A 70476-nucleotide genomic window follows, 5' to 3' on the forward strand; every position below is an offset into this window, starting at 1 on the left:
GTGTTACATCTGCTGGCCTCCACCACTTGCTAATGTTACTGAATCTCTGGATTCAGTAACATTAGCAAGCAATTGAGTTATTTTTACACACCTCCCAGCATCTGGCCAATCCACCACCTTTCAGTGTTTATGAAGTACACTTCATGGCACTCCTGCTTGCATATCTCTGACATCTTAGTGGTGCAGCAGCCGTCGATAGAGCCAGCCCTGCAAACCTGTGGATGGACGTTGCAGTGGACAGTGGGAGGATGCATCCTTAAGCTCTCTTTGCAGACCACCCTATGTGATTCTCCACTTGCCGACTAGATGAGACAAACCGCAGGACACAGTTGCAGCACCCCATCCATGTCTGATCTATCTTCAGCAGATCCAGCAACACTGCCAGGGACTTCCTGGCATGTATTGGAGTTGTGACAGAAATGGTCCGGGAACAGGATACTCAGGTTAATCTCGTGTGGACACATGTACATAGCTGCAAACATTGTAGTCTTCAAATGCTGCTTATGCATTGCACATTTGTTTTTGTTGTTGTTGTTTTTGTTGTTGCTGATATGTACTCTCTTTATTTGTAATTATGACTTGGCATCATGTCAATACCTGTTGATTAAATGGATTCAGTGACTATTACTGTTTGATTCCATTTATTGCGAAAATAAGACTTGTAACGTCCAACACAAAGGGCACAATGTCACCAAATGATTTAAAGGAAAGTGTCTGCAATGCAGGAAATAGAAGGTGTCTGGTGCCTGGAAAATCATCTCAACACACAAATGTCACAGAACTGTCAAAGAAAATTAGAGGGGCGCAGCAGTCATTTTGGGATCAGACGTTCCAGGATTGAAAAAAGTCTGTCCCTTCGCTCCTTGCTCTCCTGCGCCCTTCTCTCCTCTGCCTCCCTTTGTTGCTGCATGTCCTCCCTGATGAGGTTGAGCAGCTCGTCATCCCGATCCCATTTCCTCTTCCTTGCTGTTGTCCGTGGCTGACTGTCTCCCTCATCAGTGTCAGATTCTGCTACGTTCTGGTCACCCACTGCTGAACTTGGCCCTGGAGTGTCCTCAGGGAGAGTGGACAGTAGGAAAGGGGGCCTGATGGACGGCCTCTATCCTATTACTTCGTCCATGAGCGCATACCAGGGCCAAGTGGCAGCAGTGGGCTTCCCACTTACACCCTCGCCTGACCCTGGATACTTGCAGTCCTAAAGGCAGGGGAAATAAAAACACGACAGTTAACACATGATAACACCACAACACTTCTTAGCAGGTGTACATTTACTAACTTGTGTCCTCGTGACTTATCTGCTTGAGAAGAACATACTTTGTATTTTGTCTTGAGGTTATCCCACTTTTTCCCTGCCTGCAAGGGGGTGACTGTCCCCTGCAAGCCCATCTTCTCCAGTATAGTCCTGATCACACCTGAAAAATAAGAGCAGACAGAAACCTTTGCAACTATGTTGATCCCCACATCCGAATGTTTGCACATCAGCACGCCAGAGTGATACCGAATGGACATCACAGGTTCTGTGCAGCATGAGGGTTCATGAAACTACACTCATATATGGGTGTGAATTGATTTGTTCTTGTACCTCCATGCAACAGTGGCAGTATTCTTCACCCCAGTGAAGAGGTGGTCGCAATCTGATGAGGAGAGTTGTTTGCTCTTTGTTCCCTGCAACGTATCACAGACCGATTAATTAGCAAGATATAACGTAGCTGTATGTGAGTGGCAATGCATGACAAACTGCTGGGGCCACCATACTAGTTCACGTGTAATCTATCACGGGGATTCTATGGATTATAAGCTAAACACAGGCATATGCCCAGAGACTACCAACAGAACCGCTATGGGGTTTTCACTTTTGTAACACCAGATTTTCAAGTACTTACATTTGAATGCGGATTCCTCTCCCACTGTCACGCCTGGTTCGCCCGCCATTGTTCCGATCCAAAATCCTTCTATTGGTTCGGAATTTATGCGGCAGGTGGCCCGCAATGACTCCTGGGATATAGTAGGAAATGAAGGATACATCGGACCCATCCTTAGAATTCAGGGCAAAGTAGGACGCATTTGTCGCCACATTTTGAGCACTCTTTGGATTCGGACAGCCTTCGTCACGTCGCTGTGACGTCATTGCCTCCAAATGTGGCATTGGCGTATCCTTTCCCTGGTTTCAGACACGACTAACCTTCAAATTCGCAGAGAGGTAGGACGCATTTGTCGCCACATTTTGAGTGCTCTTTGAATTCGGACAGCTTTCGCCAAGTCGCTGTGACCTCATTGCATCCAAATATGGCATTTTAAGCATCCTTCCCCTGAATTTGGACACAGACAAAGTTGCAACATGTTTGCGTAGCTGTGTTGACCTAAGGAGTTCAGGACTTTGTGCACCACAGTCATTTGCATAAATCCTGAGACAGTCCTGTCCTCTGTAAGGAGTCAAACAGTTGGGTCTTGCAAAGAGGAAGGGGTTTTCTTCCGGGACTCCACACTCTAGTCTTCTGCTTATGAGCTGCGTTAGGGCTTCAAACATGTCTGGTGATAACAGTACAGCAACCTTTCGGCCTCTTTTACCCTTAATTTCAACACGATTGAAATGTGCACACAGTTGTTGCTCAAACTTAGAGAGGCCAACTGCAACATCCTTATGTAGGGCAGCTGTGTCCCTTTGAAGAAACGCTTCCAGCTGCATCTTTGAAACCTCTCCTCCTCTTCTTCGATTGAATAAAATAATTTTTGACAGAGTTATTCTGCAAAGTTCCCCATAGGCTTGTGGTGATGGATTATTTTTCAATTTCTCTGATGCTGAATTTGCCATCTTTTCAAGCTATTGGTGAAGACGCTGCACATCCTCAGTGAAAGGGAGTGTGGATGGCTTGTTAAAGTGCTTGTCACTCAGAGTTGTTAAAGCTCTGCGAAGGATAAGCTCAGACCATTTTGATGCGTACAGTTTTTTTTAAAAGTCTGGGTTGACTTTTCCAGCTCATTGTCTTCTGCTGTCAGAGCCCTACACTGTATGATGTTAAATATCTTGTGCAATGAGTGACCCAACTTTAGAGCAAGACTTGGAGTTGTATAGAAGAGCCTGTCTTCATCAAACCCAGCCACCTCCTTGACAGCTTGGATAAGTTTATGAAAATTTGCAGGTCTGATCCCATCCTCAAGGTTGTATATCGAATCTTCCTTGAGAAGAATGTAAAAGTCACTTCGCACAGCAGCAGAAACTTCATCATCTTTCATCACAGTTAAAAGCTTCCATACACCTTGGGATATTTGTTGACACTAGTGATGGGTCGTTCGCGAACGAAATGGCTCTTAGAGCCGACTCTTTGACGTGAACGACGCGAGCCGGCTCCTTATCGCGAGCCGTCACGTGGGGTTTTTTTTTTTTCTTTCTCTCAGCCTCTCTCTCGCACTTTTTTTCCGTTTCACTCTGCACTAGTGATGGGTCGTTCGCGAACGAAATGGCTCTTAGAGCCGGTTCTTTGACGTGAACGACGCGAGCCGGCTCCTTATCGCGAGCCGTCACGTTTTTTTTTTTGTTTTTTTTTCCTTTCTCTCAGCCTCTCTCTCGCACTTTTTTTCCGCTGCACTCTGCAAGCGAGCCTTGTGCTTTATGCTGGGCAGAGGGGGGGAGGGGCGGTAGTTACACTCAGTAGCACAGGAACAGAGCCAGAGAGAGAGAAAGAGAGGCAGGGACAACAACATTAGAAAGGTATAGTAATCATCCACAACTATTTTCGGTTGCAGATGATAAAGGATTCAGAAAGTTTATTCATGCAGGCCCATATGACAGAGAATATGCATGTTCTTTTTGTTTTCATATTATAATTTATATTTAATTGTGTTGTGGTTTGCAGTGTTTTGTGTTGTTTCACTTTAAATTTGTAAAAGAAAAAAGCTGAAAATTTAAATAGTTAAAACTTGAAATGTGAATAGTTGATTTTTGTATTATGTGATTTATTTATTACATTTTATGTGGAGTGAATAAATAAAAGTATATTTACGGTGGCCCCTAGAGACAAAGCACATACAAACTTCAAATCACGTACGAACTCTGAAGCATGTACAAACTCCAAAACACGTAAAAACTCCAAAACACGTAAAAACTCCAAAACACGTAAAAACACGTACAAACTCCGAAGCACGTAAAAACTCAGAAGCATATAAAAACTCAGAAGCACATAAAAACTCAAAACACGTACAAAAGACAACAGAAGTGCTCCAGGATGCTGGGCGCAGTGTTGAGCCTTTGTTATCTTGTGGCTACACAAGCCAGCAAGTACCAACGACCGGATTTGGTGTGTGGTAGTAACAGGTAAATGAACTTTTTTTTTAATTATTTGAATATATATGAGTGCCTGTGTATAAATACACAAACAATACACACATGCTTTCAATTGTGTAATTTAAGTGATCTAGTAGCTCTGCTTTGGAAGTTCAGTTCATGCTAGAAATGTGTTTTGGAGTTTGTACGTGTTTTGTCTCTAGGGGCCACCGCATATATTTATATATAAACATATATAAATAAAACCACTTGTTTTTACGTTAGTAATTCCTTTTGTGCATAATTTTATATTATTGTTAATAATAAATTAATTAAAGCAACAAAACAACCTGAAGAGCCGGTTCGGAGCCGAAAGAGCCGGCTCTTTTTAGTGAGCCGAACCGAAAGAGCCGGATCTGTAAAAAGAGCCGGAAATCCCATCACTACTCTGCAGCGAGCCTTGTGCTTTACGCTGGGCAGAGGGGGGAGGGGCGGTAGTTACACTCAGTAGCACAGGAACAGAGCCAGAGAGAGAGAAAGAGAGGCAGGGACAACAACATTAGAAAGGTATAGTAATCATCCACAACTATTTTCGGTTGCAGATGATAAAGGATTGAGAAAGTTTATTCATGCAGGTCCATATGACAGAGAATATGCATGTTCTTTTAGTTTTCATATTATAATTTATATTTAATTGTGTTGTGGTTTGCAGTGTTTTGTGTTCTTTTCACTTTAAATTTGTGAAAGGAAAAAGCTGAAAATTTAAATAGTTAAAACTTGAAATGTGAATAGTTGATTTTTGTATTATATGATTTATTTATTACATTTTATGTGGAGTGAATAAATAAAAGTATATTTACGGTGGCCCCTAGAGACAAAGCACATACAAACTTCAAATCACGTACGAACTCTGAAGCATGTACAAACTCCAAAATACGTAAAAACACGTACAAACTCCAAAACACGTAAAAACTCCAAAACACGTAAAAACACGTACAAACTCCGAAGCACGTAAAAACTCAGAAGCATATAAAAGCTCAGAAGCACATAAAAACTCAAAACACGTACAAAAGACAACAGAAGTGCTCCAGGATGCTGGGCACAGTGTTGAGCCTTTGTTATCTTGTGGCTACACAAGCCAGCAAGTACCAACGACCGGATTTGGTGTGTGGTAATAACAGGTAAATGAACTTTTTTTTAAATTATTTGAATATATATATGAGTGCCTGTGTATAAATACACAAACAATACACACATGCTTTCAATTGTGTAATTTAAGTGATCTAGTAGCTCTGCTTTGGAAGTTCAGTTCATGCTAGAAATGTGTTTTGGAGTTTGTACGTGTTTTGTCTCTAGGGGCCACCGCATATATTTATATATAAACATATATAAATAAAACCACTTGTTTTTACGTTAGTAATTCCTTTTGTGCATAATTTTATATTATTGTTAATAATAAATTAATTAAAGCAACAAAACAACCTGAAGAGCCGGTTCGGAGCCGAAAGAGCCGGCTCTTTTTAGTGAGCCGAACCGAAAGAGCCGGATCTGTAAAAAGAGCCGGAAATCCCATCACTACTCTGCAGCGAGCCTTGTGCTTTACGCTGGGCAGAGGGGGGAGGGGCGGTAGTTACACTCAGTAGCACAGGAACAGAGCCAGAGAGAGAGAAAGAGAGGCAGGGACAACAACATTAGAAAGGTATAGTAATCATCCACAACTATTTTCGGTTGCAGATGATAAAGGATTGAGAAAGTTTATTCATGCAGGTCCATATGACAGAGAATATGCATGTTCTTTTAGTTTTCATATTATAATTTATATTTAATTGTGTTGTGGTTTGCAGTGTTTTGTGTTCTTTTCACTTTAAATTTGTGAAAGGAAAAAGCTGAAAATTTAAATAGTTAAAACTTGAAATGTGAATAGTTGATTTTTGTATTATATGATTTATTTATTACATTTTATGTGGAGTGAATAAATAAAAGTATATTTACGGTGGCCCCTAGAGACAAAGCACATACAAACTTCAAATCACGTACGAACTCTGAAGCATGTACAAACTCCAAAATACGTAAAAACACGTACAAACTCCAAAACACGTAAAAACTCCAAAACACGTAAAAACACGTACAAACTCCGAAGCACGTAAAAACTCAGAAGCATATAAAAGCTCAGAAGCACATAAAAACTCAAAACACGTACAAAAGACAACAGAAGTGCTCCAGGATGCTGGGCACAGTGTTGAGCCTTTGTTATCTTGTGGCTACACAAGCCAGCAAGTACCAACGACCGGATTTGGTGTGTGGTAATAACAGGTAAATGAACTTTTTTTTTAATTATTTGAATATATATATGAGTGCCTGTGTATAAATACACAAACAATACACACATGCTTTCAATTGTGTGATTTAAGTGATCTAGTAGCTCTGCTTTGGAAGTTCAGTTCATGCTAGAAATGTGTTTTGGAGTTTATACGTGTTTTGTCTCTAGGGGCCACCGCATATATTTATATATAAACATATATAAATAAAACCACTTGTTTTTACGTTAGTAATTCCTTTTGTGCATAATTTTATATTATTGTTAATAATAAATTAATTAAAGCAACAAAACAACCTGAAGAGCCGGTTCGGAGCCGAAAGAGCCGGCTCTTTTTAGTGAGCCGAACCGAAAGAGCCGGATCTCTAAAAAGAGCCGGAAATCCCATCACTACAGCTCATTGTCTTCTGCTGTCAGAGCCCTACACTGTATGATATTAAATATCTTGTGCAATGAGTGACCCAACTTTAGAGCAAGACTTGGAGTTGTATAGGAGAGCCTGTCTTCATCAAACCCAGCCACCTCCTTGACAGCTTGGATAAGTTTATGAAAATTTGCAGGTCTGATCCCATCCTCAAGGTTGTATATCGAATCTTCCTTGAGAAGAATGTAAAAGTCACTTCGCACAGCAGCAGAAACTTCATCATCTTTCATCACAGTTAAAAGCTTCCATACACCTTGGGATATTTGTTGACACAGTGTTGAGTCCACCATCATGGACAAGGACAAGACTTTTTCTTCCTGCCTTTTCATCAGCCTCCATCGTTTTGAGAGACATTTACGAGGTCTCTCCGAAGGTACATTCCTTGACAATACATGCAGTGCACATTAGTGATGTGCGATGCCACTGATTTTCTTTCCAATCCGATACCAAGTAATATTCAGGGTGGTATCGACGATACTGATCCGATACCGATACTTTGTACAAAAAGTTATTTTATTCATTGTATCTCAAATCATAGCATCATAATGATTACAGGACATCAGATTACTTGTTCTTATCACTTAATAATGTAGGGTTCATCATATAGAAATAAAAAAAACTGTGCGCTATTTGAACACCTTGCCTGCCAGCAGCACTAAAGGACTCCGTGAGAGATGTCTGTCTCACCCTAGCAGCACCTGTCCCTCTCCTCCTCTTCAGTTCGCCTCAACATACACTCGTCATATTCTGTGATATGATTTACTCTAAGGTGTTTGACAAGGTTAGTGATATTGCCACAACCATACATGCCAACCCTCCCGATTTTTCTGGGAGAATCCTGAATTTTAGTGCCCCTCCCGAAAATCTCCCGGAGCCACCATTCTCCCGAATTTCTCCCGATTTTCCACCTGGACAACAAAATTGAAAAACCATATCGCAGAATTCCAGTTTCTGCGAGTTTCCAGCCAATTCCAGTTCACTCCACCAAGGGAGCTCGTGACGTACTACCCGGCTTTCTTTAGACCGTGAAGGCCGGGTCCTCAGGTGGAAGCAGCCTCTGAATTTGGACACCCCCGCTGTTTCCAGGCCGGCCAATAATAACGGTGACATTTAACGTATTTTATCTGATAAATAAACCCTGTAAAATGTATTTACCCCCCCCCCCCCAACAGCCCTTTTGAATGTCTCCCTAATAATTCAAATCAAATCACTTTTATTGTCACATCACATGTGCAGGTATACTGGTACAGTACATGTGAGTGAAATTCTTGTGTACGAGCTTCACAAGCAAAAGAGTTGTGCAAAAATAAAATAACGTAAAACAAGCAAAATATGAGAATGGCTAAACCTGAGACTAATAAATATATGTACAATATATAAGATAAGATAAGATAAGATAGAACTTTATTAATCCCTCGGGTGGGTTCCTCTGGGAAATTCGATTTCCAAAAAGCACAGCACCGACAGAAGTTACAGTTACAGAATATTATATATATATATATACACACACACACACACACACACACACACACACACACACATAAATACAGAGACAAATATAAATAAAATATACAAAGGGGATAAATGGGAATAAAAAATAGAAATACAAGTGAATTGCACATTTCAAGTATTGAGGTCTATTGCACCATTGACTATTTACAAAAAAGTATTGCACAAGGTATTGTACAGTGAGGTGAAGAGGCACTACAGCTTAGTTGTTCCCCCCTCCTTTGTCCTCCTGTTTCCCCTCCCTCTCCCCTCCAGAGAGGAGTTAAACAGTCTGATGGCGTGTGGGACAAAGGAGTTTTTAAGTCTGTTAGTTCTTGTCTTGGGCAGAAGCAACCTGTCACTGAACAGACTCTTCTGGTTGTTAATGGCCGTGTGCAGAGGATGCCCAGCATTGTTCATAATGTCCAGCAGCTTTTTTAGTGTCCTTTTCTCTGCCACTGTCACCAGAGTGTCCAGCTTCATGCCGACCACAGAGCTAGCCTTCCTGATCAGTTTCTCTAGCCTGCATGAGTCCTTCTTTGCTGTGCTGCTCCCCCAGCACACCACAGCATAGAAAAGTACTCCAGCAACCACTGACTGGTAAAACATCCTCAGGAGCTTCCTGCAGATGTTAAAAGACCTCAGCCTCCTGAGGAAGTACAGTCGGCTTTGGGCTTTTTTATACAGGTGCTCTGTGTTGCATGACCAGTCCAGTTTATTGTCCACCCACAGCCCGAGGTACTTGTACTTGTTGACCACCTCCACCTCCTCCCCCTCTATCTGAACCGGCAGTGGACCTTCTCTGGACCTCCCGAAGTCCACAACCAGTTCCTTAGTCTTTGAGGTGTTGAGTTGCAGGTGTGACAGGGCAGTATGTAGTGTCAGGGCTATGGCACCATCAGTGGACCTGTTGTGGCGGTATGCGAACTGTAGAGGGTCCAGTGAGTTGGGTAGTGCAGAGCAGATGAAGTCCCTGACAAGCTTCTCGAAGCATTTGCTTACGATGGGGGTCAAGGCTACAGGTCGCCAGTCGTTTAATGAGGAGATGGTGGAGGATTTGGGTACAGGGACGATGGTGGCCATTTTGAAGCAGGCTGGGACTACAAACAGAGAGAGAGAAAGGTTGAAGAGGTGTGTAAACACTCCAGCCAGCTGAGCCGCGCATGACTTAAGGACTCGGCCGGGAATCCCGTCCGGACCAGTAGCTTTGCGCACGTTCACCTTCCTGAAGCACCTCCACACATCCTCCTCAGACACAGTGTGCGCACTGAAGTCATCCGCGGTGCGCACACTGTCCGGTCTCATGGTGTTCGCCGTGTCGAATCCAGTGTAGAATACGTTTAGATCCTCACACAGAGAGGCCGTGGTCTGCGGTGTGCTGGTTTTCCCTCTAAAGTCTGTGATTGTGTTTAGTCCCTGCCACATACTCCGAGGATTGTCAAACTGTTGCTCCACCCTGTCCCTGTACTCATGTTTGGCTGCTTTGATCGTCTTCCGGAGTTGGAAATGTGCTTGTTTGTAGTCCGATGTGTTCGCGGAGGCAAAAGCGGTGCTCCGTGCCACCAGTTGATTTGGGAAGGATTTAACTGTTCTGGATGGGACGACATCTTCCACGCATTTCCTGATGAATCCGCAGAGTAAGTCTGTGTACTCATCAATGCCATTAGCAGCCACGTGAAACATTTCCCAGTCCGCGTGATCAAAACAGTCCCGCAGCGTAGACTCAGATTGGTCCGTCCAACAGTGCACCGCCCTCATGGTTAGAGCTTCCTGTTTCAGCTTCTGCCTGTAGGCGGGCAGGAGCAGGATGGCGCGGGGGAGGGTTTTGTACGCATCCCGGAAAGAGGTTGTTACACCCCGGCCTAGGCAACCGCCGTGCAACACAGGAAAAATACAAAATAAGGGAAAAAGGCCCCCAAGCTCACTGCTCTTAAGGAGGGCGAACCCATAAAAAAGACTAATACGGGCTTCCACAAAAAAAAAAAAAAAAAATCCCAAACGAAAGTATCGACAACTATTTTCTTTTAAGCAAAATATGATATTTATTTACATCAAAACACCAAACTATTTACAACGGGGGGAAGGTCGCGACCATGACACACTGAAACACAGGGTTTAAATACCTAGAGGGGGCAATCAGGAAATGGACAACAAGAGGGAAACACAGCTGGGGCAACTCAGAACTGACGAGACAGGGAAACGTAAACTGAACACACTAAGATAACACAGACTTTCAAAGTAAAACAGGAAACACATAACAGTCACGCCAAAACAAAACGCCTAAAACAATACACTGCCAACCCCAAATCGTAACAAGGTGTAGCAGTGGTCAAGTAGCCGGTCTCCATGAGTGTTGAAATGGATGTGTTGGTGGAGTTTTGGTGAAACTTTCTTCCCTTATTAACCCTTTAAGACCTACCATAGAACCAAGTCCGCCAGAGCTTATATTATATTTTTACATGTTGTAGAGCCATTTTTGGGAGCATTTCAAGTTGATATACATCAATACAACCATTATAGCCCAAATTTTAATAACATGTCTGCATTAAGTGCACAGTAATTACATAAATTGCAAAAAAGTGCAATAAACTACAAAAAAAATTAAAATCGTTTTTGTTTATTTAACATACATTTCTAGTTAGAGACATTTAAGAGGCTTATCCCTCAAAACTGTAAATATAAAAAAAGTTGCACAAAATAGTTTCCCACCACAGGAAATTTATTCTGAGTGTCTTCATAGTTTTATTTTTGAAATACACCAATTTTTATATACTGCAGGAAAAACGAAAATAAATATTATAAGGCAAATTTAAAAAAAAAACAAACAGCATGTGCATCAAAATAAACTATTTCCAGCAGTGCAATATGAGTCCTAAGCATCCCAGAAACGACACAGAAAGTCATAATGTCAAACATAAGTTTTAAAAACACCAGTATAGGCTCATGAGGCCCTGATGGTAAAAAACTACATTTCCGCAAAATGACGTCACTTCCGGTTTCGGGCAGGACATGGCGGACATGCGATAGTTCGTGCTGATGGACATAGGAAGTGTTACAAACAGCTGATCGGATCGGCAAAGCATGTTTCTGGAATATTATGTTTTTGTTGCTGCAAGTGCTTTTTATGCAGTTTTTGCAAAGCTATATGTGGAAGGAAACTGTGACCAGGACAAGCTGATGGCATAAGATGTAAGTACAACTCCTCCGGTTTCATATGCAAAAAAAATTATTGCGCTAGCTTATGTGGTTGCAGAGCTACCGGGATTTAAAAATAGTTACGCAAAAGGGAGCGTCTCCGCTCCGACTGGCTTTAAAGGGTTAAACTCTCCGGCTGTGATAAACGTCGCCTCTGGGTGTGCGGTTTCCTCACTGCTGATCGCGCTGTACAGTTCCATGAGTGCTCGGTCAGTGTCGGCTTGTGGGGGAATGTAAGCAGCCGTAATAATCACTGCTGTAAATTCGGTCGGTAGCCAGAATGGCCGGCACTTGATCATCAGGTACTCCAGGTCCGGTGAGCGTATGGCCACAACACCTCACTCTTGGAGCACTTTTTTGCCACATGTATCGCAAACCACGTCTCAGCTGTTTGTGGAGGTAAAATAAGTCCGCACATGACTCCGATTACGCTCAGCCATTGTTGTGAGTGCGCACGCCAAGGGGCTGCGAGACATTTATACAGCCGTATTTCGCACATGACTATGAAAGGCGGAAGAGGAAGTAGTTCCTTTGAATGTAGACAATCCAATGTTATAGTTTCTTTCCACTGTGTTCCTGTTAATGATAAACTACAAATTTACTCTAAATTACTAAAATATCGATATTTCAATGTGAGAATGGATTCTAGAACGTGAATGATTGGTATCGGAGGAATCAATATTTCAGGATCAATCCGCACATCACTAGTGCACATACTGTTTCACATCATAGTTTTTCTTGGATGTACGTTTTAGTTTTAATAGTCCACTACTACTTGTTAAAACATCTGTGTTGTGTTTAAAGTTACCCTTATTCCTCATTTGTTTCAAGCATCTTTTTACGATATTTTGAGGGTTTTTTTGGGAGTGCTAAAATTTGAGCAACTTCAGCATTCGTCTTCTCATGGGTCTTCAAGTGTCGGGCCAATTTTGACTGTGGTTTGTCACAGATGAAACAATAATTTTTTGGATTGCAAGTTGCAAGCAAGTTTTCACCTGCTTCTCTGTAGTATCTGCACCTTTAGACACTGACCCTTCAACCAAGACAATTTCTGTGCTGTCTCTGATTTTTTGAATTTCTGGCGAAAGTTCACTGCAATCCTCGACTATGAGCATATTTAAAGGTTTTGAACGTAGGGGGGTAATTTCAGCTGAACTGTCTGAGTAACTGCTAGAATGCGGTATATATTCTTCCCCTGACATCTCTTCACTTGAACTAGTTTCTTCACTAATCTTGAAAAAAAAAATATGAAAAATAAGTCTACATCATGTATTTTAAGTACTAAAATTTAACAATATAAAATCTTACAATAACCTACCAGTTCAAGTCCAAACCTTGTGCTTTTGATGTAACAGGACTTGTGCCAGATACAAGATTGCACGAGACAGATGAAAAACAGAACGTGTTTATGTATTTACATTACAAAAGATATTCCAGTACTTCCATGCAGCTTAATGATTTTAGGTTCCCAGAACAAAAGCAAAAATTACATATCATACAAAAGACATTTGTTTAGGGATGGTTTTTGAGAATTGGTAATTAACTTGTACATGTTCGAGACGAGTTGGTACTAAAGTATCAAAGTAGTGGAACAAATGGTGTCACAATATTTATTTTACATAAATTGATTTTAATGGTCCACTAATAATGACCACGTTGCATTTTTTTTAGTCAATGACTGAAGGTTAGATGGAGTTTTATTTTGCCGTAGTTTGGCAAACTGGTATTACTCCATTAAAAGGCCTGTAATAGCTGGTAATACTAAAAGCAGAATGCTGCTTGATGTAGTCAGGAAAGCAGAACTTAAAAGTTTACTTCTAAAACCTGTTTGTATGTCTTCACTGGTTACTGAATAACTTGTGTCATTAATATTTGACACAAGAATCAGATTAAAATTGAAATGAGTTGAATATTTCCATAAGAATTAGAAAGCTGCCAGCCTGACAATGTTTTGCTCATGAATGTGTTCACATTCTGTTAAGCAGAATTCACACACCGTACCCCAAGTTATTATACACTGGCAGATGACAGAATTAAAACAGACAAATGTAAGAAAGCTGGTGTGTAGTGTAGAGCAGAGCCAGTAACTTAAAAAACATAAGATAAGTGAATAAATAATGTGCCAGCAGAAACAATAAATTAAATATTACAGGTAATAACTTCCTCTTGTTAATAGAGTAATATCTTGACAATCATCTAAAATAAAAGGACAAGAATACTCACCTTTACATTTCACGCAAATCAACTTGAAAGCAGGAAAATGTGCATTACAAAAGGCACATTTTTTCAACATCTTCTCTGACGAATACACCACATCATGTTTGCAGTTCTGTTGAAAAACAAAGTTCCTTGAGTTTATACCATTCATTTTCAATTCTTTGATGCCATGCAGAAACTTCACTCATTTGCTGCGACCATGTGACATGAATACATACAGTAAGATCCAACATTTCAGGGTTTCCCCATCATGATTTAAGCATATTTTCTGATAGGCTGACTATACTTTTTGAGTAAAAGAGCATCTGTGTAACCACTTCTCATTGACTTTAAGTTGCAGTCTCAGTTAAATTCAAATCAAGTGGCTTAGCTGTTCATTTAAAACATTGGAAAACATCAGGAAATGTGTATTTTTACTACAGCTGCTGGTTTCCAGTTACCAGATCTTGGTATCGTGTCTTCAAAGAGAGTTGACTGATGAAAAGTGAGCCTCTTCAAGCATCTGGTTTGGTGAATCACCCTTCTTTCTGAACTCTTATTCACAGTCATTGCAGTGTCTTGGCTTACATAGGCCTGCTGCATCTGAAAAATGATGATCAACAAAGAAAAACAAGGTTACTTTAGCTCATCTAGATGTAATGTTCAGATTTGTTATGTAACAACTGGAATTTGGTGTTGTAATCGTAATGAGCTCATCGCCGTTTCCCTGTCCTGTACATATAACACACAGAAATGCAAGAAGAAGAAAAAAATTATAAACCAGTTTCATGTTGGTATTGATGGTTTTAGAAACAAATCAAACTGCAAGGAATGAACTTTAGCCCCCTATTTGTGAGTAAAATCATTTTGTAATAGTGCACCACTATAAGTGCCTGTGCTGATTTGTTAGCAAATAGTTTTTGGACCGTCCAAGTCCTCAGAACTCACTGCTGGTATTGTACATACACCAGCACGATCATTAGATTTACTGCAGCTTTCTACTCCTCCTCATGACCTCACTAAAAATGGACTGCAGCTAACTCACCTCTTCCTCAAACACATCTTTTCTGAATTGTCTTTGAATTTATCTGGTGAAGGTTTCCCATCATGTTCCATCCTCTTCGAATAAGCTGAGTTCTTCTTCTTCTGGTTCCTCCCTTTAGGGGTCACTACAGTGGATCATCTGCCTCCATCTTATCCTATCCATAGCCGCCTCCTCGTTCATACCAACCCTATCTATATCCTCCATCACTATATCCTTGAACTCCCTCTAAGGGCTTGCTCTTTCCCTCCTGCCTGGCAGCTCCATATGGAACAATATATTCACTATGCCTATTCTACATATGTCCAAATCATGTCAGCTTTGCCTCTCTAACTTTGTGTCCAAACCATACAACATGAGCTGTTTCTCTGATGCACTCATTTCTAATCTTCTCCATTCTGGTCACTCCCAAACAAAATCTTAGCATCTTGAGCCCTGCCATCCCCTGCCTGGCCTTTTGCACTGCTTGTTGCTTTGGATGCTTGACTCCAGGTATTTAAACTCATGTACCTTCAATACCTTTACTCCTTGCATATTTCATATGAGCTGACCATCTGACGTCAAAGAATACAAAGACATATTTTGTTGAATGCATTGAAACAGAGGACAATTTTTACCTTTTCCATGGCCACTTTGTGAATCATTTGTCCCAAATGTTCTGCTTCATCTTTAGATTCATCCTGTGTGGGTCTGCTATCATGTGTCCCATCCTCTTCAGATGCTGCCGCCATCTGTTTTCAGAGAAGACAACAATATGTTTGGCTCATTTTTGATGGATTGATTGTGGAAGCACCGAAACTGAGGATGAATTTCACCTCTCTTTGTGGCACAGGACACCCAGTTTTGTTTTTCATGGCTACCTTAGGAATCCTTTTACGTTCTTGTTCTTCCTCCTCTTCTGAATAGCCTTCAGATTCATCCTGTGTGGGTTTCCAGTCATCTGTCCCATCATCTTCAGATGAGCTAACAGACTGCTTTTAGAGCAGAAAAATATATATTTTACTCATTTTCATGGATGTTTGGAAACAAAACACTTACATCTTTAACTGCAGGAGAAGAAACTCTGCTGGATTTTTCCTGCCCACCTTAGGAACCCATTCCCTCGCTTCATCCTCCTCCTCCTCTTCTGGATTGTCTTCTTGTGTGAGTTTCCCCACATCTGTCCTATCATTTTTGTAAAAGACCACCATCTGATTTTAGAAAAGTAAAAGTAAAAAGCTAAAAGATTAGTAATCAGTGAAAACACTAAAAACAAGTACAAGAACATACATTACATACTTTTCTCTTGCGCAACTGGTATGTCACTTTTTGTAGATGCTCCACCCCCTTTTACAAATCCTGTTTAGTTTCGTTTATTGTGGCTCCGGCACTACCGGCACCCTCACCCTGACCTGGGCTCACCATCTGTTTATGGTACAAATTAAATATGTTTTGTTCATGATGGAGTAAATGATTATATATGAAAGAAGTGCAACCAATCAAAACTCTTACCAAGGGAATCAGGGCACACATACCTTGTTACTGCTACACTGGAAGAGCGTTCTGTCTAAAAGCTCCTCTGTTCCTGATGACTGCTGCTCTTCCTTTTCAGATCCTTCACTGTCCTCGTCCTGCACAGATCCTCTGTCCTCTCTCCTTTTCCTTTTCCTTGCTGCATATGTTGCAATTGCATTGGTGGTCAGTGCTCGGCTCTGGAGTGTGTCCTCTGCAGGGTCCTCAGCTGTGCAAAGCAATATTACTAAATATGAATAAATGTAAGTGTATAGATAAATATATGACTTCACTTTAGCTTATTTAAATAACCTTGATAAAATCTTTTGGCTGTGATGGCATCATGGCACATAAATGTTGCCACTCTGTCGTAAAATTTACGTCCCAACTGTCGCTTGGCCTGAAAGAATAATGTTTTAAAAAGAAACCACATGAATAAAACCCATGACACTTTAACCTACTTCATTGGGTGTCAAAAAATAAAAATGAAAGGTTTTCTCACGTAAGTGGAGGAACGTAGCATGTTGAAGGTGGGGGGCAATCCCCAGATTCATCATCTCCCAGGCTGCCTTGAAAAATACCGGTAGTCTATGAAGAACACCTCCACTAGAACTGTGGAAAAAAGTCGGTTCCTCTGAACAGCCTTCAACATACTCTCTGATATGATTGTAATGCTGCAACCAGGTATACTCATTCTTGTACAGGGGGACAGCTGCTTGCCCATGGTATCTTTGAGTTTTGTGCTGTTTAACTTAATACATGAAAAGACATGTTTATTCAACTGAATAAAAAAATGTCTATGTATACTTAGATTTATATAGTTTTAGTACATACACGGATGATGCGGGCACCCTGCTTAGTTTTTTCTGCCATTTCAACCTCCTCAGTAGTCATGTTGATGATCACTCCCTTTCGGTGACCAGTTATGGCAATAATATATCCGCCCAACAGTCCAAAAAACAATTTCAATATTGTTCTGCTCTGGGGTTGCTTCTCGAGGTCATCTGTAAAAACACAAAGAGAACACTACATGTATTAATATGCTATGCTAACACATACACTGCATTTACATTTCCAGTCCCTTGTGCAGATTATAGAGGGACTTTACAAGCACCATGTCTCAAGGACCATGCAAGCACCACAAAGTATCAAACAAAATTTCCAGACCAACCATACAAAAAACCCAGTTTCCAATTACAAAACCCTGTAATGTGTCTTAAGATAGAAGATAGAAAGAGATAAAAGTCTCACGCCCCTTGCCTCCTCTACAGAAAAAAAAGAAGAAAAAAAAGGAAAACATCAGGAAAATTTTGTGGAAGAGATCATCTTTCAGTAGACTTACACATCCAAAACACACACAGTCCTCATAATGTAGGTATCTTACATTAACCAACACTATAGGACTTGTGTCTAACACCCTCACTCAACATCCAAACAACTCTGCTGTGTTCTTGTTGCAATAATAACAACAGCAGAAAATTAGTCACCTGCTCATCATCTTTAAGGGACGACGATGCCATGGGCACATCAGCTTGAGGACAGTCAGGGTGCTCTGAAACCTTGTGCAAGCAAACACAAAAGTACATTAACATCCATTCAACACAGATACGTTGAGACTATACAATACAGTTACGTAGCTACACTACGATAAATGTAAATATAAATATGTACCTTTACTCTCCATGGCCAGTCAGAGTCACTGTAGTTGTATGTTGTTTCTTCCCCCAGCTTGATGTCCTTTATGGCAAATAAACATAGATGAGGCTCTCCATTTACTGTGATTGTCCTCATTTTGCTGTTTGGGCTCACGTGATCGTCATTCACCAGTCTGCCCAAGGAGCCATCCCCTCTGGCTGCATCAATGCTGAAACAACAAAAAATGTAAGACACAAAATTACACAAGCTTTATAAAAAAGGCTGAACAATTTGATTACATTTTTAATTATATGGATTTGTAACAAACTAGCAGTTTGTCTTAATGTGGTCGTCATAACTTTTTGCAAAAAGTAGGCTGAAAAATTAATTATTCTAATTTACATACCATAATTGTTTTCCATTGTACCGGAATTCAAAAAGAAAAACCTTTAAGGCGTCATGGTACAATCTTGTTCTGTTTTCATATTCCTTCTGGGTTACAACGTCTCCTTTGTTATAGTTGCACCTAGTAAACACTCCTCAACCTTACAAAGAAAATAGAAAATTTCAACATTGGTCTACTGCAATGGTTAAACTTATGACTGTGCCAAAAATCCTCAACAAGTATCCTAGTACCTCACCTTTTACTGAATTTATGCATTTCACTTCAAATCCATCTTTGTCCTGCCCCAAAGATGCAAATTTTACTGCTTCATCTTTCGGTTTACTTTTTGCTCTCGGGGGCTGCATTGCAATTCACTGTCTCAGAAAAAGAAAAAAAAAGTACAATTTATGTAATATTTCAGGAAAATAGTTTACAGTGAAAACTGATCTCGTACAGGTGTTCTTAACCCTCTGGAGCCAAGGGTATAATTGGCTGTTTTTGACTACTTTTGATTTAATTGTTTGATCGGCTCATGTTCATTTATCCACCATAATAGGAAAGGAGAGGCAATAATGTATAGAAAATACCGTTTTTATATTTTCCTGCACTAAACGTAAAAACAGTTTTCAGGAAAAAGCTTAAATTATGTATCATAACTCTGGTTTTACTTGGCCTATCAACATATTTTAAAAGACTATACGCCATATACGCATGTTTCTGATACACCGTAAATTGGCCATATAATCTGCACTCCAGAGAGTTAAATGTTAGCTTATCTTATCTGAAATGTCTCATTAATAACGTGTCACCTATATTTCAGCATTGCTTAAAATCTGGAGACAGTGGGATGAATAAATAATAACATCTGAGTATTTTCAAATGTTACAGTTTAACTAAAAAGGTGTGCGTTAGACTAGGTATTTAACCTTGACTAATTAAATACACGTGTCATCAAAAAAGGCTAGCTTTAGCATGAGAATTACACTGAAATACAAAACTTAATCAAGGAATATACACCAAAGAAAAACCTCAAGAAAACTAAATCTGACTGGTTGCTGGGCTACAAAGCTGGCAAAATTTGAAAGTTTAAAGCTACCTGTTGGCTTCTCCACACCAGCAAAGTGTTGCTACTCCTCAACTCGAAGTCACGAAGTGAGGGGGGAGGGGTGAAAAACAGCTCATTGGATAAAAAGTGGTCAGGTGATGAGAGTTCTGACTTTTTTTTGATGGAATTTCAGTGAAACATTTACAGTGACGAAGGACTGAGTTTTATTACATTTGTTTGTTTATAGGAAATTCCTCTTTTAAAAAGTATTTAGTTATTTATTTGAAGAAAAGGTACACTATAAGGCAAAACATGTTTCCTCACACACCACCAGCCAAGGTCCACCACTGAAGCAATGGTTTTACACTTACATCTGCATAGGTTAAACAAATCTGAGATTCAACCAACAACATAGTGTGACATATTTTAGATCCTTATGTTAAACCAGCATTTCAAGTTTCAAGTTTCTTTATTTGTCACATGCATAGTTATACAAGTATAACACACAGTGAAATGTAGCCTGACACGCTCCTCGACATGTGCAAAAAAATTGGGGGGGGGGGGTGTAGAGGAAAAACATTATATATATATATATATATATGTAGTATATACATTGGGTGAATGTGCAGTAGTAGCAGCAAGCAGGTGAATTCTGTACATTAATATGAATAGACATCTGACTATTTTACAGGACAGACAATATAAACATATTTAAAATTAAAGGAATTGAAATGTACATTGTGCCTTGGTTTAGTGTCTGGAAGAGTCCTGACTCAGTCAATTATAGATGATGTGAGAGGGCGGGTGTGTGTGTTTAGAGCACGGATGGCTTGGGGATAGAAGCTCCTCTTGAGTCTCTCTGTCCTTGCCCGGAAGATGCGGAACCTTCTACCAGATTGCAGAAGTTGGAACAGTTTGTTGCCAGGATGGGACGGGTCCTTCAGTATCTGCGCTGCTCTAGTCCGGCATCTCCTGGTGTAGGTGTCCTGAAGCGGGGGGAGAGCAATCCTGCAGCAGCGTTCTGCTGTACGGATCACTCTCTGGAGAGCTTTTTGGTCCTTCACACAGCTGTTCCCAAACCACGATGTCATGTTCTGTGTGAGGATGCTCTCCACAGCGCCTGTATAGAAAATCCTGAGGATCTTTGGAGAGACCCTGAACTTCCTCAGTTGTCGTAGGTGATACAGGCGCTACCTAGCCTTTTTGGTCTGGACCTGAATGTGGGCAGCCCATGTCAGGTCTGAGGAGATGTGGACACCAAGATACTTGAAGGACTGCACCCTCTCCACTGGAGCTCCATTGATGATAATGGGCTTGTAGTCTCTGTGCTGACCCCTTCTGAAGTCCACCACCAGCTCCTTGGTCTTGCTGACGTTCAGCTGGAGGTGGTTGTCCTGGCACCACGATGCCAGATTCTTCACTTCATCCATGTAGGCCGCCTCATCGTTGTTGGAGATGGCACCCAACACCACTGTGTCGTCAGCAAACTTCACAATGGTGTTGGAGCCATGGGTGGCCACACAGTCTGAAGTGTAGAGAGAGTAGAGCAGTGGCGAGAGGACACATCCCTGAGGTGCTCCTGTGTTGATGGTGATGCTGTTGGAGAAGCACCTGCCCACCCTCACCACCTGAGTTCTGCCAGTGAGGAAGTCCAACACCCATGCACACAGACGGCTGTTAAGTCCCAGATCCCTCAGCTTTGTGAACAGTCTGCAGGGCACTATTGTGTTAAACGCTGAACTGTAATCAACAAACAGCATTCGCACATGTTAGGTTGAATAGATATGATAATTTGATAGTGGTTATTGAGTGAGTAGTTGTTTGGCTGTGTGTTATAGACAGGGGTGCATATGACTGGTACGCAGGTATGCATGCGTGACAAAAATTAGGAATGCGTAGTGACACTTTGCGTACTTGACTGTCTCATTTAACCTTACATTTGTTGCTTGTCACCAGCTAAATGTCCAAAAAACAACAGACATTAAGCAGCTTCTTTGGTGTGCCGCCACTAGCTAAGAAACACCAACTGGAGCCAGAGAAAAGTGGCTCCAAGATGTGCCGTGGCTTGAAGCTAACAATGAGCACACTGAAATGTGGTGCAAGATTTGCCACACCCATCCACATCTAGCAGGTGTGTTTTTTAAAGGCTCAAAGAATTTTAACCATCCTTTATTTGACAAACATGAAAAAAGTAAGGTGTCACGGTTCTGGGTCATTTTGACCCAGCATTTTGAGTTCTTATGTTTTGGTTTCATTTTGGATTGTATTCTGATTCTTGTGCTTTGTTGATTATTAGTAGAATTCTATGTTTCTGTTTATTCTTGTTAAGGGATTTGTTTTTAGGTTTTGTGTCTCATGTTTAATGTAGGTTTCGTTCTGGTGCCCTCGTGATTCCTGTAGGTTTAGTATAGTGTCTAGTCTGGGTCTTTGTGTAGATGCTTCTTGTTTCCTGTTTTATTGTGAAGGTCCGTGTCTTATGTGAGTGTATTCAGTTTAGCTTCTCTTGTCTCATCTCGTCAATTACTTCCAGCTGTGTTCCCCACCTGTGTGTAATCTCCAGGTGGAGATTATTTGGAAATGCTTAAAATGGAAATGATCATTTACTGTGAGGTGTGGTTGAGGTATGGACAGTGGTTGTGCTTTTGTAATGTTGAGGTATTGACAGTGATTAGTGTTTAGGGGACACATCATTGGTTTTTATTTAAAAACAACAGTTTATCCACTGTGGCAGGTTGTAGGCGATTTCTTTTTTTTGGACAATATTTCCCCTGCTTTTGAAAACATTTGCTCACAGGGCACAGATGAGGCAGGGGTACACAGGTATGTCAGTGCTAACTTATATAAGTGAGGATAGACATATTTTTGTCTCTCCCAGTATTTAAGGGGTCCTCCAGCCTTCCAATATTTGGCTCCATCATGTACCGTTGGACCTCAATATTCGCATCTGCTGTTACATTTTGTGTCTGTGTCTGCCTGACACTTTCATCCAGGCGACGGCACAGGTTGTTACCTAAACAATAAGGAGAGTTTTTATGTGATACTAACAATTCAATTTTCAATTAATTGTTATTTATATAGCGCCAAATCACAACAGCAGTAGCCTCAAGGCGCTTTATATTGTACAGTAGATCGTACAATAATAGATACAGAGGAAAACCCAACAATCAGTTTATATAAATGCAACTCAAATGCAATAACAATAGTACCGTGGGAAACAGCCTCAACAGTTTGTGACGTTGATGGCTGTGGTGGTAGTGCGGAGGAAGAGGAGGTGGTGGAGGCCCTCATTACAGAAGAACATTCGGCTTTCAGTCTTTTTTCTGCTTCGCTAGCTCTTGCAGGGCTGAGTTTTCTGAACCTTGGGTCCAGCAGTGTTGCAAGGAACATAATGCTCATGGTTTGTATTTTATCCAGCTTCTCTCTCAATAGCATCCTCAGCTTCTGAGCCAGAGAAGACCCAATGGATGGTGATTTCTCCATTTGTTCATTGAGGCAATGAACAAGCATAGTGAGTAAAGGTATGACCTTTGACCCAGACACTCTTTTTTTTTTTTTTTTTTTTCCTGAGAGAGCTCAGTGGTTGCATCGTTAAATGGTGCTAGGACAACCAGACACGCGTTTCCGCAGGTCCTACCTCCCTGCAGCTGTCAGACTGTACAATCAGAACTGCTCCCAACAAACATAGATGTTTACATCAGCGCTGTATCTTGCACTATTTTATCAACCGATTCACACTATAACCAGGGTTGCCTCTTATCTGTATTTAATTTTATTTAATTTAACAACAGTATGGTACTCAGTTTTTGGTAACCATTGTCCTTCATGTAAATATGTAAAAATTGTGTATGTTCTGTGTCTTGTGTACTGTTTGTTTGTATATGTGTTTTCTTGCTGCTGTTATACCCAAATCTCCCCTTGTGGGACAATTAAAGGATTATTCTATTCACTCTGAAATTATACCAAATTCCTCAGATGAAATAGGTGGGATGTCTGTTGTGAGACTTGCCAAAGCAGCACCCACTGGCTCCCTTTGCTCGAACAGTCTTTGCAGCATATTACAAGTGCTGTTCCAGCGGGTTTCCACCTCCTGTATTAGTTTGAGTTGAGGCTTCCTTAGTTGTTCCTGCACCACTGAAAGCCTCTCCTTACAAAATACAATTAAAAAAGCATACATTAGATTGTCAAGGGAGCAGAACTATACACTTGAGTAGCATTAAAGAAACTGTAATTAAGCCACTTAAGAACTTACCTTTGCAGTGGTACTGCTCCTGAAATATCCCACGATCTTCCTGGACTTGGCTCAGATGTCAGAGAGCTCAGGGGTCTGGTCAAGGGCCTTCTTCACCACTAAGTTCAGGGTGTGAGCTATGCATATGGCATGTTTGAGTCGTAGCTCCCTTGCACAAGCCCCCATATTGTGGATGCTTCTCTGGTGTCCTGGATTGTTGATTACCTGACAGGAAGACCACAATATGTACGTCTCCCACAGTGTGTGTCTGACAAGGTGATTAGCAACACAGGGGCACCACAGGGGACTGTCCTCTCCCCCTTCCTCTTCACCCTCTACACCACAGACTTCAGCCACTGCACAGAGACCTGCCATCTTCAGAAGTTTTCTGATGACTCTGCGGTGGTTGGATGCATCAGCAGGGATGATGAGACAGAGTACCGGGCTGTGGTCGACTCCTTTGTCACGTGGTGTGAGCAGAATCATCTGCAGCTCAACGTGGCAAAGACCAAGGAACTGATCGTGGACTTCAGGAAGACCAGGAAACACTTGACCCCTGTTTCAATCCAGGGGGTCAGTGTTGACATTGTGGAGGACTATAAATACCTTGGAGTACACATTGACAATAAACTGGACTGGGCTAAAAACACCACAGCACTTTACAGGAAGGGCCAGAGTCGTCTCTATTTTTTGAGGCGACTGAGGTCCTTCAACATCTGCCAGAAAATGCTGAGGATTTTCTATGAGTCTGTTGTGGCCAGTGCGATCCTCTATGCTGTTGCATGCTGGGGGAGCAGGCTGAGGGTCGCAGATGCCAACAGACTTAATAAACTGATCCGTAAGGCCAGCAATGTTGTGGGGATGGAGCTGGACTCCCTCAAGGTGGTGTCGGAGAGGCGGATGCTGTCCAAGATAAAGACAATGTTGGATAACACCTCCCACCCACTCCATGACATGTTGGTCAGTCACAGGAGCTCGTTCAGTGAGAGACTGAGATTACCGAAAAGCACCACTGAACGACACAGGAAATCATTCCTGCCTGTGGCCATCTCCCTGTACAATGCATCCACTTAACACACTGTTTGCTGCTACAACTACACATGTTTCTTTTCCAAATATTTATTTATAAGTGACTTATGTATGTATGTATGTATATATATGTATATATTGTACTATTCTTAGTTAGCGTATTGTCTGTCTTGTCTTAATGTTGGTTTAAAATGGAGCACTGTAACAAAAAATAATTTCCCCCAGGGATCAATAAAGTATTCTGATTCTGATATTGGCAGCCCCATCTGTTACTAGGCATGTAACTTTGTCAGTAATTGCCCATTCTGTCATGAGTGAGCCTTTCACTTGTGCAATATTTTCTGCAGTGTGTGCATTAGGAAAATATTGCACTCCTAAAACAACGGTGTTTAATGTGTTGGACTCATCAACAAAATGGCAGGTGACTGCAAGATAGGCCTCTGTGTTGATGGAGGTCCACATATCTGATGTCAGACTCACAGCTGCTGCCTTCTCAATGCTAGCCTTAGCTTTCTCCTTCATCTTCTGGTACCTGGCCTCCACCATGACTTTCAGGGCCTAAAGGTAAGAAAAAATATTTTGTTTAAAAGTACGACGTGGCTGTGAAGCAGTGTGTAGGGTAGCTACACAGTCCTGCCTGTTCACATTTTATTCTGTAAAAACTAAATTTTCACTGCTTTTATGACCTTTTTAGTGGGGAGAACATAGCTAGGATTGAATGATTTAACAAATCTTTTGAATCCTTTGTCCTCCACAATGCTAAATGGTTGGGAGTCCTCAATCACCATGCTAACAGTATAGATTCGTTTTGGTTCCGTTTTGCCATTTCCACCTTGTGCTTTATTTTTTTTCAATAAACCTCCTTCACATCTACGAGTGCCTGCGCTTGGATCATTTAATTCCTCCACATGTCTCATCCCATTCGCCATGACAGTACAGACCAGCCACATTATGGATCCAGCAGCATTCGCCCCACCCAAGGAGCTTCAGGAGGTCATAATTGACTCTGCTTCACGGTTGGTCAACCTATGGCTGGAGCATGAGGGAGAGGGATTTCTCAGCGCTGTGGAAGCCAGGCTACAGCAACTCATTTCCAGTCACTCCTGACTATTGGACTCACTGCACCCGCTCGTTCAGGATTTCATTCTCCACGAACTTCATCTTCTCCACCCCCCGCCGCTACCGCTTGCCTCAAAGGAGGATGTGCGGTCTGAACTGCGGGACGTGGAGTTAACCGGCCCGTCGGAGCCATCTCCAAGGAGGAAGCGACGTTCGCGTCACCCCACAGCCAGATTTGAGGATGTTAAAGCAGCCAGCTGTGGTGAGTGAAAAGGACACATTTTCTGTTTCTTCTGGCTCTGTAATTGTTTATTCTGGGGCTATTTTTTTATGTTTCCACTAAGAATAATGATGGATTTTCTGCATCACCCATGACCATCGCCTCAAAGACTGTCACTTCTGAGCCCACACTAAGTGTTAGCAATTGTGTTCACTCTGTTGCCTGTTTCTTCCCCTGCATTGGTTCATTCAGGGAAAGAGGGAAACCTCACTGAAACAGTTGTTTCTGAACTTATTTTTCCGTCACAACCCTCTGTTCGGTCAGCCACTCCACCACCTGTTACACCTCCACCACAATCATCTCCGCAGTTCAGTCTGCCGCCCAGCTGCCTTCAGGTTCATCTGCTCACCTTCCTTCATGTTCGTGTTTATGTTTGCTGTTCAGTAGTTTAGTTGGTCCCAATATAGATTAGTTTTGATTCCATTTTGCCATTTCCACCTTGTGCTTTATTTATTCAATAAACCTCCTTCACATCTACAAGTGCCTGTGCTTGGATCCTCATTTAATTCCTCCACACCCCATTCGCCATGACATAAGGAACATGTGAATGTGGCACAAGTCATTGCTAATAAACAAGCTAGCTGTGAAGAAATGTCCAGTCGCCCACTTAACAGACAGCAAGACAAGAAAAAAAAATGAAGAACAGCGGCAAGCTCTGTTTAATATTTTTCTCCTCACCTTCCATAAAGCTAAGCATGCACGCCCTATGTCTTCATATTCCGAGGATACTCCATTATTGAAGCGGCTAGGAGTAAATGTCGGATGTGCGTCTAATTCACATGAAGGGGGCACACAGATCATGCAGAGCATCGCTCACACCACCAGTGGGGAGTTACGAGCCAAAGTACAGTCTGCCGAATTTTGGGGGATGCTTTTTGATGGATCTGAGGGCATCACAAAAGCTAAGCAGGAAATTGTTTACATTGTGTCTGTGTCTAGCAACAGAGAGTTTACATCGGACTTTCTTGGACTGATTGAACTGGGTGCTGACCGAACTGCGCAGGCCATAACAGACAGACTTGTGAGGCTTTTCGAGAACACAGGACTGGATGACTGGACAACAAAGTTGGTCACTGTGTGCACAGACGGGGTTGCTGCCAACGTGGTTATGTACAATGGCGTTGTACCAAAAGTCCGGCAACTTGCTCCAGTCAGACTCCCTTGTGCACATTTGCACACAGATCTCGTCTGACAAATGCTCAACTCTCAACCATGATGCACATTCATCTGTCAAGGTAGACCACAGAGACATTTGACCCAAAGCCAGCTGTTGACCTGTAGCTGGTGACAACCAACCGGAGGCTCAACCAAGAACATTTAGGTGCGTCTGCAGCATCTTCATTATCTGCCATGCAGGAATCTGAAGTAGAGGACAGTGAGGAAAACTGCACTTACTCGTAGCCTGATGGCTTGCGGGTAGAAACTGACACTGAATCTGCTCATGTGAGTCTGAATGCTCCTGTACTGCCTATTCAACGGCAGAAGCATGAAGAGTGTATAGCTGGGATCAGAGGGGACCTGTTGATCTACAGTGCTGTCTGTAGAGGTCCTGGATGGTTGCAGTTAAGACATGGCAATATCTTGTGATTGATCTGACCACTCTCTTTAGAGCTTTGCAGTCAAGAGCATTACAACTGCCATATCAGGTTGTGATACAGCCAGACAGAATACTCTTGATAGTTCATTGGTAGAAGTTGGTGAGTATTCTAGAGTCCATGCTGAACTTCCTCAGCCACTAAGGAATGAAGAGCTAATGTCACATGCACGCGGTTGACCAGTTCAGATCACTGATGTTGATCCCGAGGAACCTGAAGCAACATACTCTCTCCACCTCTGTCCCCTCAATGTGAATAGGGGTGTGCCCTCCATTCTGCAGTCTTCTGTAGTCCATGATGAGCTTTTTGGTCTTGAAGATATTGAGCAGTAGGTTGTTTTCCTGACACCATGTCAGGGCTCTCACCTCTGCTCTGTAAGCAGACTCGTCTCCATCTGAAATGCAATGAATGATGGTAGTGTCACCTGCCCATCCAAAACCTTTATTTTGGTTTCATTTTGAGGGTTTTTAACCAGTCAAAGGTGGACTTGCTGATGTGTTTCAGATCATTATCCTGTTGTATAACCCAAGTGCTCTTGAACTTCATGAGTTCATGTTCAGTTCATGAACTGATTGCCGGCCATTCTCCTTCAGGATTTTCTGGTAGAGAGCAGAAGTCATCAATTACAGCAAGGCGTCGTGAAGCAAAGCAGTTCCAGATCATCACATACCACCACCATGTGTGACTGTTGCTATAATGTTCTTTTTATGAAATGTTGTGTTAGTTTGATACCAGATGTAACTGGATTAACTGGATTCAAACCTTCCAAAATGTTCATCTTTTGTCTTGTCAGTCAACAGAATATTTTCCCAAAAGTCTTCGGGATCATTAAGATGTTTTTTGGCAAATGTGTGCTTTTTGGTCAATAGTAGTTTTTTCCTTGGACCTCTCCCATGGATGCCATTTTTGCCCAGTCTTTTTCTTATTGTTGAATCATGAACTCTGATCTTAACTGAGACAAGTGAGGCCTGCAGTTCTTTAGATGCTGTTCTGGCTGCATCTCTTGTGACCTCCTGGATGAGTCTGCAGTGCGCTCTCAGAGTAATTTTGGTAGGCAGGCTGCTCCTGGGAAGGTTCAGCACTGTTTTAAGTCTTCTCCATTTGTGGATAATGACTCTCTGCAGTCCCAAAGCAATGGAAATGTCTTTGTAACCTTTCCCAAATGGACAGATGTCAATGACTTTGTTTCTCATATTGTTTCTTTAGATTGTGAAGTAATGCGTTGGCTTTTTGAAATTTTTTAGCCTACTTCACTTTGTCAGACAGGTTCTGTTTAAGGGATTTCTTCATTCAGCAGGTCTGTAATAATCAGGTCTGAGTGTGGCTAGTGAAACTGAACTCAGCTTTACAGAAACTGTTAATTGATGATTTAACAAGAGGGGCAGAGCGGGGGGGCTAGAAGAAGAAGTTGGCCGTCCGACTGGGATCTGGAATGTGGGGCCTCCCTGCTGCTGTGGAGTCGGGGAGGTCTGTTTCTCCCCACCCCAGGGAAAAGGGTAACACCACCTGGGTCTGGGTGCAGTTTCCCCCTCCAGGGGCAAGGATACCTAGACCCGGGGCTTAGAGCACGCTTGGGGAGTGTGATTGTGTGTACAGTGTCTCTCTATGTCTGTCTCCACGTTGGGTGAGTGTTGAGTAATTGCATATGAGAGCATGAGGGTGGGAATGGATGTTTGTATATGTGTGTGCCTGTTTGTCTGTGTCCATATGTCAGGTCGGGTATCAGACGCCACCTCTCTGGGAACATCCCAGGTCCTCCAAGGTATGGAGGCCTATCTCCCCCACCACTTCCCCTACCAGTGGCAGACGCCCTCAGTGCGGTTCTTTGTGTCCGGGGTTGGGCGTCCAGGTACACACCGGCTCACTCCTTGGTGGCTGCTTATCGGAGCCTGGAGCTCGCTCGGGCCACTTCGGTCACTCTGGCACAGCTGGCTGCCGGCGATGCTCATGGGCACATCACTGCAACTCCCCCTGGCTTCTGCTCCGCGGCTGCTGAGTGACCCCTCATCTGGGACTCTCGTCAGCTCTTTCTGGGATAGTGGCGCGGCTGCCCCTCTGTTGGTCTTCCTTGGTCTCTTATGTTCTGAGGGCCTCTGGATGTCTGGAGTTTTGATCTCCTCCATACCTGCTTCATGCCCTGGTGGACGGGGCTGTGTATGTGTGTGTGTGTGTGTGTGTGTGTGTGTGTGTATATATATATATATATCCTCCTGAGACCCAGCAGTTCATTTTTGTGCACTGTAGTACACATTTAGTTTTGGCTTGTATCTCTCATACTCTACATGCCACTCTGCTAAGTCCTGTTGTTTCTTAGAGCGGACAAGTGTACCTTTAAAATGATGTCACATGTGTGGGGGTGTGGCCTTGCCAACTATCCTTTTCCCTCCTTTTCAAAATGGCTGGCATCCCTACAAGCACATTTTATGGAAGAAGGAAAGGTAAGCATGATATTTACATTTAAAGTATTTTTGCAACTCATATTTTTATAAATTTCCAAAAATAAACATCTAGTAAGTAATTTGAGGAAGTTTTCAGAACTAAGCTTATTTAATTTCACAGAGCAAATGACTAATTTATTAATGTGTACTCTAGTGCACGTCGGGACTTTGTACTTATATTTATTTCACATTTTTCTAGTAGACAGCTCTTTGACAGAGGCAGAGAGAATTCTTAACAGAATCATTGAGGGAAATTCAGACATAGATCTTTCAGAAGATGAGAGTCATGTGAGCCAGACAGGAGAGGGTGAGAACGCAGATGAGGGACCAGACAAAGATGACCAAGATGCAGGGCCAGATGTAATGGAGAAAGACACAGGGCCAGCTGAAATCTGCCGTCGTCCTATCTGGTCCAAAACCAACATGTAGGAGAATCTGGAATTTTTGATTTTGAGTACAAAAGTACCAGTAACATACAGAAATGCTTTACAGTAAATTAATTTAACTTGTAAAGATAGTGTAAAAGTGTTTTAAGTGAACTATATCGGATATTTGAGTATAAATAATTTTTCTGACTTTTGTTTTGCTAAGTAATTTTTCTTTATCTTAGGTTCATGCCTGTGTTGGAAGAATGCAGAATTCGAGATGATGGCACACTAATGACACGTAATGATTGGAGCCCACAGCAGTATTTCCAGCAGTACATTGATAAAAAACTAATTCAGGACTTGTCCTTCTTCACCAACCAGCGTATGGTACGGGATTCAGGGTGTAGTTTAAACACAACACCAGAGGAGATCAATACCTTTTTAGGAATCTCTGTGTACATGGCATGCCTTGGATATCCGAGAATTAGAATGTACTGGGCTGCCAAAACAAGAGTCGCAATTATAGCTGATTCCATGACACGTGATCGTTTCTACAAGATCAGGTCCTCGCTGAAAGTGGTTGACGATCTCAGTGTGCCAGAAAGCGAAAAGAAAAAGGATCCCCTGTGGAAAGTCAGACCCGTTCTAAAGAGGGTCCTCCAAGGTTGCCTCAATCTGCCCAGGCCAACAAAGGTCTGTATTGATGAACTGATCGTTCCATTCACTGGCCGTTGTCCAGTTCGTCAGTTTGTACCTGGGAAGCCAAATCCAACAGGGTTAAAAGTGTTTGTTCTTGCAAGTCCAGGTGGTTTAGTGCTTGATTTTGAAACCTACATGGGAAAGAACACCTTCACTCAAGTCCAACAGATGGGGATAAGTGGAAATGCAGTCCTGCGTTTAACAGAGACACTTCCTAGAGGATCACTAGTCTACTTTGACCGGTATTTTACCACCATCAGTCTTCTGGATGCTCTTAAAGAAAGGGGCCTTCTAGGTACAGGAACAATTCAAAAGAATCGAATCCCAAAAGAGTGCCACTTCACTGCTGACAACATCCTGAGCTCAAAACCAAGAGGTTCGTCAGAAATGATTGTACGGAGACCTGATGAAATAGCAGTCACCAAGTGGATGGACAACAAGCCTGTTGTCATGGCATCAACTGCTCATGGAATTGAGCCCCAGGATACCTGTTCCAGATGGTCAAAGAAAGAACAGAGACAAATCCAAGTCCCAAGACCTGCAGTGGTTGCAGAATATAATATCAACATGGGAGGGGTTGACCTATGTGATCGCATGCTCAGGTTCTACAGAAGATCTAGCCGGACCAAGAAGTGGACTGTTCGCACCATACTTCATTTCATTGATCTGGCCATCACCAACTCATGGCTTCAATATCGACAAGACAGCAAGGCCATGGAACAAGCTGAAAAGAATACACAGTACCTGGAGTTCAAGCTCCTCTTGGCCGAAGAACTGATAAACAAGGGACAAACATGGGAACAAGACCTGGATAATACCAGTGATGAAGAGTTCTCTCCAGAAATCAAGAAAAGGAAGCCCCAACCAGATGAGAGTGTAAGAAAATATGGTGCACTCCACTTGCCTGAAATGGTTAACAGCCCAAGGCCTTTCAGGTGCAGAATGCTTGGGTGCAACAGTAAAACATATGTGAGATGTGTGAAGTACCAAATGTTCCTCTGTGTATCCAAAAAATCACAGTGCTTTCTTAGATATCATAAATGAATGGACGTTTGTGAAATTAAAAAAAAACAAAAAACCAGTGCAATCAGTTGTTCCTAGACGAATGGCCTACAGCCAGTGAAATGTCAGTGACTTCTGAGTTGACCCATGATCTACTGTTTTGTGATGTTTTTATGTAAATATGTTTTAAAATCCTGCTTACAAAGATTTCAGTGCAGCATTTAATTTTTTTTAATCAGCTCTTGAATTTTGTTAGTTTCACATTCGTGATCAATGAACTCCCCTCGTGCACTGGAGTGCACATGTTGTAAAATTTAAATAAAATCTGTTAAAAACAAAATTGTTTTTGCAATGTGTTTTTTTTTTTTTTTTTTTTTTTTTTTTTTTTACCAAACCAATACTTGATTTATATTAAAAAAAATCAAAATACTTTTTTTTCCTGGGTCTCAGGAGGATTTTATATACATATACATATATATATATATATATATATATATATATATATATATATATATATATATATATATATAAAAAATTAATTTACCTGTTACTACCTACTACCACACACCCAACCCGATTGTTGGTCCTTCCTGGCTTGTGTAGCCACTAGGTAACAAAAGCCAACACGGCCCCTAGCATCCTGGAGCACTTCCGTTGTGTTTTGGAGTTTGTACGTGCTTTGTCTCTAGGGGCCACTGTAAATATAGTTTTATTTATTCACTCCACATAAAATGTAATACATAAATTATAAAATACAAAAACCAACTGTTCACATTTCATACATTTCAACTTTTAAATTTTCAGCTTTTTCCTTTTAAACAAATTTAAAGTGAAACAACACAAAACACTGCAAATCACAGCACAATAAAATATGGGGAAAAAAAGGGGGGGAAAAGAACGCCCAGATCTTTAATTAAGGTAAAGGTTGGAATTTAGAAATATTCATATCACACTCAACTGACTGCGTTTTATCTTCCCATTGCACTTAACCCTTTAAGACCTACCATAGAACCAAGTCCGCCAGAGCTTATATTATATTTTTACATGCTGTGGAGCCATTTTTGGGAGCATTTCAAGTTGCTATACATCAATACAACCCAGATTTTAATAATATGTATTCATTAAGTGCATAGTAATTACATAAATTGCAAAAAAGTGCAATAAACTACAAAAAAATTGAAAATCGTTTTTGATTTTTTTAACATATATTTGTAGTTAGAGAAATTTAAGAGGCTTATCCCTCAAAACTGTAAATACAAAAAAGTTGCACAAAATATTTTTCCACCACAGGAAATTTATTTTGAGTGTCTTCATAGTTTTATTTTTGAAATACACCAATTTTTATACACTGCAGGAAAAACGAAAATAAATATTATACTGCAAATTTGCAAAAAAGCAGCATATGCATCAAAATAAACTATTTCCAGCAGTGCAATATGAGTCCTAAGCATCCCAGAAACGACACAAAGTCATAAAGTCAAAGATAACTTTTAAAAAGAGCAGTATAGGCCCTGAGGCCCTGATCGCAAAAAAGACTACATTTCCGCGAAAATGACGTCACTTCCGGTTTCGGCCAGGTAATGGCGGAAATGCAAAAGTTCGCGCTGACGTCTATTCCAACGTAGGAAGTGTTATGGACAGCTGATCGGATCGGTAAAGCGTGTTTCTGGAATATTATGTTTTTGTTCCTGCAAGCGCTTTTTATGCAGTTTTTGCAAAGCTATATGTGGAAGGAAACCGTGACCTAGGACAAGCTGATGGCATCAGATGTAAGTACAACTCCTCCGGTTTCATATGCAAAAAAAATTTTTGCGCTAGCTTACGTGGTTGCAGTGCTACTGGGATTTAAAAATAGTTACGCATAACAGAGCGTTCCCGCTCCGATCGGCTCTAAAGGGTTAAGAGGGGACAGTTCTTAGGTGCCTGTGCATGCTGTTTGTGGAGCCGGCTCTATATGATATCCTTTTCTTGTAGACTCTACACTCTGCCTTTGTTTTGTCAATAAGAACGCATCGTTCACTTCAAAGAACCGGCTCTAAGAGCCATTTCGTTCGCGACCGACCCATCACTAGAACACAGTTGACACGAATAACCATAGCGAGACAGGCGGAGCAAAACTGAACAGAATGAACATGGAAACACAGGACCTTCACAATAAAACAGGAAACATGATAAGGGAGTGGAGGAGAGACGGATGAGAGGGAGCGAGGCAACACAAGGGAGAGAGCAGACATGGGGAAGAGCCAAGACCCAAGAAGGGAATCTGTGGGAGCAGAGTTAATATAGTTCATATATTTTAGTATTTATATTTGCTGTTGTTAAACTTGTTTGTGTAAATAACAATTTAACAAGTAAATGCATGTTTATGGTGGAACTAAAATTATTTTATTGCTGTGTTGGCTTGGTTATGTAGTACCGTGAATACATGTGCCTTAAAGGCTTGTGTTTATAGTTAAAATCCGGGCATCACAGATTTATGCAAATGAGCGCGTGTGGGTGGGGGGAGAGAGAGAAAAAGAGGTTTTCCTACCGTAGTAGGTTTTTTTTTGTTGAGGATAAGTTAAACCTGACCACTCCTGTAAGATCAGCAAACTGTGGAATAAATTTTTTGTTACATCTTCTAACATCGGAGTCCCGTGGAGTTCTTTTTCCTCTTCAAACTAACGTACACGAGTGAAGCACGGGAAAACTGGTCTCACGGCTATACAGAATCCAATAAACAAAACTAAACAGAATAACCCAGGGACCATAGAATAAACCTTTGGAATAACAGGTGGACGTAGCATAATACAGAATGCCAAAAACGCACAAAACCCAAAACATTAGGTCAAAAGACCCAGGGCCATGACAGATGGATCTTTGTACTTACACCATGGATAGTGACTCCAATGGCTCACTTTCTATTTTCTCTTTCACATGACTGTAATCTCCTGTGAGTAAAACAGTGTCAAAAAGCCATCCCATATGGAAAAGATATATATAAATCTTATACAGCTTGTATCTGTCTTGTGTGAAACTTGTATGAAAAGCATACAAGAGTGAAAACAGATATAAGATCCCTTGAAAAATTATATAAATGAAACTTGTATGTTTTGGATACTTACTAAAACAATATATGAAAGTGGCCACTTTCATGGGTAAATCATATAAGCCTTATATGATTCACTATATGAAGTAGGCCACATCTGATGCAAGTCTTTTATAAGTTTTTTCTATTTCTTTTCCATATGGGATAGCATGGGAGGCATTGGGAAAGGTCACAAGGGAGCACTGGATAGAGGGGCAAATATGTTTCTAGCACATGAAGAGGAAGGCTGCAAGCTACACGCTAAAGCAAAGAGCATCTAAGTAATACTAGATACTTATTATTCTACACTTATGAGAAACTAAACATGCGGTTGTGAAATATTGCAGTCTAAGAAGACATTCTGGTACCAGAGAGGAGGAAGCCAACTCTTAAGAAGTCCTCACTGATGAATAGATTAATCACAGGTGCATTGTTCCATGAGTTATAATAATTTAGACTGCCTCTTTAACAAAGGAATGCTCTCCAGAGAGTGGAGATAATCACACAGTACACAAAAACACACAATCACGACAATGTTTATAATATAAAGGATTCTAAGAGCAAAATATTATAAAATAAATGTTTAAAAATTAACCATCAAACAGTCAAGAGTGAATAAACCATAACTACAGTATCTATTAAGTGCTTGATCAAGTAGTTTAGTCATCTTAGTATCACTGAAAGTGGTGTTTTAAGGAGTTGTAAGGATTTATCTATGGTCATGTTGTGAAACACACAATTTTTAACAAAAACTATAACAATGGGTACCTAATCCTACACAGATTATACACAAAAGTTGAGTAATTGTGAATAGTAAGGACTTTTTTTTGTTTTCACTGAAACTTAGAATTTAGGCTTTTGACAACTATATAAGTATAAGCACCCTCCAATCAATTTTTCTTTCCATGAATTTGAGGACATCGGCTGATGTCTTCTTGCAAAATGTCCTTACAAACCACCTTGGCGCGCGCATGCGTGCACACACACACACACACACACACACACACACACACACACACACACACACACACAATAGAAAAAGCAAACACTAAGCTTAAAAAGCTTAATATACATTGAAGGGTTTATCATTGGTATATAAGACTGTTTTGCTTATATGACATTAGAACGGGGGTAGGCAACTCCAGGCCTCAGGTGCTGGTGCCCTGCAGGTTTTAGATATCACCCTGGGTCAACACACCTGAATCAAATGATTAGTTCATTACCAGGCATCTGGAGGACATCAGGACATGTTGAGGTGGTGATTTAGCCATTTAAATCAGCTGTGTTGGATCAACACACATCTGAAACCTGCAGGACACCGGCACTTGAGGCCTGGGCCCTATTTCAGAAAGCCGGTTTAGTGCAAACTCTGAGTAAGTATACCCTGAGTTAACGAAAACTCTGAGTTTTCTAAACCCGCTTTCTGAAACAGACCCCTGGGCCCTATTTCAGGAAGCCGGTTTAGAAAACCCCGAGTGAAAAACGATACTCACGGTTGAGTAACCCCGAACTGTCCAACTCGGAATATTCGGTTTCAGAAAGGCTGATAACAATAGTTGGGTTGCGGTCACGTGGTTCTGATGACGTGCGGAGGCAGCGCGATTTTTGAGTGGAGGGCGGAAGTAAACATGGAGGACACTGTGGAGAGTCAGGAGAGCAGCTATTGTGCAACTTTAGACCCCGTTTCTCGGGAGAGATATAAACAGATAGTTAAAAAATATATCGGACGTGATCCGTATTCTTTGAAAATGTCCGAATACACCACAGAAGTAAAGGATTTGCCTACTATCGAGGCTGTGGATATCACCAACTACTTGGTCCTCCAGACTTCTTACTACACTAGGCAGCAAATGAAAGCTTTCAAGAGTCTGGAGGCGTACAATTTTTTTGTCAGCGGGTGGGTCCACAACCTTGGAACAAAACGTCTCCGTGATGGATACAGTTTGGTGTTTGCAAGGGTGAGTGTTTGTTCTTATATTGCTTTATCTTAAACACGCTAACAGTTAGCGGTAGTGGCTTTAACGTCAACAAACATGCCACATCCTTAGGACTTCGTTAGAGTGACAGTTGTTTGTTTCAAGGTAAACCATTCTCAGCGGTCTAACGAGACACCTCTGAAGACTTGGGTAATTGCAAAGGAGGATGGAGAAGTGATTGCAGCTCATTGCAATTGTATGGCAGGGTTAGTAGCCTAATTAAGTAGGATGTTATTGCAATGAGAACACACACACACACACACACATATACGCATAGGGCACTGCTAGCATTTTGCAGGTGTACTTCAGTAGTAGTGGGGAGAGAGTGTTTTCTTTTAGCTAAGAATCCATCAGCTAAGAATTTGTGTGATTGCCTTAGATCCCTCATGACACTCAGATGCATTTTTCAGATAGAGGGTAGAACTATTCAGTCATGTCATCACCTAGATAATGATTTCTCTATAGGCTGTTGAGAAAGAGTTAATGAATAAACATGTTACTTCAAATAAAGTGCCATTGCACATTAGTATTAGTAAGCTATGCATCATCAAAATGTACTGTAAATATTGCATTTCATGTTAAAAAGATTATGTGCTCTATTTCCAGACTATCAGAATCATGCTCGCACGTTGGAGCTGTTCTTTTTGCAGTTGAAGCTGGGGTGAAAATGAGAGCGACATGCACATCAGAGCAGTGCAAGTGGCTGATGCCATCTCATGTTAAAAAGGTAAGCCAAAAAGCAAAATGTAGGATAAAGAATGTTATATTGGGACTTCATGTGACAGTAGGATAAAATATCTTCCCCTATACTGCTACCTTGTCGTGGTGGGGAAGCTTGAGTGCCTCAATGACCCTGTAGGCTATACCGCCGGGGGCTTCAAGCTCCTGGTAGATCTAATCAAGCCGGGCAGGTTGCAGGTGAGGGGTCAGACAAAAGGCAGTACTTTAATAAATGAAGAGTTCTATTCCAAAACGCTATAACAGCATTTAAAAGCCATTTCCTTTTTCATGACTAACATAACCATGACTGCAGAACCGTATACTGTATATCACACCCTTCTCATGCATGCCTCAACACCCTAGCACTTGTTTTCTGCGCACACACACACCTGACTGCAGCACTTTATATATTCACATTTCTCATGCATTCCTCAATACTCACAACTCCTCACACCACATTTTCATCAACATGGAACTGCTTACTTTCCACTCCTTTTATACCCAGCACATGGCACCTCCATCCCCACCCAACCCAACACACACACACACACACACTTCACTGCCAACCAACCACTATACCCAGCCTAAAACACACATACTCACTCCACTGCCATCACTGTTCAATTTCGAATATTTTTGAAAACGAATATATAGCGTTTTGGAAAAGAGCTTTTTAAATTTTAATGATCTTCTTTGGCTTAATTTTTCCAGATTCCTGCTTGCCCAATGTTAAGGTTCAAAATTGAGGAAGGAGAGTACAAACCACCCATGGTCCAGAAGCTCTTGGTCAAACAATGATTTTTAATGAATACACACGTGTGGGAAGACAACTCTGTACGCAGACAGCAATTGATCTTCGACTTAATCAAAGCATAAACAGATATTTTATAGCATCAGGGTTTGATTTACTGACGCCCCTTCATGCGTCACAGATACATTTTATACATAGATCAGATCAACACCACAATGACTTTTAACCCAGAAGATCATCTTCTATTTTCATGGCCGATTCCTCCGGTCAACCTTTCAGTTCCTCTTTCTTGCCGAGAAGACAAGGACGGTTCCTCTTTTACCGAGACATGACTAATCTCTCTCTCCTCTAAATAAATCTAACTCATGTGTGTGTGTCACGACCTCACATGCTCTCTGTGTCACCTCTTCACCTGTTGCACTTCTGACCTTTCACTAGACCAGAGGCTCACTGAGACTATGTGTATGTCTTCTACTAAATAAATGTTTTAACCAAGAACCTCTACTAAAACCTTAATATGAAATGACCTGATATATAAGTGTTTTGTAAGCATGTATTGCAATTCCTTCTATGTTCTAGTTTTCCCTCAGCATGTATCACCTGAACAGTCACGTCAGTGAAGCTTAAGACCTTTAAAGAACCTGAACATCAACTCAAATAAGCACAGATATGCATTGTGTACACAATAGTTATAACTGCATCTGAAATACAAAATTAACATCATCATAAACATCTTAAGGCCATCTTAAAGCTATCTGTTACATTGTTAAAGCAATGATCATACTGCAGATTATATTATTAATGCAATGGTAATAATGATGATTATTTAACAATAGCAGTAAAATAATTTCCCTGCTCCACACTCCCTCTCTCGACCTCTGGAACACCAGAGGTCGCAATACATTGTGTCCTCGCTCAGACAACCTCATGTCATCTAATTGGTCATCTAATTTCCCTGCTCCACACCAGTAACTCTGATTGACTTCTCTTCAGCAAAGTCAAAAAAACGAAAGCTTGAGTGTTCCACTGATGGCTGCACAAGTACACAAAAGGTTGGGAAATCACTTCCATGCCCAAGAGTGCAGAGAGATTCAGAGACATACTGTAGGTTTTTTGAGAGTTTAAGCAAAAACTGTCCAAGGAGTGCAGCACTGATGTCTAGGGAACCTTACCACAAAGAATTTGTCCCCCAGTCTAGCATGCTTCCTAAAACTGTGCCTGAGTACAGAACACCAGAGACACTGCAGCTCAAGTTCTTAAGACCAACCCCCAGCAACCATCAAAGAGCTTGATCAAGGCCATATGCTATCCAGAGGCATATAGGTTCACCACAGCTGCTACAAGGTATTTAGGGTTTGATGTAGGGTAAGGCAGAGTTAAGATTTGGGGTATGAAACTGTCCATAACTGTAACTAAAAAAGTGTTATGAAGATGGAGGTTAGTTATAGGCTTATACGGCTAGGGTTATACAGGGTAAGAACTAAGTATAGTTTAGGGTAATGGCATATTGTATAATACATCACTTTACTGTTTTACACATCCAATACTAAGTAATAATTTCCTTTTCATGTTTGGCATGTGTACTGTTTATAGTTATGGATGCAAACATGAAGCACAAGCCAGAGGAGCATATGAGAAGCTTATGAGCCAGGAGCATGCAGGCTTCTCATGTATGGACAGCGGTCTCTGGCTGAACCCCAAGTGGCCATACATGGGGTCCTCCCCTGATGGGATAGTCACTTGTGACTGTCATGGAACTGGCATCTGCGAGCTTAAGGTATTGACTCTGTTGTAGTCAAGGCCATAGGTGTGACATCTTTCCATAAGAATCAGTGAACTGAGTAAAAATGCAGGAAATACCTTTTCTAATTTCTAATCTATTGTTCAATTAAGATAAGATGAGGCTTTATTGTCTGTGTCAAATAGACATTTGTTTTGGGCAATGAGAGATTATGATAACACAGACCACACCCATCATCTTTGCTTCTTCACTGTTTCATCAGATAAATCTTGATTGTTGTTCTCATCACTGTGATTTTAGTGCCCACACTCTCAGAAAGATGCGGTCAACCTGCGCATGCGTGCTGGGGAGAAGGGCTTCTGCCTCATCAGTGACGGGGATAATGTCACACTGGACCCAACTCATGACTACTATTACCAAATTCAGGCACAGCTTCACATTGCAAATGCAGAGTACTGTGACTTTGTTGTGTGGAACCGCAATGACATATTTGTTGAAAGGATTTTGCCTGACCTTGAGTTTTGGGATGATGCGATTCCTAAAGTTGAGTGTTTTTTTAGAAACAGTATACTCCCAGAAATACTGGGACAGCAAGTTACAAACATACATGTGTAATGTGATAAAAGGACGACAACATAATGACATTTTGAATATTGTTATGACCTGATGGTAGTCATTATGAGTTCTGGCTATTGTATTTGCTCTGACGTAGCATTAGAGCACAAATTGTCATTTAATTTTATTGTACATTTAATTGTGTCATTTAAGTGTTGTGTAACACTACACAATGATTAAATGCTATTGAGGCAGCATAATAATACATTGGTGGTTTATTTACAAGATTAGACTTTTAAACAAATAAACAAAATAGATTGCAATCCATCTCACAGTATAATACTGTACAAACTGCCAGCACAATATGACAGTTGGAGAAAAATATTTCATTTGAAAACATTTACAGACTAATCAGGAGTCAGGACTTAGGTACTACTATTACTCTACCCTGTTCTACTTATCACCAGAGCCAAGCAGCAGATACTGGACACTACTCTTCCTCTCCACCCCCTTCTGTGAGCCGTGACAGTGACAAGACATTTAATTTTTTTTAACTGATTGATTACCACCCACCCCCCTTACTCCAGTGGGACAACAGACTCGGAGAGATTTGATAAGGCACAACAAATTACCCCAATCTTGTCGATCAATGCATGTGTCTCACCTGGCTTTGTGGACATGTTCTCTATTGGCATAGCCCTGCTCTGCAGAATTTGATATTTCCTCCTGACTAAATCTATGACTCGCTCAACATGGATACGCAAATTGGCTATTTTCCTTGTCTCTGCCACTTCATAGGCTGACAGCTGTTTTCTCCCTTTAGTGAATGCCGGTGTCTGTAGTGAAGCACAGTAAAACCCCACATTATCGCCAATATTGAACCCACGATCTGCAAGGACAATATCTCCAGGTAACAAGTTCTTTAGGAGGCCACTCTCTATTGTGATCTGCTTATCGCTAACTCTCCCTCCCCAGGCAGAAGATATGTAAGTGACGTAGCCTTGGGGGGCAACACCAATCAAAAATTTTACAGTGTGATGGTGCTTGTAGTTGGACCAAGTTTGAGCTTGTGCAAGAAGATTAGATGGTCTCTCAATAAAGACTTCAAAGCAATCAACAATCACAGCCACTTTACATCCAAATGCCTGTCTGAAACTCAGTGGCATCGTAGCTTGAAGAACATGTCGCTCTGGCCACTCAATTAGGAACTCTAACCTTTTATGAAGTATGTCAATTACTTTATGCCAAACTCTAGAAGCAGTGGACAGAGAAATATTGAACCTGAAAGCTAAATCTTTCAGGGGCAGATTTAGTCTCAGCCTCAGCAAAACTAGTATGAATTGTTCAAATTTGGACAACAAAGACATAGGTCCCGAGGTGATATAGGGCTCGCACAGTTCAAAAATCTGAATTAAAACTAAGAAGTTGGGGAGCCCTGTGTAGAACTTTGTCTTGTCTTCATTTTTTTCAAAAGCCTCCTGGCTGAACTGTGTGTCCAGAGCCTTGCTCCGAAGATCAACCAGCTCTGCTGTGTTCTGTCTCAAAACATCCTCCATCTTCTCGATGTCATCCATCGTCAGCTCTGTCTGGCATCCAGCATCCGCACAGCCTGCAATATAACAGTGGGGGAGCATAATCAGCATAATAGAGGCAACCTCAATTTTTACTCATTTTCACTGTAGGAGTTTTTTAGTGGGCTATTAGAATCTGGTGTAATGTGTTTAATTCACTATGTTAATTTAATGTAATTATTTTTTTTAATCAACAAAAAAACATGTTGCGTCTAAACAAAAAATATATTTATATGTTTCTCACCACAGAAACCTTACATTACGGATATCTTTACTTATCTGTGAAAGGAGACTGTCTGGAATCTGGCAATATAAGAACCATAGCAGTGTACAAAAACCTGTGGTGTGTGCCTGACGGTAATAAGTGCCACTTTTTCTTTTTTTCTGAATAAAATGGTATGGATTTACTCTGTGATTAAAAAATCACAAACATGTAATATGTAACTTGGACCATAATCATTACAGATAATGGCATCTTTTTCTCTTTGACATGATTCTTGTTTGTTTTACATCTCAGCACAATATCTTACCTGGATAAGTGAATGTCTCATTCACACTGAAGTCTTCTGGTTGTGGATTCTCAGCTGGAAGCTGCAGTTCGGGGTTCTCCACTGTCACTAGGCTCAAATCCGGGCTCTCAGCCGTCTGTTGCATATCCAAAATCGCCTCTGCACATCGATGCTGTTCTGCCTTAAGCTTCATTCTTTTCTCTCGTTTGAGAACTGATTCCGATCTGGGTTTTCGTTCGTAGCCGAGATTGACCGTCGGAGCCCAGTCCTCCGACTCTTCGTCATCCAAAGCACTTGGGCAGCCTATAGTCCCAATCAAGTCAATATTAGACTACTAACTTAAAAGCACTAAGTAAACGAGAATTTAACGACAACCTAATGCTAATAAGTTCGTTTGCAAACATAACATTACCTCTGACGAAGTGGTCGCTGCAGATACGGGCATTGGCAGACTCTGCTCCTCCCGACTGTAAACGTAAATTTAAAATCCATTTTTTCCTACGTTTTTCGGTTAGAATTTTCCATTTTTCTCCTCTTCGTTGGGCTATTTTTGGTACCCTAAAATACCGTTTATCAGTTTCTCTGGTCGACCTACTGGAGCATCCGTAAACACAACAGGACATAGGCATTTTGCGTACTGTCTGTCTGTGATTTTGCGCTTATCTTTTTCACTTCCGACCGCCAGTCAAATTTCGCGCTTTACGTCGACGTCACGTCTACGTCAAATGAAACCTAGCTATTAGTTCAATCAACGCGGAGTTGCTACAACCCCAAGTCAAGCGCGCGCACGAGGATACATAAAGCCCCGATTAGTGGAGCACAGATTAAGCGAGTCACCATGGAGACGGAGGGAAAGAAGGCGCGGTCGACGTATTTCACAGCGCTTGAGGCGGAAATTCTGATGGCAGCATATGCCGACAGCATGCACATCATGCAGAAAAAAAGTAACACAGCCGCAGCTGCAAAGGAAAGGGAGCATGCATGGCAAAACATAACCAACAGAGTCAATGCGTGAGTGTTAATCTAAACATTGATCTAGGGATCACCACCCATTTAACACGTCATCTCAGTATATGTCATTTCATTGCCTATGTCATACATTTTATGTTGTGATGTGATGTGAGCGCAGGTGCAACCCAACAGGCCCCAAACGTTCCTGGCAGCAAGTAAAAATGAAGTATAAAAACATAGTCCAAACAGGTAAGGTGCAATTGTATTATGAGCCATAGTGCTTGGTCTGTGTGTCCAATGTAAATCAATTGCAGTTAGAGGCTACAGTAATATACCTCCTGTAAGCACATATTGAAATTATCTGAGCACATCACAAGTACACATTTGCCTACTCTGTATGCCCAAATGTGTGCCGTCACAGCCAACAGAAAAAAAGCGGAGGCCCGACAAACAGGTGGGGGTCCTCCACCACCACCACTCACAGAGGCTGAGCAGTTGGCCCTCAGCCAAAACAGTGGGCGCCCTGTGGCTGAAGGCATCTCTGCGGGGACATCCTCTGTGGCAATAACCCCACAAGACACAAGTGCCTACATAAGGGGTAAATCCAAAACAATACATGGCGTGCATACATCCATTCTGCACAGTCACCTTGACCAAAATGAACTATGTCGTAGTGAAGTTATTGTCCTACTGTCAGAGAATGACAGTTATCAAACAGTCAGGTGAATAAACAACACTGAGACACTTGGAAACTGTTAACGTGCTGCACGGGTGAGGGCCCAGGGAGAGACTCACACACACCGAGCTGCAGTGGTACGTCTTTATGAAGAGCATAGCAGTGTCCTTTAATTTTGCATACATGTGTGTGTGTGTGTTAACCTCTCACAGGGTGAGCTCCCTGTTCCCAGAGACAGAGCGAGTAGTACATTTCGTACTTTTCCCAATAAGAGTAACATATGAACCTTAATGCAACATAAAGCCCATAAAAGCGTTTCCACCCTGACACCTACTGATTTTGCCTTCCCTCAGTGTCGGTTGTCTCTGAGAGCATACTGACAATGAGGTGTATGGTGATTGGTATGTCTGGTAATTGCCATTTGCGCCCACATAAGTCATGAGTGACCTGTATGAACCCCATATACTTCCAGTTGATGGTGATGGTGTACTGCATCTGGTGCAGCCCCCTGTTGAGCCAGACCGACATGCAGTCGTGAGTACTCGTAATACTCCACAGACTACATGTGTCAACAGTAGAACAGCAATGTTGTTAAATGTCTCCACCACAGGCATATGATGACGAAACAGTGACAGCTGCTACAGAGGAGGCCGCAACAGAGCCACACTATGAGGTATACAGCGTACAGTGGAAAATATAACAACTGACTACAATGTGGTACTATGATGACACCATGGACTTACTATGTCCCTGGCAGAGTGATGCTGGAAATGAAGAGGAAGAGGGTCCAGCCACTCCTACAACAAACCTTACCACAGTGGGTTGTCCAGCACTGATTTACAACCAACCTAAGTAGGCATGTACTATGGATGCCAATGCTATGTCCTTTGTTGCAATAGCTCCCTGTAAAGCAGCTGTATAAGACATATCTGGCCAGGAAGATACAGAAGTGCGACATGGAAATGGTGCACCTCCAGCTGCAGATCCAAAAGTCGAAGCTGGAGATTGTACTGCTGGAACAACAGTTAAGGGTGGGTGGAGTGATCATAGATGGACGAATCATGTCAGTGTTTGTACAACATACTAATATACGCATTTATACTTTGTGTACAGGACATACAGGGTGACCAATAAAGCCAGTTGACCACAGTATCTGTGTATTTGTCATGTAACATGTTGGGGTGACGGGTCACAGGAAATGGTTGTGGCATATGGTGTCTCTGACTGCTCTTCCATCCTGTACGTTCGTGGGTGGGTCAGGATGTTCATCGTGTGGATCACTGCTGATGTCTGGTTCAGCTGGACAGTGTTCACCTCTAATCGTGGCAATGTTGTGTAGGATCACACATGCCACAATGATGTCACATGCCCTTTCTGGGGTGACCCTGAGTCTACGAAGGCACTGGAACCGGGCCTTGAGCATTCCGATGGTCATTTCAACTCTGGCCCGTGTCCTGCAATGGGCCAGATTATAACGCTGCTGTGGGCCCGGTTCAGGGGCAGGGTAAGGGGTGAGCAAATAGGGTAGACATGGGTACCCCCTATCACCAAGCAGGTGGCCAGTAAACTCTCCTAGGACAGAAGAATACATGTCAGTGCAAACGTCCCTGTGGCAATTGGTCTCTGTATATTTCACAGTTACTTCGACCCACCATGTCCAAATTTGGTGCTCAGTGTACATTCCCGGAAGATTCGTGAGTCATGTACAGAGCCTGGCCACTTGGCTTCCACATTTGTGATGATGTTGGCAGCATCACATATGATCTACCCAGTGCAGAGAACACATATTAGCATCCATTACCATGATGCCATCACTTGTTGGTGTGAAATGCTACAGGGAATTATGTACCTGTACATTGATGCTGTGGAAGGACTTCCTGTTCACATAGTCTCCTTCATTTGCTGAGGGTGCAATGATTGGAATGTGGGTGCCATCTATACAGCCAATCACGCCTGGGAACCCTGGAAATTTATGTACCATTTGAGTGGTAGTTCACGTATCACCACATCATGCATTGAGTTTTGTTCATCCTGATACCTGCAATTTTGTGGAATCCCTCTTTGATGAATCTTGTGGGTCTGTGACCGGGGAACACCACAAACGAGTGCAGGAGACGTTTCAGTGCTACTGTAACATTCCTGACTGCCCGACAGACGGTAGCCTTGGAAACGTGCTCAGCGTCACCAATATTGTACAGAAAGCTCCCGTTTGCAAAGAAACGGAGTGCGGTACAAAGAATATGTAATGGACTGAGCGATGTGTCACATGCGCAATATATGGCCTGAGGATATTATCCAAATAACTTATTGATTGTGCTGAGAAACGGTAACGTTCGCACAGGAAATCATCAGGTAATGATAAAATGTCCATACGCGCTCTGATCACTCTCTCCCGGCGGAGAGCTCTGCGGAGTATTTGGGCTTCAAGATCTACTGGCTCTTCAAGGAAGGGACACGCCATGTCTGACACTTCCTACTGTCAGGTTTCCGACAAAGAGGCGGGGTCAGTCAGGGTTAGTTGTAGTAAACCTGCTAGGGGGCAGGTTAGCTTCACGGAGTGTGTCGTCATAGTGACTCACTCAGGCTTCAGCTGAACTCGCTTTGTGAAACCGAAAAACCAGAGTTTTCGTTAACTCAGGGTATACTTAGTCAGACTTTGCACTAAACCGGCTTCCTGAAATAGGGCCCTGGTCTTAAATCCCCATAGATACAGGTGTTGCCAATCCAAGTAGACAAGGTGGAAACACTGGTACAATGGAAAAACCAGCACTCACCCGGACCATGACAGGGTCGTTGTGATTGGGTTTCTTTTTATTACTGTCTTTTTTGCTGAAAAAAGTGAAGTGAACTGAATTTCCACAGCTAGCCATGAGCGTGGCACTGATAATGTCCTTCTGAGGAGGGAGGCTTTCTATACAATCACTTGGAGGTCTGTATTTTGATTTGAAAGCTGTTGAATGAAATAATAACTAAATTCACAGAAAAACAATAATACAGTTCTTCATGAAAAGTAGTTTTTATTTGATCGAAAAAAAACATCATAAACACTCACAGAACCAGAGAATTTCTCATCGTAACATGGTTGAACCAAACCTTTTAAAAAAAACCAGTAGAATATTTCATCACATCATTTTAACTATGTGTAAAGTTCTCTGCAGCAACAAAGCAGCAGCTTCTTGCTCTGACCTTCATTTATTTGGTAGTGACAGGTAGTGTTGCACGCATTGTGAGTCCTTGGGTTACTGACAGTTACAGAACTGAGGACCTGCTGCATCTACATGAAAGTCCAGTCAGTTAGTCACATGAGGCACTGGAGGAAAACTGTATAATAATATAATTTTTGTTTGTATTGTTCACTTTGCACTCCTCAGGATTAGAATCGTGTTTCCACTCTTTCCCAAATGCAGTCGCATTCTTGCAAAACGTCCCTTTCGGGCATTGTGGTCATGATGCTGAACCTGTTCCTGGAGATCTCCTGCAGCTCCTTGATCAGTCCCTCCACAGATGGACTCGGCCAAGTTTTGTTTTCGTCACTTATAAGAATGTATGTCTGTCTCTTGATCAGCTCCAGTCGCTCCAGGTGTCGCAGCTTGTTGAGGAACAATAGGTCTCTTGTTGGTTCCTCACGGTGGAAGCTACAGAAGACAAGACAGGGAAAAAAACGTCAGCTCTAGTTGCGTGTTGGCAACGATAGGTCCATAATGGGAAATTGTTGAGACGATTTTCTGTAGTGTTTCAGTTGTACTTAAGAAATCAAGACAGAGAAAAGCTTCATTTGCAGCAAAATGTAAATTATGTCAGTTTCTCAAGTGAGATGATTTGATGCTGCAGGTCACACATAAACCATCAAATGGTTTATGTCAACACCCTGGTTAAGAAAGCCCGTCAGCGTCTCTTCTTCCTCAAAAGACTTAAAGACTTCCATCTGCCACTGAGGGTGCTCAAGAACTTTTACTCCTGCACCATCGAGAGCGTCCTGACGGCAAACATCTGCACCTGGTTTGGGAACAGCACCAAGCAGGACAGACGAGATCTGCAAAGAGTGGTGCGCTCAGCCGAACGCATCATTCAATCAGAGCTCCCTGACCTGCTGTCCATCTACACCAAGCGGTGCAAGACCAAAGCTAGGAAGATTATGATGGACCTCTCCCATCCCAACAATGGACTCTTCTCACTGTTGAGGTCTGGGAAGCGCTTCCGCTCCCTTAAGGCCAAAACAGAGAGAATGAGGAGGAGCTTCTTCCCCCAGGCTATTCGGGCCCTGAACCAGGTGTAGGACTGGACTCTCCCACACACATCGCTATAAGACTGGACTCTCACACACATCACAACACGCACCACCACACATTTCCTATAATTTATAATCTTTATAATCTCCTCTGCTATTTGCACATTTTTTACTGTAAATTTCTAAGTTAATTTGTAAATTTTGTAGTAACCTGTAAATTGTAAATACTGTAAAACTTTTTTCTGTCATTTAATGGTCAGGCATTGTACAGCTACAAGCATTTCACCCCCATGTCATACTGTGTATGGTTGTGTGTGTGTGTGTGACAAATAAAATTTGAATTTGAAATGGAACTTTTACTTTGTAATAGTAATATAAATAAAAATCTGCTGGGCATACCGTATCCTGAGAGTCTTGAGTTGAGGAAACAGTGTAGGAAGCTGTTTGCAGAGACAATCATCATAGCGGTTCTGATCTATGTCCAGATGTTCAACTCGCTGGAGTTGAGATGCAATGGAGCTCATCTGGCACATGCATGTGGATGTTCGCAGTGTCAGACTGGTCATCTGGCGTGGAAGGTCTTCCGTATAAGAGGAAAGAAAAGTCCCTCCTATAAGGAAAGAAACGACAGGACAGAAGTTACAGAAAACAGTTTTGGCCTGGAGCTTCACACAGCTTCACTTAAAAAACAAACAAACAAAAGGATGCATGCAAGACAACAGATTTTTGCTTACTACACACACTTACACACATTACAAAGATTAAATGCATGTTTTGACTCACCAATGATTGAGAGTGATTCCAGCTGTTGCAGATAACTGAGCCAGGAATAGAGGTTGCACTGCAGACCATCCCAGGGGTACCTGTAGTGGACAGCAAGCGACTTGAGTGAAGTCAGACCCCACAGCGCGTCCTCCGACAGGATGATTTCTGTGTAATTGACTAACTCCAAAGAGATCAGTTCTGGGCCGCCGTACTCTCCTACAGGATAAAAGAAGTGGTTAGCTAAACATTTAGTCTCTGTCAGTTAAGTTTAGCATAGTCACACAATACTGCACAACAGGCTGTGTGCTCACAATACTAATCAGAATAATATGTATTTATGAATGTAATCAGAATAATAATTCCTAAGGAAATTATGTGGGTTACAGTTGGTCCAAGATAGTAACAGTAATAGACTAAACTAATTAAATAATACAATATATTACAAGTACAGTACAGTTTCCAAAATTTAAGAAATAGCACTAATATATACAAATCGCTCAATTATAAACATCAAGAATATTACAGAGGTGAAATATATATAATAATTCAGCATGTGTGCAGCTCAACTGACTTCAATATGATGGGTTTTGTTCCAATATTAAGGCATAATGTCAAGAAAATATTGTATTTTCTTGATGAAAAGCTCTTGTCAAAGGTGTAAAAAGTGACTGTATTGGTTCTGATGCTTGCAAGTGTAAAATATAATCAGGAGACTGGCTTACCTGGGTTTTCTGGGTCCAGTGGGTAGAAGTAGTTGTTGGGCAGTGGCACTGGTGGCTCCCCTTTCATTCCCCAGGATAAGTGTTTGAGTTTCTTCAGGCTTAGCAGCAGGTTGTGGAAGATGCAAGAGGGCACTGGCATCATCCTCTCAAGCCTTTCACTTTCCTGCTGGTGGAACAGCAAGTACTCCAGGTTAACCAAGCGTGACACGCAATTGATGAACGCCACACTGTCGTCGCAGGACATCTGAATGTTGCAGACGCTGAGGTGAGTCAACCGCTCGACTAGTTGCTGACTCTGACACTGCACCAGTAACGGCTCAACCCAGGTGGCGTTTCGTACCCCAAGACTCGTCAGGTTGGGGAATTCACACAGGTTGTCTAAGTATTTCATCTTGTAATATCGCCGTTCCCTCACACAGACAATGGTGTTGAGTGATGGGAGGGACTTGCTGAGGATTTTCCAATCTTTGGATCCTAAATGTCGCACTGTGGCACGGCTGACCCCACGGCACTGCACGGTGTCCCAGAATCCAGATGTGTAGCGGGGAAAGTTGGAGAGTCCTGCTGTATAATCCTTCCACAGGGACGGGTGGTCGATGAGATCTCTGAAGTGTCTGCAGCAGAGGCGGGCTGTGTGCTTTTCCTCAGTGTTCAAGTAGCCGAACACCAAAACCCAAACTTCAGGTGGCAGATATGGTAGCTCCTGGACCTTCATGTTGACTGTTTGAGCCATTGCACTTCAATTCCTTACACAAATTCAACCAATGCAGAGGCCGCAGACCTACAATTAATAGTCCTTTGTCCCTGAGTAATCACACTGATTCGCTGAAATGTAGGAGCACCTGGAAAGGGAACAACAACAATTTACAATCCAGAGTAAACAAAAAATGACCAAGACCTCACTTAAGCTCTTTTTTTATGTAAAAGGTGTTTATTTTTGCCCCAAACTATTCAGGCAAGCCTCACACCTCCATCAAGACTGTAATATGAAATAACTATCCCAACGTCCTTGTGGGTTGCCATGTGAATTTAAAGAAGCTTGTTGAGGTGAAATTTGCTTGTGCCTGTGAGTCACTGAAAACAAGGCCTCCTTGTATTCATCTCCAAACAAATAAATTAATCTCTGACTCAGTCTGGCTTCATGAAACGTGGATATAAAAAGTCATATTATTATTACAATCCTAGATTATTTTCACAAAGCATTTCATGCACACATTAATTCCCTACAGCCAGCCAAAAAGAAACAAATGAAGGATAATCTGAGATGTGTTTTAACAGAAAAACCACTTTCACTCCCAAAATTACTTAAAACAGGTCAGTAAAGATCTATCCATACTTTAAATGCTTAACTTGACGAAAACAGCATTGCAGTACATCTAACCAGCAGAGATGCTACAACAGGTAAACTTGAACTACACAGCAAATTATAGTTTGTGGCAGAGAATAATCCTTACCTTGCAGGAGTTTCTGAAAAGTTCAAATCCAGTAAGAAGCAGATGAAGAAGCTCTTCCAGCCTGCACACACACAGGGCCAAAGCAAAGTGACCATCCCTGGTCTGTGACCCTTTAAAAGCTTGCTGGTACTTAATTAACATATGACTTTGTCAATAAAATAATCCCTGTATATCCTCTTATTTGTCTGCTGTTGACATCATCAGTCAAGTGGGGTGTGTCAACAACTGTCGATGAAGTTGAAGCTGAAGCTCATCACTCCATTGTTGTGTTCCAGACTGCTTGATCACATCACTTACATGTCTCCACACCCCACTCACTGTTTCATGTCCTTTCTCTTTCTTATACGTAACTGTTGGCTGCATCTGAAAGTCCACCATGACATATTGCTTTTGCTGCAATATGTCCACTGTGTTCATGAAGAATTCCTGTGTAAAACGACTAAACAGACTTAGTAAACAACACCAGTCACACTGAGCCAGCCATTTTTGTCAATTTTTCTTAGCTAAATAGAAATCAAAGTAAAGAATATTTTCAATGTTTCAAGCAAGCAAGCAAGCAATTTATTTATATAGCGCTTTCAGATCAGCCACGAGCTGAACACAAAGTGCTGTACACTTGACATGCCAAACATGATACATTGAGCATGTTAAAAAAAATGAGAAAAATAGTAATAATAATATAAGATAAGTAATATATATATAAACACATTTAAAACAATAAAATCAGCACATTAGATTAAAACAATAAAATCAGGGTCAGACTGTGTCATAAGCCAAAGAGTAAAAATGAGTTTTAAGACGTGTTTTAAAAGTGGACAGTGAAGGGGCCTCTCTAATGTGCTGGGAAAGATTGTTCCACAGATTAGGAGCAGCAATAGAGAAGGCCCTGTCCCCTCTGAGCTTCCTCTTGGACCTGGGTACCTCCAGGAGCAGCTTGTCAGCTGACCTGAGAGACCTGGGGGGTGAGTAAGGATGCAGAAGCTCAGAGAGGTAAGTTGGGGCAAGACCATTTAAACATTTAAACACAAACATGAGAATTTTAAAGTGAACTCTAAGATATACAGGCAGCCAATGGAGTGAAGCCAGGACGGGAGTTATGTGCTCTCTTTTACGAGTTCTGGTTAAAAGTCGTGCAGCTGAATTTTGGACCAGCTGCAGACGAGAGAGAAGATGCTGACTAACTCCACAATATAGTGCATTACAGTAATCTAAACGACATGAAATAAAAGCATGGATTACCGTTTCAAGATGCGGCTGAGATAAAATAGGTCTTATCTTTGCCAAGCGCCTTAGATGATAAAAACTGGACTTGACAGTACCCCTAATTTGACTATCTAATTTAAAATCACTGTCCATCTTAAAACCCAGGTTTGTAACAACAGATTTAAAATACTCTGCCAGGGGTCCCAAATCAATAGCGGAGGGTTCACAAGGTCCACTAGGACCAAACAGAATGACCTCAGTTTTGCTGGAATTGCATCTTAGAAAGTTTAGGGACATCCAAGATTTAATGTCTTCTAGACATGCTAAAAGTGGCTTAATAGAGAAGGCATCGTTCTGCTTCAGAGGCAGATAGATCTGACAGTCGTCAGCATAGCAGTGGAAGGATATTCCATGCCTTCTGAGGATGGTTCCCAGGGGCTGTAAATATAATGAAAAAAGCAGAGGCCCTAAAATTGAGCCCTGCGGGACCCCAGACTGAAAAGTGGCAGAGGAAGACTCATACCCTAAAAAGTTAACACTAAAAGTTTCATTTAAAAGAGTTTATTTCAAGCTTGTAATAACTGAATATTCTACAGCACCAAAGGGTTTGTAATCTCATCAGAGTTACACAGATCTTATCTGCAGTCCATCACTGTATATCTGCTAACTCAGAGGCCTGCAAACTTTAAACTTTAAAAATCTGTTTTTAGCACAAGTTATTTTCAGCAGCCCAAAATCTGCATGGAGCCACATAGAGACGATGGCATTTTTCACACGAGATACAGTAAATGATGTTTTTCATGTTCAAGGTCGTTCTCTGCAGAATGGGTGCCCCTGTCTGTCCATGAGGATTGTACATAAACTGTCTTGGTTTGAAGGCCCAATGGTCAGATTTCACTGATCCTATTCTCCCTATCTGTTCCGGTAATTTAGCTCTAACAAGCATGTCCCTTAGGTTCTTGTTTCTCCTATGAGCTGAAATTACCCTGTAATTAAAGTTTGTTTTAAATTGATGGTGTAACGGTAAATAGGGGCATGAATAAGTAGTTACCAATGGCATGAATCTGCTCGGTTCCCCCAATTGGGCCTGATTCTGAGTCAAGTTTTCCCCTGAATCATCTAAGGCTCCACCTGCATTCGTCGTGTTAGAGTTAAGCCCTGCAAGAGTACTGCTTTTAATTGCTCCAAGAAACCTTCTGGAATAACCCCTGTTTCTCAGACTCCGAAATAATGTACCGATTGAATCCTGAAGGTCTGAATCCTTTGAGGAGATTCTGTAGAATCTAATAATTTGCGATTTTATGATACCTTTAAAAGTGAGTTTTGGATGATAACTACTTCTATGTAAAAGGGCATGAGAATCTGTGGGTTTAAAATAAACCTTAGTAGAAACCTTTTTCAAATTTGGATCCAGTTGTTCCAAAAACACTGTGTCCAGAAAGTTCACCTGTGCAGGATGCAACTCATATTTGACCTTGATAGAGGAGTGATGGTTATTTAGGATGTCAATAAATTCAGAAAACTTTTCCTCACCGTGAGACCAAGCCCCTATGATGTCATCCAAAAAAAGTAGAATATTAGTTTCTGAGGGCATTTTGCAAGGGCCTCATGTTCCCACTGACTCATGTATAAGTTTGCATAGGAGGGGGCATATCTATGCCCCATAAATATTCCGTCAGAGCAACATTAATGTGATAACAGGTTAAGAGCGCCTAAAATGTCTTATTTGCTGATGTCAATATAAACCATTACAGAGATCCACACAATATACCAGTGCACTTGACCTCAAGAGGATTTTCTGCCATTTCCTCGTGTTACATTTTAGTACACTGAAGTAGTCATCTTGGGCACTGAAATAAACTCCTAGTCTAGGGTGACCAACCGTCCTCTTTTCGCTGGACATGTCCACTTTTCACGTTCTGTCCGGGGGGATTTTCGAGATGGATGAAAATGTCCGGGTTTTCCTACAGGCCTACAGAGGACCCATATGTGCAACGTCATCCCCAAAGTGGTTGTTCCGCGTTCACACACGGGACAGAGCGCGGAACGGCGCACTGAAACGATGCCAAAGCGCAAGTGCATCTTTTCAGACAAACTGCAAAAGAAATTTCCCTCGTACCATCCCGGTCGGAATAAATGGGAGGCGTAGTGCACTGTGTGCACAGCTGGCACATAACGTTTGCGTGTCTAACAAAGGTGCCGGAGATCTTGTTGCTTACATGGACACAGAAAAACATAAAAGGTTGTGCAAGGCAAAAATTCATCTAGTAAGTTGACTGAGTTCTTTGTTACACCTGGGAAAAACGAGGATGCTGTTGTTCTGCAGCAGAAGGTGCACTGACATTTCATACTATGAAGCATCACAATAGCTACAGATCCATGGATTACACTAGTGTGTTGCTAAAAATAAATATAATGATAATAATAATAACAATAAAAGCATTTCTCAGACTCAAGTAACCATGGAACGGGGAAAATATTTCCAATCATACTTTGACTGGAAGAATGGTGACGTGCAAACAAAATTGATTGAGGTTAGAAACGCCAAATGACATTGAGGGTTCTCGGGAGGGGCCATGCTAACACCTGCTGCTCTCTGGCAGCAGCACCATGTTCCCCTGTGTTTTAAATGCACCTTAGAACAACACGCAGCAACACTACACATGAGCGAGAGGAGGGAGGTTTGGGGGTCTTCACACACCCCTGTTCTCTGCTGGCCATCGGGGCAGGGGGGCTGGGAGGAGGTGTTGGCCGTCTGAAGAACACCACTGTGTAGTCCTTCCATAGGGATGGTTGGTCGATGAGTTTTTGAGGTCGTTGAAGCAGAGGCAGACTAAATGTTTTTCTTTTGTGTTCAGGTAACTCAACACCAACATCAAAACTTCAGGTGGGAGATGTGGTAGAGCTTTCATGTTAACCGTTTGAGCTTCAGCTGCAGGTCTGAGGTTCTTCTGGCCCAATTTTTCTTTTCTGAAAGAATGAGCACTTATGTTATGGCAATGAATTGAACTGGCATATAAAAATAAATAAAGTAATATTTATAAAGTACTGCACTTTACGCTAGTGAAACCTAGCGCTCAACAAGTGCAATTATTCAACACCTGAACGTGCTTCAACAACGTGGCTTGCGGCGAATCCTGAGAATTTCCTACCGGGACCGAATAACAAATGAGGAGGTCCTACGAAGAGCAGGCACCCGCCCATTAGCCGATGTTGTTGCAGAAAGGCGCTTTCGCTTTGCGGGACATATTTTACGCCTACCCCCTCATCGCCCAGCTAAGATTGCCATGACATGGCGTCCACGCACTGGCAAGCGAAAGCAAGGCCGACCAAAGACCACATGGCGTCGAACATTTATGGACGATCTGAGAACTGTCGACATTGCCTGGGACGAAGCTGAAGCAGTCACTGCTGACCGACATCGATGGAGAACACTAGCTGCCCGATGCGCCGCTCGGCGTAGGAGGAACTAAGTGCTAAGTTATAAAGTAATAAAGGGATTTTTTAAACCTCTTATTTATGAGGAAAAATATTGATACATCATTTATAATCCAGACTTGTGTGCTACACAAAACAAGCACTTATTTAAAAATTGTAAACATTTTCCATATTTTAAGCCATTTATTCCACAGCTTGCAAATCTTCTTACTGGAGTGATCAGGTTTAACTTATCCTACGGTAAACTTACTACGGTAGGAAAACCGTAGTAAAACTCTCCCCCCACCTGCACCACATGCACTCATTTGCATAAATTCCTGATGCTGGGATTTTAACCGTAAACCGAGCCTTTAAGGCACAGGGATTCAGTTTTAGTTAACCAAGCCAACACGAATGCAATAAAATAATTTTAGTTCAACTATAAGCATGAATGTACTTATTAAATTACTAATTACTATTAGATTATTCTGTTATTATATGTTACCTTATATATGTAATCAAAGTAGTTGAAGTATGATACTGCTGTAGATCATATTATACCCTTTAATATAGAGTGTGTGAGCTGTATGTAGTTTAGTTCTCGTTATACTTTTGAGTTAACAGAACATATTCACATATTAGTTTATTAGATAAGTGTGCATCACTCTGTATCCTTGATCTGCTGTGAATGTATTACATGCTTAATTGTTGAATCATGAAGAGAAGCTTGTAAGCAGGAGACTCTGTGTCTAAGACAGGGGAGATAGACAGACCACATTCCATACCCCCACCTTACAGAAAGCAGAGAAACAACTGCCGAGGTCATAACTTAGGCGCTGTAACAGAGAAAGAATGTGATGTTTTGGCTTTTACGACTAGATGGGGGCCACTAGAGACTATAAAAAGCTGAGCAACCCGTCACCATTTTGAGACTTGCTGTGACCCTCTTCAGGCATGTCTCCCCATCATGATGGTCCTTATGCTCTTAAGTGTTGAATTGTATGGAAATAAATGATTGTTGATTGAGCATAAATACACCGAGTATTGTCCTTCCTTCAGCCTAAAGATTCAAAGAATTGGGAGATTTCAACATTACACAAAATAAGTTTAACAGCAACAAATATAAATCCTAAATATATGTTGTCAATGGTACGGTAACTTTTATTTTCCCCGATGAGAAATTGATTTGCAATATGTCCATACAGAGAGACTGGAACATGTTATAGGCATCAAGGATTCTGCCCTTAATTGGTTTAAATCCTACCTTTCGGGTAGGACTTTCTCTGTCATGATGGGCTGCTACTCGTCCGCCGCTGCCCCAGTTTACTGTGGAGTACCACAGAGGTCTGTGCTGGGCCTGCTAATGTTTGCCTTGTACATGCTACCCCTGGGTTCTATCTTTGACAAATATCAGATCTCCTACCACTGTTAGAATCAGAATCAGAAAGGGTTTTATTGCCAAATGTTGAGCAGGTTTACAACATTAGGAAATTGCTGCGGTGCTTCAGTGCAAACATACTGTCATAAATTACGCTTAAATAGACATGAAAAAATAAATAAATAAATAAGAATAAGAATTAAAAGTGCTAAGTAGATAGATATATACATGAGTGCAGGTGGTGATCAGTGCCAAACATGGAATGATGCAGTGAACACAGCGTAGGGTCATGTGTTAGTGGTGGGAACAGTCATACGGTTATTGTTCATGTGTCCAACAGCAGAGGGGAAGAAACTGTTCTTATGGCGAGAGGTTCTGGTGCGAATGGACCGGAGCCTCCTGCCTGGGGGGAGCAGGTCAAACAGACTGTGTCCAGGGTGAGAAAGGTCAGCTGAGATCCGAGCTGCACGCCCCAGTGTCCTGGAGGTGTACAGGTCCTGCAGAGATGGGAGTCTGCAGCCAATCACCTTCTCAGCAGAGCGCACAACACGCTGCAGTCTCTGTTTGTCCCTGATAGTGGCTCCAGCGTACCACACGGTGATGGAGGAGGTGAGGATGGACTCGATGATTGCAGTGTAGAATTGCATCATCGTCCGTGTTGGCAGGTTGAATTTCTTCAGCTGCCTCAGGAAGTACATTCTCTGCTGGGCTTTCTTGATGACGGAGGTGATGGTGGGCTCCCACTTCAGGTCCTGGGTGATGGTGGTACCCAGGAAGCGGAATGAGTCCACAGAGGTGATGGGGGTGTCAGTCAGGATGATGGGGGGGGAGTGGGGCTGTGTGCTTCCTGAAGTCCACAATAATCTCCACTGTCTTCTGGGCATTCAGCACCAGGTTGTTGTGGCTGCACCAGGACACCAGACGTTCAACCTCCCTCCTGTAGGCAGACTCATCCCCGTCCGAGATGAGTCCAATAACGTCCAATTATCCTGACGACATTCAAATCTGTTTCCAATTGTCTGATGACCTGCCAGCTTCATTGAGCCTGACTGCTTGAAATTCTCTCATTTTAAATGAGAAGAAAGCTGAGCTTATGGTGTTTGAAAGTCACACTCCATGAGACCAGCTAGCTGCACGATTTGGTCCCTTTGCTTGCTTTCTTACAGATACTGTAAGTAATCTAGGTGTTTGCCTGGATAGTTCATTTAAGCTGGATAAACAGGTTTCCTCAATGGTTAAATCTGGCCTTTTCCAGTTGCGCCAAATTTCCAAGGTCAAAGTGTCTATACTTCCAGCCGTTCTTTATGATCATCTGGTCAGTTACTTCTGGCCCAGCGCAGGCACCATCTGAAGACTAGGGGTAGGGGTGGGCGATATAAACGATATACGATAGAAACGATATAAATTTGGCCAACAATAGAGATTTTGACTATACCGCTCTATAGCGATAGCGCATGTTGATGATGTCATCAAGCTGCGCCTGTTTTGGTCGAAAGCATCGCAGTGGCTACAACAATCATCATCTGCAAATTATGCCGGGCGACAGTCATAGCAAAGAGATGAAGCACTTTTGAAATATGGGGAAAGCCAAAAACTGCGCTTCCTCCACTTCCGTAACATTGATTCATTAATGTTGAATTCTCTCGCAGCTGCTCTATGTTGCAGTATATTAATAACTAACCTTGTATTGTGGATGAATGAGCTCAGTTGTTCTCCTGACTGAAGTTTGGCCCGTGTATAGCATCCTGCTATGTGATTGCATTTGTCCCTGACCACCAGAATCCCTCACGTTAACTTTTATCGAGTGGAAAAAAGCTGGCGTTCATCCTCCAGCTTCACTGTGCTAATGTTATGCTAACATAGCTGTGTCGCTAGCAATCATGTAGCACAACATTATATACCAGGTAGTCCAACTTCAGTAACCCTGCAAATGCCACTGCTGTTTAGTTTTCTGTCTTCATTATTTTGGAAGTGGTAGCAGAGCTGTACGTTTTAATTAGTTTCAAAAATCTCTCAGTCAGAACATGGTATGTCATGTTTAGGTGGAAACTAGCGAGCTAACTTCCTGTTAACTTCTAACTCTGTTAAATTTAACAACTTCTGTTTTCATGGATGCCTGGATGTTAAACTTAATTGTTACACCTGGTCAGGGGCGGAGCGTGGGGGGGGCTTACTGGGCTTAAGCCCCGGATGTTTTGTCAGAAGCCCGGGGTCTTTTGGAGTGTAATTTTTTCATAGTTAGATGTCTGGCTGACAACTGTATAAAACTAAAAGTACACACAATATTCGAAGCACATAGTGCACACTGTGGGAATTTACGACTGTGCGTGAATCCCCCCTGATATTGGTATGATCCGAGCTCAGGCACTAAGCGACTGAGCGAGAGGGCGGGGGCAGCTGCTGCCTGTGAGTGCGCTGTTGGAGAAACGGAGCCAGCCATACTAAGGAGAGCTTAAGTTTGACCAGGTACCAAAGCAAATCATTCGTACCGTACAAATAATGTAAATATGACGGTGTATCACGAAAGATTGATATCAAACTGATCACTTGACCAATATTACATTACTTGCTCTTCAAGTGAATCAACAAATGGCGAAATGAAAAGCCGAACAACAACAATGCTGTTTCTTTAGAGAGTCTTAGCTTACATGTGTGTTTATTTCATATTTTCAGTTGTTACCCTCCACGGCTAAATAAATCGGTTTCAGTAATGCACTGATATACAAGACTGGACATAAGGGGCTTCTTTCAAAGAAAAAAAGCTCTGGTAGTATTTTATATATTATGCTTTGTATGTTGTTCAGTATATTTCTATGCAAAACAAGAGGAACTTCAATACACAGCAGTATATTCACAGTTGAAACCAGATATTTACATACACTTTATGGAAAACACAAAAACATTTTTTTTACTGTACAACATCAATTTAGAGTAAACTTGTTTTGGATAAATAAATATTGAAATATCTTTTGAATTTGTTAAATGTCAGAATAAAGAGAGACAGAGCTTCTATTTTTATGACTTTCATCAAATTTAGGAGTACATATACACTAAGTTTATTCTTAATTAATAAGAAAAACTCCAGACGATTCCATTCTGAGCTGAAGAAGCTTCTGATAGGTTAGTAGAGTCCATGTGAGTAAATTGGTGGCACACCTGTGGATGCATATAAGGCAAAACACAGAGCCTGTTTCTTTGAAATGGGAAAATTAAGAGATATCAACCAAAACACCAGAAAAAGAATTGTGGAGCTCCATATTCAATTATGAATACAATTTGGTGCCATTTACAATTAAGAAATACAGATAGTTTCTCTCTTTACTCTTAAAGTTAACAAATATGTTATTGATAAATAATATATTTATCAATTATATTTATCAATTGATAAATAATATATTTATCAATCTAAAAAAAAATAAACATTTAGTCTGATTTGATGTTACAATTAAAAAAGTGTGTTTTGATCTGAAGAGTGTGTAAATATCTGGTTTCAACTGTATATTTGATGATTGTCAGCAAAAAGAGGGAGAGAGAGGAACAGAGAGGGAGATGGAGAATGAGGACAAAACAGAGACAGAACAAGAGCAGGTGAGACACACATGTTAGTCAAATGGTTGTTTACCAAAAGTATCACCGTATCATAGGTACTCGTGTATCTCGTACCTAGTGTTTCTTTTTAGGTTTAATATTTTTCAAATTCTACATTTATTAAGTTATGCAGGCTTGTTTGCACAACAAGGCTAAATAATTATATAAACTTTTCTCAATCTAAATAGTGGACTTTGGTAGAATTAAAAAAATAAGTGTAGTGCAGGTCTATGATGATTTTTAGTGCTACTATCATCTAGTTCTGATTGTGGTTCTGTCTTGGTTAAGTCCTCAGTAGTCCTGATTTTGAACTGTTGTAGTCCTGTTTTAATTCCGGATCAGTTCTGGGTCTGGTTGAATTGGGGTTTAGTCCTCGTGTCTTGATGCAGCCCTGACTTTGTTCTGTCTTGCTGCTTAATTAAAAAACTAGTTTAAGGTGTCCTGCATATGTGATATGTATTTTTCCCTATATGAAGTCATTCTTTTTTGAACAAAACTCAAAACAGAGCCTATTAATCTTTCAGTCATTTCTAACCCCCCCCCCCCAAAAAAAAAAAAAAAAAAAAAAATCCCACATGCATACTACCCTTTAGGGCTAAGCCCCGGGTGTTTCAAATGTCTGGCTCCGCCTCTGCACCTGGTAGAAATAGAAATAGAATAGCCTTTATTGTCATTGTACAGAGTACAACGAAATTGGAGTGCCACTCCCTTGGTGCAAGTTTCAATAATAAATATAAATGTAAAATATAAAAATTACAAAAAAAAAACAACAATCGTAAGTACTCAAACAATAGTATGTACAATATATACAGGATAGCAGCATTAATATAATGACAGTATGAATAGCAGCATAATATAATGACAGTGACGGTATGGAATAGGTATGGAATAGGTTCAATTGTTTTTGTGCTTATTTACTACGGTGATAGCTCTGGGAAAGAAGCTATCCCTGAATCTGTTTGTCCTGGTTTTATGTGACCTGTACCGTCGGCCTGACGGTAATAGTTCAAACAGTTGGTTGCTGGGGTGAGAGTGGTCCTTGATGATATTGCCAGCTCTGCTGAGGTACCGAGAGTTTGCAGTGACCTCCAGGCTGGGCAGAGAGCAGCCAGTGATCTTCTGGGCTGTGTTGATGACCCTCTGCAGTACTTTCCTGTCTGCACCTGAGCACCCTGCATACCATGTTGTTATGCCGTACGTTATGATGCTCTCTATGGTGGCTCTGTAAAATGTCACCAGCAGCCTCTCCTCCAGGTTGTTCCTCCTGAGCACTCTCAGAAAGTGGAGACGCTGCTGGGCCTTTTTAACCACCGCTGTAGTATTTGCAGTCCAGGAGAGGTCATCAGATATCTGCACGCCCAGAAACCTCATGGAGTGTACCCTCTCCACACAGCTCCCGTGAATGTAAAGTGGGGCCGGGTCTGCTCTGCCCTTCCTGAAGTCCAAGATAAGTTCTTTAGTTTTCGTGGTGTTCAGTTGGAGGTTGTTAACTGAACACCACTCAGTCAGTCTGTTGACCTCATCTCTGTAGTCCGACTCATCCCCCCTTGAGATGAGTCCAACCACTGTGGTGTCATCCGCGAACTTTATGATGGTGTTTGAGAGATGGGTAGGGGAGCAGTCGGATGTGTAGAGCGTAAACAGGAGGGGACTCAAAACACATCCTTGTGGAGACCCGGTGCTGAGTGTGATGGTGCTGGACCGGTGGGGGCCGAGTCTGACAGACTGTGGTCTATTTGTCAGGAAGTCCTTGATCCAGAGGCAGATGGGGGTGGAGAGTCCCAGGTGAGACAATTTCTGGACCAGGGTCTCCGGGATGATATGATTGAATGCTGAGCTGAAGTCCAGAAAGAGCATTCTCACATAGCTTCCTCGGTGCTCCAGGTGACTCAGCGCAGTGTGGAGCGCTATGGTGATAGCGTCCTCGGTGGAACGATTTGTCCTGTAGGCAAATTGGTGGGGGTCCAGAGTGGGAGGCAGACCGGCCCTGATGTGCTCACAGACCAGTCTCTCAAAGCACTTCATCACTACAGGCGTAAGTGCAACAGGCCTGTAGTCATTTGGGCTGGCCACAGCTGTCTTCTTGGCGATGGGGATGATGGTGGAGGTTTTGAGGCAGGGCGGGACGGTGTTTGATGACAAGGAAAGGTTGAAGATTTTAGTGAAGACTCCAGTCAGTTCGTCAGCACATGCTCTGAGAACCTTTCCATGTATTCCATCAGGACCTGCCGCCTTCCTGGGATTCACTGACCTTAGAACACACCTCACTTGGTGCTCCCTAAGTGTTAGTGTGCCAGTGCTGGGGGCGGGTGGAAGTGGTGTGGCAGCTGAGGGCTTGGTCGTCTCAAAGCGGGCGAAGAAACGGTTTAGATCCTCAGCCAGTGAGGCATCAGTCCTAGATGTTGCCTGGTTATTGCTTCTGTAGTTGGTAATGTGATTGATCCCCTGCCACATTTTTCTGGGGTCGTTGTCAGCAAAGTGATCTTCAATCCTCCTCCTATAGGCAGCCTTAGCTTTCCTGATGCCTCTACTCAGGTCTGCCCTGGCCGCCCTATACGCAGCCCTGTCCCCTGACTTGAAGGAAGTGTTGCGGCTTTTTAGGAGGGATTGCACTTCGCTATTCATCCAGGGTTTTTGATTTGGAAACACCCTGACCCTTTTGTTGACGGTGACATTGTCAACACAGTTCCTGATGTACGAGAGTACAGTGTCCGTGTACTCCTGGAGGTTGTGGCTGGAGAATAAATCCCATACAGTTGTTGAGAAGCAGTCCTGCAGTTGAGAAAGGGCTCCTTCAGGCCAGGTTTTTATTGTCTTTGTCTGGGGCTTTGTTTTTCTCAGCAGGGGGGTGTAGGTGGGGGTGAGGGACATGCAGAGGTGGTCAGATCCAGCCAGGTGGGGGAGGGGTGTCGCTCTGAAAGCATGCCTGATGTTTGAATAGACATGGTCCAAAGTGTGTTCTCCTCTCGTAGCAAAGTCCACGAACTGGACAAATTTAGGAAGCACAGTCTTTAGGCACGCTTTGTTAAAGTCGCCGGCGACAATAAAAACCCCATCGGGGTGGGCAAGCTGTTGTTTGTTTATGGTGTTGAGCAAGAGGCTGAGAGCCGTGCTAACGTTAGCATCCGGCGGTATATAAACAGCTATCACAATAACTACTGTAAACTCCCTCGGGATGTAAAAAGGTCTGCACGAGACTGCCAGAACCTCCAAATCAGGAGAACAGTGTTTGTGAATGATCCTGCTGTTACAACACCACTCGTTATGCACGTAAACACATAGCCCCCCTCCTCTGCTTTTACCTGAGTTGCTGTTTCTGTCATGCCGGTGTAGCGTGCGGCCTGCTAACTCGACTGCAGCGTCGGGAATCAGCGGGTGAAGCCACGTCTCCGTAATAAGAATAATGCTGCAGTTACGTGCAAAGCTTGTGTTGGCTATCTGTAGCTCCAATTCGTCAAGTTTGTGGGTGATGGATCTGGCGTTCGATAGGAAAAGGCTCGGAAGTGCCAGTAAGCACAACCAGAATTCATACATAAGGCACACTCTCGATTTTTGAGAAAATTAAAGGATTTTAAGTGTGCCTTATAGTGTGGAAAATATGTTATACAGAAGAAAAGAATATATCGCAATATATATCGTTACCGCACGTGCTTCAAATTATATCGCGATATGAATTTTAGGCCATATTGCCCAGCCCTAACTAGGGGTGATCGTGCTTTTGCCTCTGTAGCATCAAACCTCTGGAATAGTCTTCCTTAGGGATGGGTATCGTCTAGGTTTTATCCGATACCGGTGCCAAACCGGTACTTTTGAAACGGTGCCGGTGCTTAAACGGTGCTCAAACCGGTGCTTAAAGAATGGAGAACACAAAATTAGTCCAAAAACCTCATATTCAGCTGGTTTTTTGTAAAAAGATAACAATGTTAGCCTTTTCTGCAGCTATGGGGCATATATGGTATCACTCTTGGATGGAAGCAGTGCTTAAACAATGGAAAAACACAAATTTTGTCCAAAAACCTCTCATGTTTAACTGTTTTCCACTTTTTCTTTGGTCATTTTAGCCTTTTTGGCCAGGGTGAAGGGAGTATCTGCCATCAAACAAGAAGACAGCCGCATGTAACTATGATGATGTTTGCTAGTTCACCTTACATGCATTAATGCAATAACGTGGTTAGCCTACTCAACGTAAATTACACACAAACAACATTTAGCTACTCACTCAGAGAAGAACGGCTGCTGCTGCTGCTGCCATCATCATCTGTCATCATTTCTGCTACACTGGCAGGGCTAGGGGCCAGGATTCTACTCTTCGGGTTTTTGGGGGATGTTGCTAACTCCGGGTCCGATAACAGGCACCACACCCATAGTAGATGTGCACGGTGTGAGGTCTCGCAGCAAGCTATCAAATACGGCGCATTTCTCGGCTTTTAAAAAAAACGCTATGCGTCGGCAGGTGTTTCATCGGATTTGAGGTGTTACCTCCTTTGACAGTATCACAGTATCAGCTTAAAGCACTTGTTGCAGGCTGCTGAGTTTGTATATTTTGCTGTGAAGTACAGCCATACTTTTGACCGCTTCGCCTTGGGCATTTTTAATCTGTAGCTCTGCTCTAAAAGAACGTACGTACCTGGACCCGCCTACTATCCTCGGAAACGTAAAATGATTGGCTAGAATCTAAAGTGTATCACAGCTCAGGAAAAAAAAAGCACGGAAATAAAGCACCGAAATGTGCGCTGCTTTTCGGTCTGGTTACTACCGTTTATGTGCCATCATGGCACCGGATACCGGTACCCATCCCTAGTCTTCCTGCTACCATTCGTGCCTCTGACTCTATTTAATCCTTTAAAGGATTAAATGGCTTTTCCGACTTCCGTCTGTCTGGAAATGTGCTATATAAATAAATTTGACCCTGACCTAATAACCGGCTCAGAGGACAATACAAATTTTCAAGGTAGCACATAACTTTTCATGAACCACCAAATCACTAGAAGTCCTCTATAATCTATGAGGCTGTGCTGTGAGATGCTATCAGTAGCACTAAAGGAAAACACTATGAACATGACTGTAGGAAGGACACTATAAAACTATACTATGAGCTATTATTAGCAGTGCTGACGAAAATGCTGTGAACATTTCTAAGGAGACACAATAAATTAAGAAACAATACTATGAGTTTCTACTAGCAATACTAACGAAAAAGGTTAAGCACCAAGAGTCACCACATGAGCTAGGGCTCGAGCTCAAAGTCACAAAAGGGAAGTGGGGGGTCCTATGAGGGAGTCTTAGAGCTGTCCATGATGAGGACTGACCAATGACGATCTTGAGTCTGAACAAATGACTGCTTTTAATGGCCTCATGTCTTCTACCCACTGAACAGCTAATAGTATTGTGTGCATTTCTGCAGTGTATAGGGAGTGCAGAATTATTAGGTAAGTTGTATTTTTGAGGAATAATTTTATTATTGAACAACAACCATGTTCTCAATGAACCCAAAAAACACATTAATATCAAAGCTGAATGTTTTTGGAAGTAGTTTTTAGTTTTAGCTATTTTAGGGGGATATCTGTGTGTGCAGGTGACTATTACTGTGCATAATTATTAGGCAACTTAACAAAAAACAAATATATACCCATTTCAATTATTTATTTTTACCAGTGAAACCAATATAACATCTCCACATTCACAAATATACATTTCTGACATTCAAAAACAAAACAAAAACAAATCAGCGACCAATATAGCCACCTTTCTTTGCAAGGACACTCAAAAGCCTGCCATCCATGGATCCTGTCAGTGTTTTGATCTGTTCACCATCAACATTGCGTGCAGCAGCAACCACAGCCTCCCAGACACTGTTCAGAGAGGTGTACTGTTTTCCCTCCTTGTAAATCTCACATTTGATGATGGACCACAGGTTCTCAATGGGGTTCAGATCAGGTGAACAAGGTGGCCATGTCATTAGTTTTTCTTCTTTTATACCCTTTCTTGCCAGCCACGCTGTGGAGTACTTGGACGCGTGTGATGGAGCATTGTCCTGCATGAAAATCATGTTTTTCTTGAAGGATGCAGACTTCTTCCTGTACCACTGCTTGAAGAAGGTGTCTTCCAGAAACTGGCAGTAGGACTGGGAGTTGAGCTCGACTCCATCCTCAACCCGAAAAGGCCCCACAAGCTCATCTTTGATGATACCAGCCCAAACCAGTACTCCACCTCCACCTTGCTGGCGTCTGAGTCGGACTGGAGCTCTCTGCCCTTTACCAATCCAGCCACGGGCCCATCCATCTGGCCCATCAAGACTCACTCTCATTTCATCAGTCCATAAAACCTTAGAAAAATCAGTCTTGAGATGTTTCTTGGCCCAGTCTTGACGTTTCAGCTTGTGTGTCTTGTTCAGTGGTGGTCGTCTTTCAGCCTTTCTTACCTTGGCCATGTCTCTGAGTATTGCACACCTTGTGCTTTTGGGCACTCCAGTGATGGTGCAGCTCTGAAATATGGCCAAACTGGTGGCAAGTGGCATCTTGGCAGCTGCACGCTTGACTTTTCTCAGTTCATGGGCAGTTATTTTGCGCCTTGGTTTTTCCACACGCTTCTTGCGACTCTGTTGACTATTTTGAATGAAACGCTTGATTGTTCGATGATCACGCTTCAGAAGCTTTGCAATTTTGAGACTGCTGCATCCCTCTGCAAGATATCTCACTATTTTTGACTTTTCTGAGCCTGTCAATTCCTTCTTTTGACCCATTTTGCCAAAGGAAAGGACGTTGCCTAATAATTAATTAATAATTCTGCACTCCCTGTATACTGAAAGTCCATCATTGATCCTTTTCCCCATTTCAACCACAAACTCCGGGATCACAACTGCTACACCAGTTTGACTGGCTGCATTCTTTGATGCATCTGTATATATTTGAACATATCAATGTAAGCCTGTACTGTATGAGAGTTTAAAATAAATGCCCTATCCTTATTCTTCTTGTCCAATAATGTGAATTTAGGAATTATACATAGAGGTATTGCTGGTAATGGCACTCTTTGACCGATGTCTAACTGATCCAGTTCAAATTAACCAACCCAGTGTATATGGCCCTCAAAGACTTCCTATCTGCTCCCCAGTCCCTCCCAACTAAACACCTTATTATTTTTAAATCTTTTTTTACATTTATCCAACACTTTCTGAATGTGTACACCCCATGTTACCCTTTCATCAAACCACAGCTTCAAACTTACATTTACTCACTAATTCTTGACCATATAACTTAAGCTTGACATCCTCACCAACTCTTTTCCTTGTAAAAAACAAAAAAAAAACAAAAAAAAAAAAAACATTGTCTTGTCCTTATCAACTGAGAATTTAAAACCAGACTTATATCACAACTCTTCAACGTTTCCAATTGCTCCCTGCAGTTTCTTTACAATATACTCTACATTTTCCCTCTCTTCCATATTGCTCCATCATCAGCAAAAAGCAAAAGCCCTATCCCACCCTCTATATCATTAAAAACATCATTTATCATTAAAATAACTAAGAACATAACACTACGCTCCCTTGAGGTGTATCGTTTTCGACTGGAAACCTCTCAGAGTAAGCCTTTCCAGTCCTCACTTGTATTTGTCTTCCCTTTAAAAAGAAAAAAAACAACAACCTCATTTTGATTTATTTTTACATTAATCTTTCATTAATCATTTGCTCCATTACTTTACAGATATTTGATGTTAAAGTTATAGGCCTGTAATTTCCTGAGTTTGTATCATCCTTCCCTGGTTTACTACCACTGCCTCCTTCCAGCTTTGCAGCTTTTGAAGACTGTGAGCTCTGGGGCCTGTTCTTCGTACGTCGCTTACTACATCCAAGATCAAATGACACAAGACCAAACCATCGCGCTAACCGTGAGCTCGCTAATCCGGTTCCCCGAACACGCCTGCTGTTGACGATTAGTACAGCTGGACGCAGTAATGTGACATCACTGGGTGTCGTAAAAGGGGCTACGCATCGATAGTAGAAACATTGATCGGCAACCCGCTGATTGGTCGGCGAAAATGTCGAAGGGGCGTGCTCGGTATTTTCCGGCAGCAGAGCAAGAACTCATGAGTGAGGGATTTCAGGAGTTTCAGAGTTTAATTAAAACGCAAGAGAACACTGCAAAGGCTGCAGAAGCAAGGAGAGAGGGCTGGCAGAAAGTTGCTGACAAATCAAACTCGTAGGTAATTTAATAATAATACTAATAATAATGGATTGGGTTCATATAGCGCTTTCCAAGGCACCCAAAGCGCTTTACGATACCACTATTCATTCACTCCCACATTCACACACTGGTGGAGGCAGCTACGGTTGTAGCCAGGCTGCCATATCGCGCCATCGGCCCCTCTGGCCAACACCAGTAGGCGGTAGGGTAGATCTATCATATGACACTATATTGTCCAATATCATATGGCATTATATTATATTATAATATGTTATATTATATCCCCTTTCACATTAGAGCCACAACAGGACCCACAAGAACATGGGAACAAGTAAAAGTGGAATACAGGAGTATTCTACAGAATGGTAATATTTATCTCTTAGATTGATTTTCGTCTCTTGGCAAGGTAATACTGGCCTGTAATACTCTGTTAGTTTGTTCATAACAGCAACCAAGAAAAGGGCAGAGGAAAAAAAGACAGGTGGTGGTCCTGCACCCCCTCGTCAACAAGTTGGTTAAGTAAATAATACCCTCACGGGAATATCGATATCTCTCAATGAGCACACTGTCGCGCTGAGCTAAAGGATCCTGTCTATCCCGCAATATACGCTGAATTCTGAGGACTCTCCTTATCAATCTTGCACCTTCCGCAATGGGTGGCTCACGTATACGGACAGGACATGGCTGCGACAGGCTTCCCAAATCCACCTTCGCTTTTATAGCCGTGGTCTCTCATCTTGAGTACACGAAGTAATTTACAATTACTACTCTGAAATATGAATTACATCTGTAATAATCACATACATGTAATAGAATGTTAATAGTTCATTTCCCTTTTTTAGGA

The 70476-nt window shown here is 41.9% G+C and overlaps 5 protein-coding genes and 1 long non-coding RNA gene across 16 annotated transcripts in view; 2 read left to right on the top strand and 4 right to left on the bottom strand.

Annotated features, from left to right (window-relative positions):
* Nucleotides 1-5079, bottom strand: part of LOC309717533 — a 7736-nt gene extending 2657 nt beyond the window's left edge. For both annotated transcript variants that reach the window (XR_014279725.1, XR_014279726.1), the window contains exons 1-4: nt 1884-5079; nt 1583-1665; nt 1315-1412; nt 1-1195 (exon numbers count right to left, since the gene is read on the bottom strand). The exon at nt 1-1195 is cut by the window's left edge. This is a non-coding gene — a long non-coding RNA (uncharacterized lncRNA). The remainder of the gene's footprint in view (nt 1196-1314; nt 1413-1582; nt 1666-1883) is intronic.
* A 2894-nt stretch (nt 5080-7973) lies between these two features.
* Nucleotides 7974-20016, bottom strand: LOC309717529 (uncharacterized protein). 6 transcript variants are annotated; one of them, XM_082552179.1, is made up of 15 exons: nt 19531-20016; nt 18691-18808; nt 18456-18594; nt 18086-18278; nt 17902-17973; nt 16917-17418; nt 16727-16814; nt 16438-16643; nt 16202-16327; nt 16009-16113; nt 15784-15894; nt 15541-15654; nt 14343-14484; nt 13909-14014; nt 7974-10352 (listed from the first exon to the last, which is right to left on the bottom strand). In XM_082552179.1, the coding sequence occupies exons 14-15, from the start codon at nt 13976-13978 to the stop codon at nt 8707-8709; spliced, it is 1716 nt and encodes a 571-aa protein (XP_082408305.1). In that variant the 5' UTR covers nt 13979-14014; nt 14343-14484; nt 15541-15654; nt 15784-15894; nt 16009-16113; nt 16202-16327; nt 16438-16643; nt 16727-16814; nt 16917-17418; nt 17902-17973; nt 18086-18278; nt 18456-18594; nt 18691-18808; nt 19531-20016; the 3' UTR covers nt 7974-8706. The 6 variants fall into 6 exon arrangements, with proteins under 6 accessions (XP_082408305.1, XP_082408304.1, XP_082408306.1 ...); XM_082552178.1 differs by having other exon boundaries at nt 16438-16814; XM_082552180.1 differs by having other exon boundaries at nt 15784-15897; nt 16438-16814.
* A 2945-nt stretch (nt 20017-22961) lies between these two features.
* On the top strand, nt 22962-32440 carry LOC309717527 (piggyBac transposable element-derived protein 3-like). Of its 2 annotated transcripts, XM_082552176.1 has the most exons (4): nt 22962-22997; nt 29985-30108; nt 30308-30533; nt 30719-32440. In XM_082552176.1, the coding sequence occupies exons 2-4, from the start codon at nt 30066-30068 to the stop codon at nt 32217-32219; spliced, it is 1770 nt and encodes a 589-aa protein (XP_082408302.1). In that variant the 5' UTR covers nt 22962-22997; nt 29985-30065; the 3' UTR covers nt 32220-32440. The 2 variants fall into 2 exon arrangements, with proteins under 2 accessions (XP_082408302.1, XP_082408303.1); XM_082552177.1 differs by lacking the exon at nt 30308-30533.
* A 4132-nt stretch (nt 32441-36572) lies between these two features.
* LOC309716819 (uncharacterized protein) lies at nt 36573-40447 on the top strand. Of its 4 annotated transcripts, none has more exons than XR_014279521.1 (5): nt 36573-37202; nt 37326-37426; nt 37827-37947; nt 38652-40035; nt 40285-40447. XR_014279521.1 is itself a non-coding variant. In XM_082550879.1 (4 exons), exons 1-4 carry the CDS (start codon nt 36825-36827, stop codon nt 38736-38738), a joined length of 687 nt encoding a protein of 228 aa, XP_082407005.1. In that variant the 5' UTR covers nt 36573-36824; the 3' UTR covers nt 38739-40447. The 4 variants fall into 4 exon arrangements, 2 of the variants coding, with proteins under 2 accessions (XP_082407005.1, XP_082407006.1); XR_014279522.1 differs by having other exon boundaries at nt 38652-39743; XM_082550879.1 differs by having other exon boundaries at nt 38652-40447.
* Nucleotides 40448-41244: 797 nt separating this feature from the next.
* LOC309717532 (uncharacterized protein) lies at nt 41245-43823 on the bottom strand. The gene is made up of 2 exons (XM_082552188.1): nt 43089-43823; nt 41245-42596 (listed from the first exon to the last, which is right to left on the bottom strand). Exons 1-2 carry the CDS (start codon nt 43258-43260, stop codon nt 41566-41568), a joined length of 1203 nt encoding a protein of 400 aa, XP_082408314.1. The 5' UTR covers nt 43261-43823; the 3' UTR covers nt 41245-41565.
* A 3993-nt stretch (nt 43824-47816) lies between these two features.
* On the bottom strand, nt 47817-51142 carry LOC309717985 (uncharacterized protein; the record flags this gene model as incomplete). The annotated part of the gene is made up of 4 exons (XM_082552925.1): nt 47817-48329; nt 49322-49532; nt 49706-49903; nt 50410-51142. 4 exons carry the CDS (start codon nt 51140-51142, stop codon nt 48068-48070), a joined length of 1404 nt encoding a protein of 467 aa, XP_082409051.1. The 3' UTR covers nt 47817-48067.
* Nucleotides 51143-70476: the final 19334 nt, after the last annotated feature.

Source organism: Aulonocara stuartgranti, assembly GCF_965226115.1.
Source record: "Aulonocara stuartgranti genome assembly, chromosome: 11".
NCBI lineage: Eukaryota > Metazoa > Chordata > Actinopteri > Cichliformes > Cichlidae > Aulonocara > Aulonocara stuartgranti.

Coding starts and splice junctions, on each gene's coding strand:
- LOC309716819 (XM_082550879.1), top strand. CDS start 36,825: ATGACGTGCGGAGGCAGCGCGATTTTTGAGTGGAGGGCGGAAGTAAAC. Junction 37,427..37,826: donor CATTGCAATTGTATGGCAGG/GTTAGTAGCCTA, acceptor CTCTATTTCCAG/ACTATCAGAATCATGCTCGC. Junction 37,948..38,651: donor TGCCATCTCATGTTAAAAAG/GTAAGCCAAAAA, acceptor TAATTTTTCCAG/ATTCCTGCTTGCCCAATGTT.
- LOC309717527 (XM_082552176.1), top strand. CDS start 30,066: ATGGCTGGCATCCCTACAAGCACATTTTATGGAAGAAGGAAAG. Junction 30,109..30,307: donor ATTTTATGGAAGAAGGAAAG/GTAAGCATGATA, acceptor ACATTTTTCTAG/TAGACAGCTCTTTGACAGAG. Junction 30,534..30,718: donor ATCTGGTCCAAAACCAACAT/GTAGGAGAATCT, acceptor TCTTTATCTTAG/GTTCATGCCTGTGTTGGAAG.
- LOC309717532 (XM_082552188.1), bottom strand. CDS start 43,260: ATGAAGCTTAAGGCAGAACAGCATCGATGTGCAGAGGCGATTTTGGAT. Junction 42,597..43,088: donor TGAGACATTCACTTATCCAG/GTAAGATATTGT, acceptor GTTATATTGCAG/GCTGTGCGGATGCTGGATGC.
- LOC309717529 (XM_082552179.1), bottom strand. CDS start 13,978: ATGTTGAAAAAATGTGCCTTTTGTAATGCACATTTTCCTGCTTTCAAG. Junction 10,353..13,908: donor GATTTGCGTGAAATGTAAAG/GTGAGTATTCTT, acceptor GCGGTTGCCTAG/GCCGGGGTGTAACAACCTCT.